The 72,089-nt window shown below is 37.8% G+C and overlaps 1 protein-coding gene across 5 annotated transcripts; it reads right to left on the bottom strand.

Moving 5' to 3' along the window:
* Positions 1-21,872: 21,872 nt before the first annotated feature.
* On the bottom strand, positions 21,873-58,868 carry ZFX (zinc finger protein X-linked). 5 transcript variants are annotated; one of them, XM_043895655.1, is made up of 9 exons: positions 58,208-58,259; positions 42,022-42,110; positions 40,724-40,778; positions 38,554-39,123; positions 29,911-30,060; positions 29,548-29,691; positions 28,939-29,091; positions 28,265-28,405; positions 21,873-27,414 (listed from the first exon to the last, which is right to left on the bottom strand). In XM_043895655.1, the coding sequence occupies exons 4-9, from the start codon at positions 39,104-39,106 to the stop codon at positions 26,231-26,233; spliced, it is 2,325 nt and encodes a 774-aa protein (XP_043751590.1). In that variant the 5' UTR covers positions 39,107-39,123; positions 40,724-40,778; positions 42,022-42,110; positions 58,208-58,259; the 3' UTR covers positions 21,873-26,230. The 5 variants fall into 5 exon arrangements, with proteins under 5 accessions (XP_043751590.1, XP_043751588.1, XP_043751587.1 ...); XM_043895653.1 differs by lacking the exons at positions 40,724-40,778; positions 58,208-58,259 and adding an exon at positions 58,764-58,868; XM_043895652.1 differs by lacking the exon at positions 40,724-40,778 and having other exon boundaries at positions 58,208-58,592.
* Positions 58,869-72,089: the final 13,221 nt, after the last annotated feature.

The raw sequence follows: 72,089 nt of genomic DNA on the forward strand, positions 1-72,089 counted from the left end.
AGTACACATTAGTGGGAAAAGGGAAAGGGTGCTATTTACTTCTTCAGACTGGACCACTTCTTACAGCAGGTGTCTTCTGGGAGAGACATCAAGGCTAGAAGGACCAGAAGCACCAGGAGGAGAGGTTCTCAACCTTGACTGCACATGGAGTCACCCAGAAGCTTTTTAAAAATCCTGATGCATTGGCTCCTCCTTCAGAAGTCCACGTTCAGTTGGCCTGGGCTGAGTCCTGTGCATAGGAACTCATTTAACCATCCAGATGAGTCTCATATGCAGCTAGGGTTGAGACCTCTGACCTGAAATAAATAAGGGCTTGTCATCCTAATCGATGGACTTCCTGGTGGCTCAGTGGTAAAGTAACCACCTGCCATTGCAGGAGATGAGGGTTTGATCCCTGGGTCAGGAAGATACCCTGGAGGAGGAAATGGAAACCCACTCCAGTATTCTTGCCTGGAGAATTTCATGGACAGAGAAGCCTGGTAGGCTACAGTCCATGGGGTCCCAAAAGAGTCAGACATGACTTAGCAACTAAATAACAGCAATGATAATCTTAATTTACAGTCAAGATTTAATAAGTCATCTTGTTGTTGTTCAATGGCTAAGTCATGTCTGACTCTTTGTGACCCCATGGACTGCAGCACACCAGGCTTCCCTGTCCTTCACTATCTCCTGGAGCTTGCTCAAACTCATGTCCATCGAGTCGATGATGCCATCCAACCATCTCATACTCTGTCGTCCCCTTCTCTTCTGCCCTCAATCCTTTCCAGCATCAGGGTCTTTTCCAATGACTCAACTCTTTGCATCAGGTGCCCAAAGTATTGGAGCTCTAGCTTCATCATCAGTCCTTCCAATGAATATTCAGGACTGATTTCCTTCAGGATTGACTGGTTTGATCTTGCAGTCCAAGGGACTCTCAAGAGTCTTCTCCAGCACCACAGTTCGAAAGCATCAATTCTTCAGTGCTTGGCCTTCTTTATGGTCCAACTGTCACATCCGTACATGACTACTGGAAAAACCATAGCTTTAACTATATGAACCTTTGTCAGCAAAGTGAAGTCACCTTAGATTTCATTAAACTTCAGATTTCTCATTGTTGATGAAGCTAATCTGAGGAAGAGAAAAAGGTTACTGTACATGTTTTCCAAAAGCAAGATTCAACAATAAAGCACAGACTATAGATTCTAGTGTAGATTTAGGGGAGAGAAGTTATTCAAAAATATGAAATTGTATCCAAATAAGCAAGATCCCAGTGGCTTGAATAAAGCAGAGTCAAACCCGAGCAGGGCCCTCTTCCCCAGAGTTCAGTTGGGAGACTACACCCACTCATTTGCTTTCGTTTGAGTAAGATGAGTCAGAAGAGCGGGGGCAGTAAGTTTTGGACCATCCATACCCTGGCATTTGGGAAACAGAGACAAATGGAAATGAAACTGAAAATGCTACCTCCAAACATTGGGAGGTTTATATGGCCTGGGTTTGTTTCAAGTTGTTAAGGAAGATGGCCATCCAGTGGCAGCCGGCAAACGTGATGACAGCTACTTGGTGAGTATCTCCTCTTTTTCACATTACTCTGTGGAGTGTGCCACTCTCCGGCTCTAAGGTTTTTGAGAAGAAATCATGATGCACTCAGGCTCAGCCTGGCATGGTTTCTAGGATGCCAAAAAAGTAATTAAACTGACAGAGGAGGATGGAGAGAGAACTGGAGGAGTAATCTCTGGCTGCCAGTATTAAATACCAGGATTCTTTACACGGAGACTTTAAAATACTTCCTCGGGAAAACCATCAGAGGAAGAATTTTATTTATTTATTTATTGGCCATGCCACACAGCTTGCAGGATCATAGTTCCCCGACCAGGGATTGAACCCACACCCTTGGGAGTGAAAGCAGAGAGTTCCAACCACTGGACCACCAGGGAACTCCCTTAGAGTGTGAGTGTTCACAATCTTACCTCACTATGTTCAGTTTCTAAGGGAGAAAAATTCTTCTGCATGTTGCAGTTCTTGGGTTTTTATTTGTTGTGGAGAATCCACATGTGAGGCATAAGGAGATTTTTTTTTTTTAAGTAGAGAACATAGAGAATCTAAGTTGGAAAGGAGGGGGTACAAAAAAGAAGTTGTATGGAAAAGATATTAGAGAGGATTTGAGAGGGTTGGAAGGTGACTTTCAGAGCTCTCTTACCAGCAGTATAAAGTGTATTTGGAAGCAGCAGTGGAGAAAAGGCATATTTAAGATGTTAGGTAGGTATTTAAAATGCATTTCCTCTTTGGTTTTTCTCAAGAGACCAAGTAAAGCTGTAAATTACTCATCATGAATGTTGGCTGCTTACCTAGATTTCTTTGACTGTCAGACTTGTAATAAATGGATCACATAAGGCCTAGACTGAAATTAAAATTATTAACAGTAGATGTCGCATACAGAAAATAACTTAAAATTAATTATTAATATCTGGAGAAAGATGAGAGAGGCTATCACATTCATAAAACAAGAGGTGACTGTTAAAAAACAAACCAATTAAAGACTGGAAAAAACTCCAGCTGAAGAATAAGTTTTCCTGAGTGATTTTCTTAGAACACAGTGCATAAAAAAAAAAAAAAAAAGAACACAGTGCAAACAGAGAACAAAAGAGATTACAATATTAAAGAAAAGTTAAAAGAACAAGGACAGATTCAGAAGTATCAGCTTTGATCAAATGAAAGTTCTAGAGTAGCTGAAGAGAATAGAGAGGAGACTATAATAAAATAAATGAGACGGAAAATCTCAGAGGTGAAAAAAGACACAGTTTTCATATTTAAAGAGTGAAGCAAATGCTAAAGTATGACAGACTTTTAAATATTTATCTGGACCTATTGTAGTGAAATCTCAGAACACCAAGAATGAAGAAAAAAATTCTTTAAATTCCCAAAGAGGAAAAACATTGCCTTCAAAGGAACTAGAATAATATCATTTTCAGAATTCTCATCACTGCCTCTGTGTGCTATGAAAAAGGAAATAATATAGCTTCAAGTACCAAGAGTGAAAACAGAATGAAGACATAGTCAAACATGCAAAGACTCAAAAGTTTACGTTCCCAAACTATTTTCAGGAATTTAGAGCATGTGACTGTGTAATTTTTAAGCCTAGAAAGAGAAAGACATAATATTAAAGAAACAGTACATACAACCAGGAAAATAATAAGTAGAAATAATTTGAGGATAGCAGCTGTACAGATAGACCTGGAAAGAAACCAAGCCAGCTGAAACAGGGAAAGGAGGCTTCCAGAGAAAAACTTTTGGGAATAAAATCCAAGCAACCTAATGCTGAATAAAATAAAGAGCTCAAAAATGGCCTGCAATGGTGAAATGACTGGTGATGAATATTCTATGTATGTAAATTTAGAACTTACACTAAACAAATGGGAACTGTAATTATAAAATATAAAGAAAATTTCAAACACCTCGATGAAGGAAAGTAACCAACAAAAAAACGAAAGGTAGCTTTTCTATTTCTGGCAATAGTGGACTAACTTGTTGCATACCAACTCTCTCATCAAGTACAACTGGAAAAACTAGGTAAAATATTTTTAAAAATCTGTTTGAAGGTATCAGAGCCAATGCAATGAGGTCTTGTGAGCCAAGATAAAAGATGAGAAACACACAAAGATGAGACCAACATTCATTGCTGGCTGCTTTGCCTTCAAGGCATTTACTGATTTTTTAAAAAGCAGCTGAAATGCTGAGAAGCTTAGCAGAAGCAATGACTCATAGTCCGAGGAGCTGAGCAGTGCTTCCAATAGTCCCAAAGGGATGGGGGGAAATTAAGAGTTTAGGGTCCACCAAGGAAAAGGGACCCTGATAAATACTCCATGTTTTCAGCTAGAATCTCTGAAGGGCCGTATCTGAGGAATAAGGATGAATCAGAAATGAATAAACACTCAAAAAGACTTACTCTCCACTTCAAATCAGTTTAACCTCTGATTACATTAAGGAGAACTGCCTCTTTCAGATGCCAGCCTGAAACTAAAGTAAAACAATTCTATAAGAAAACAATACTTTACAGAGAATCAAATTATCTCTATAATTTTTCATATATATGTCAAACATTCCATCAAAAATTATTAGGAGAATTCTGGCCAGGATGGAATAAGAAGATTGAATTTACCCTCCCATCGGAAACAACCAAAAGATGAAAAAATATATGAAACACTGGGTTACAAGACACTGGACATCAGGCGACAAATGACAGTGATGGAGAGAGCTGGAAAACAAACAAGGTGAACACTAGGAACACCCCACGTTACGGCCGTGGGTGCCCAGGTCATGGGGCGGGGAAGGGGAACCCAGAAATAGCCCAGTGACCTCCCCCAGCTGAAGAGACAGAACTGAAAATCTGAGGAGATCAAAATGGCTAGAATCTTCAGGAATGAGTTTTAGAGAGAAGAGAACTGCAGAGAGAGAAGTCCAGCTTCACTGCAGAGGGCCTCCCTTGAGTATTCAGCAGAGTACTAATCAACACAGGCATGTCAGGAAACTGCCCAAGGCCAGGGAAAGAATCAAATGAAGAGATTAGAGGGAACAGGACTCAGAGTTAACACAGGGCCAAGAATACTGCGTGTTCCCACTAACCGGACTGGACAACCTCAAAATTCACAGGGAATTTGGCAGGGTACTCAGAAGAATCTGAGGTCAGTTGAGGGGATAATTAACCCTAGACTAAACACTGCTCTGATCCTGTCTAACAAATCTTAAAAACAAGACCTGAAAGGATCAAATTGTTTCCAAGGAACTATGTCACAGAATAAAGCTTAAGAATGTTTATAGGAATACAAAATTATCCATCACTCAACAAGGTAAAATGCACAATGTCTGATGTCCAATTAAAAAAATTACTAGGCATGCAAAGGAGGAGGAAAATACAACCCAAAATGAGTGGGGGGAATCAATCAATCAAACAAACCCCAAAATGACACAGATGTTAGAATTAGTAGACAAGACCATTAAAAAGGGTTAAAAGGTATTTCATGCCCTCAGAAGTTAAGACATGGAAGATATGTATTTTTTTTAATGACTCAAATTGAGCTTTAAGAAATAAAAATTATAATGTCAGACATGAAATTACACCGGACAGGATTAATAGTAATCAGTAATAGCCATAAGTTTTCCAAATATAATGGAAACTATAAACTCACAGATCTAAGAAGCTCAGTGAATCCCAAACACAAGAAACATGAAGAAAACTATACCAAGGCACATCATAATCATATCGCTCTAAGCTAGTGATAAAGACAAAATCTTAAAAGCAGCCAGACAATTTAAAAAAATGTTACTTAACAGAAGAACATCATATTTCTCTTTGGAACAATGCAAACAAATCTTTACATCTTTAGATACATCTTTAGAATATTAAAAGAAAAAAAGTAAACCGAGAATTCTATACCAAGTGAAAATATCTTTCAAAAATGAAGGGAAATAAAGGCTTTTTCAGATTTACAAAACCTGAAAGAAGTCATCACACAATGGGGAAACAACAGTCTTTTCCAATACCAATAAGTGGTATTTGGAAAACTGAATATCCACATGTAAAAGAATGAAATTGGACCTGTATTTTATACCATACACAAAAATTAACTTGAAATGGATTAAAGATTTAAATGTAAGGCCTGAAATCATGAAACTCCAAGAAGAAAACATTGGGGGAAATCTCTTTGTCATTGGTCTTTGGAATGATTTTTTGGCTATAATACCAAAAGCATGGCAAAAATAAACAAGTGAGACAACGTTAAACCAAAAAGGTCCTGTACAGTAAAGAGTATCATCAACAAAATGCTGCTGCCTATGGAATAGGAGAAAATATTTGCAAATCCTGCCGTATAACTGATAAGAGTTAATATCTAGTATATATAAGAAATCCATACAACTCAATAGCAAAATAGCCAATAACCCAATTTAAAAGTGGATAAAAATCTGAACAGACATTTTTTTCAAAGACGACACAAATGACTAATGGATTCATGAAAAAGTGCTCAACATCACAAATCATCAGGGCAATGCAAGTCAAAACCACAGTGAAATATCACTCACACGTTAGAATGGCTGTTACCAAAAAGACAAAATATAATAAGTGTTGGCAAGGAGAAAAGGAAGAAATGGGAACCTTTGTACTTCCCTGGTGGGAATACAAATTGGTGCAGACATGGAAAACAGTATAGATGTTTCTCAAAAAATGAAAGCTAGAACTACCGTATGACCCAGCTTCTGGGTATAAAACTAAAGGAAACAAAATGGATAAATGGATAATGAATATATGTGATATGTATACATATAAAGGAATATTACTGACTTCAAAAAGAAGGAAATCCTGCCATTTACAACAATATGGGTCAACTTGGAGGACATTATGCTAAGTGAAATAAGACAGCCACAAAAAAACAAATACTGCAAAATCTCACTTATATGTAGAATCTAAAAAACTCAAATTCATAAAAGCAGAAAGCAGAATGGTAGTTGCCAAGAGCTACGGGTAGGAGAAATAGATGTTAGTCATAGGGTGCAAAGTTTCAGTTATGCAAGACGAATAAGCTCTGAAGGTCTAATGTGTAGCATGGTGACTAAAAGTAGAGCAACCATATAATATAGCAATCCCACTCCTATCCAGAAAAGATGAAAATTATAATTCAAAAAGATACATGCAGTCTATGTTCATAGCAGCACTATTTACAATAGTCAGGACATGAAAGCAACCTAAATGCTGATTAAGAGTAGAATGGATAAGAAGATGTGGTACATATATACAATGAAATATCACTCAGTCATAAAAAGAACGCTATTTGCAGCAACATGGATAAACCTAGAGATTGTCATACTAAGTGAAGTAAGTCAGAGTAAGAAAAATATCGTTTGACATCACTCATATGTAGAATCTAAAATATGATACAAGTGAACTTATTTACAAAAAAGAAACAGGCTCACAAATTTAGAAAACAAATTTATGGTTACCAACAGGGAAAGTGGGGGAGGGAAGGGAAGAATTGGGAGTTTGGGATTAGCAGAGGCAAGCTAGTATAGATAGGATGGATAAATAACAAGGTCCTATTGTATTGCATGGGCTTCCCTGGAGACTCAGAGGGCAAAGTGTCTGCCTGCAATGCAGGAGACCTGGGTTTGATCCCTGGGTCGGGAAGATCCACCTGGAGAAGGAAATGGCAACCTACTCCAGTATTCTTGCCTGGAGAATCCCATGGACAGAGGAGCTTGGTAGTCTATAGTCCACGGGGTCGCAAAGAGTTGGACACGACTGAGCGACTTCACTTCACTATTGTATAGCACAGAGAACTATATTCAATATCTTGTAATAAACTACAATGGAAAAGAATCTGAAAAAGAATATATATACATATATATGTATATATATATATCTGAATCACTCTGCTGTACACCAGAAACTAGCACAACAATGAACATCAATTATACTTCAATTTTTTAAAATTAGAAGAAAAAAGATATTTAAAAAATTTAATGGGCAAACTGCATTAATAGACACTAAAACAAAGAAGATATATGGATGGTAAATGAGCATATGAAAAGATGGCCAAAGTTACTAGTCATTAGGGAACTGTACATTAAAATCTCAATGAGATAGCATTACAAACTTAATAGAATGACTAAAACAAAAAAATTAAACTTACAATACCAAGTACTGACAAGCATGCAGAACAAATGGAAGTCTCACACATTGCTGATAGTTATACAAAATGGTACAGCCACTCCAGGAAATGTTTTGACAGTTTCTTATAAAGTAAAACATACACTTACCACATTACCCAGGTATCCCACTCCTAGGAAACCACCTTACATAAATGAAAACTTATGTTCACAAAAACGTGAATGTCTATAGCAACTCAAATCGTAATTGCAACCCAAATGATCTTCAATGGGTGAATGAATAAACAATTGTGGTACAGCCTTATAATGGAATGCTACTGAGCAATAAGAAGGAACAAACTATTACATGAATGAGTTCCAACAGCACTATGCTGTGTGAAAGAAGGCACTTTCAAAAGTTATATATTGCATGATACCTTTTCTATGAAATTTTGGAAAAGAGATTATAAAAGATTGTTGGTTGCCATGGATTAGGGGTGTGATGAGGGTAGGATTACAAAGGGGGCAGGTTGAGGGAGACTTTTAGGATGATGGAATTTTTCTGCAGTCAGTTTGTGGCAGGGATTATAGAAACATATATATTTGTTAAAACTCATGGACTGTACACCAAAAACAAAAAAGGAATCATTTTTATTTTATGTTAATTTCTAAAGCTTAAAACTTTTATACCGAAAAGCCAATTGCACTGTGTTATTTTAAAATAAAATGAAATTTCAAAAAAGAAAAAAAATTAATATCAATACATAAGCACTAAAATGGGGACAATTTTTAAAAGAATGATCATAAGTCTTGGTGAAGATGTGAGGCAACCAGAACTCTTAATATTGCTAGTGGAGTTTAAAATGATACAACTACATTGGAAAAAAAGTTTGTGTCTAAAATGTTAAACATAGACCATACAAACCACTCACTCCATTTACCCAGAAGAAATGAAAACTTATATCCACAGAAATACATAAATGTTCATGGCAGTTTAATTTGTAACAGCCTAAAACTGCAAACAATCCAAATATCCAGCAATAGGTGAATGTATAAAAATATTGTGGTATATCAACACAATGGAATAACACTCAGCAATAAAAAGGAATGAACTATTAGTATACGTGCAATATGGAGAAAATTAAAAATAATCATGCTGAGTGAAAGAAACAAAAGAAATCAAAGAAAGAAAAGAAAAAAAATAGCAGGGTTAAGAGCAGACTATATGCAGCCATTGATCACTTAGGAAGGCTTTCTTATCTCTCCACGCTATTCTTTGGAACTCTGCAATTCAGATGGGTATATCTTTCCTTTTCCCCTTTGCCTTTAGCTTCCCTTCTTTTCTCAGCTATTTGTAAGGGCTCCTCAGACAACCATTTTGCCTTTTTGCAATTCTTTTTCTTAGGGATGGTCTTGATCCCTGCCTCCTGTACAATGTCACAAACTTCTGTCCATAGTTCTTCAGGCACTCTGTCTATCAGATCTAATCCCTTGAATCTATTTGTCACTTCCACTGTAAGGGATTTGATTTAGGTCATACCTAAATGGTCTAGTGGTTTTCCCTACTTTCTTCAATTATTTTGCTGACAAAGATCTGTTTAGTCGAAGCAATGGTTTTTCTAGTAGTCATGTATGGATGTGAGAGTTGGACCATAAAGAAAGCTGAGTGCCAAAGAATTGATGCTTTTGAACTGCGGTGTTGGAGAAGACTCTTGAGAGTCCCTTGGACTGCAAGGAGATCAAATCAGTCAATCCTAAAGGAAATCAGTCCTGAATATTCATTGGAAGGACTGATGCTGAAGCTGAAGCTCCAATACTTTGGCCACCTGATGCGAAGAACTGACTCATTGGAAAAGACCCTGATGCTGGGAAAGATTGAAGGCAGGAGGAGAAGGGGATGACAGAGGATGAGATGGTTGGATGACATCACTGACTCGGTGGACATGAGTTTGAGTAATCTCCGGGAGTTGGTGATGGAAAGGGAGGCCTGGCGTGCTGCAGTCCGTGGGGTCGCAAAGTCGGACATGACTGAGCGACTGAACTGAACTGATATGCAGCCAATGATAGAATTACTGAACTGGAAGATAGGTCAAAAGAAACTACCCAAAAATGGAGCATGGAGAGATTTAACGGATGAAAAATGTATTTTGAAAAGTATGAGACAAGGGATAAAATATAGAGACCTAAAATAGATCTCACTGGACTCCCAGAAAGAGAGGAGAGACAGAATGAAGAAGCTACATTTGAAGACAGAACAGAAGTCATTAATTTCTGGTTTCAAGAAATTCAACAAATCCTAAGCAGGAAAAATAAAAAGAAATTCACACCCAGACATATCACAGCAGAATTACAGGGGTGGTGAAAGCACACACAAGGGAAAAAACTAGTCACTTGCCAAAGATCTATAGTTAGATCAATAGCTGACTTCTCAATGGGAACAATGGAATCCAGAAAACACTATAGTGAAAATAACTGCCAACGTAGTATTCTAATCTAGAGTTTACAACACACCGGGAATTAAAATATATGACAACAGTCGTGGGGCAACTAAGCCCATGTGCCCTAACTACTGAGTCTGTGCCCTAGAGGCCAGGAGCCCCAACTACTGAGTCCACGTTCCGCAACTACTGAAACCCATGGGCCTAGAGCCCATGATCTAGAACAAGAGAAGCCACCTCAGTGAGAAGCCCATGCACCTCAACTAGGAGTAGCCCCTGCTTGCCACAACTAGAGAAAACCTGTGCAGCAACGAAGACCCAGCACAGCCAAATTAATAAAATTATAATAAATAAATAAATAAATGATACAAATCAACCTATTTACAAGACAGAAATTGAGTCACAGATCTAGAAAACAGACTTATGGTTACTAAGGGGGTAGGGGGGATAAACTGGGAGGCTGGAATTGACATATACAGACTTCTATATAGAAAAGATAACTAATAAGAACCTACTGTATAGCACAGGGAACTCTATTTGGTACAAAGAGCCTCTTGATGACAGTGAAAGAGGAGAGTGAAAAAGTTGGCTTAAAGCTCAACATTCAGAAAACTAAAATCATGGCATCTGGTTCCATCACTTCATGGCAAATAGATGGGGAAACAGTGGAAACAGTATCAGACTTTATTTTTTTTGGACTCCAAAATCACTGCGGATGGTGATTGCAGCCATGAAATTAAAGGACGCTTACTCCTTGGAAGGAAAGTTATGACCAACCTAGACAGCATATTAAAAAGCAGAGACATTACTTTGCCAACAAAGGTCCGTCTGGTCAAGGCTATGGTTTTTCCAGTGGTCATGTATGGATGTGAGAGTTGGACTGTGAAGAAAGCTGAGTGCCAAAGAATTGATGCTTTTGAACTGTGGTGTTGGAGAAGACTCTTGAGAGTCCCCTGGACTGTAAGGAGATCCAACCAGTCCATCCTAGAGGAGATCAGTCCTGGGTGTTCACTGGAAGGACTGAAGCTGAAGCTGAAACTCCAATACTTTGGCCATCTCATGCAAAGAGTTGACTCATTGCAAAAGACCCTGATTCTGGGAGGGATTGGGGGCAGGAGGAGAAGGGGACGACAGAGGATGAGATGGCTGGATGCCATCACTGACTCGATGGACACGAGTTTGGGTAAACTCCGGGAGTTGGTGATGGACAGGGAGGCCTGGCGCGCTGCAATTCACGGGGTCACAAAGAGTCGGACACGACTGAGCGACTGAACTGAACTGAATGATCTATATTGGAACGGAGTCTAGAAGAGAGTAGATACATGTATATGTATGGGTGATTCGCTTTGCTGTACAGCAGAAACACAACACTGTAAATCAACTATAATAAAAAAACAGTTTTAAAAGAGTAAATCAAAAGTCCTCATCACAAGAAAAAACTGTTCTTGTAACTATATATGGTGACAGATGTTGTTAACTAGACTTGTGGTGATCATTTCACAGTAAATACAAATACTGAATCATTATGTCAAATGCCTGAAACTCATATCATATTATATGTCAACTGCATCTCAATAAAATATTTAAAAATTTTTTTCCAAAAAAACATATATATGACAACAGTAGCATTTCAGTTAGGAAGACTAATCTATAGTCCTTACATTTTCTCAGAGAAGTATAAAAGTACCAATTAACATTTGACTTTGATAAGTTAAGAAGCAATATTATAATGTACAGGGTAACAATTATTAAAACAGCAAAAGAAATTTCTTTTATTTGCAGAACAACAGAAGGAAAAAAGTGAAGCAGGAAAAAACAATAAATCCAAAATAAAGCAATTAAATAGATAAAAGGTAAATATGCATCTAAATTTACTCAACAATCACTAAAAGTGCGAAAACCAGGTCTTCTGTGCCCAAGCATGTGATGCAATATGAAGCACCACCTATTAAGTATTCCTGCCAAAAACCTGAATATGAATCTAATCAAGGCTTCAGATCTAACTACTCATTTGCAAGAAATAAGAGCAACAGAAGAACAAGTTAAATGACATCAAGAGGAAGCAACCAGCCAAAAGCAGTCTGTGAGACATTCCATAAAACAAATGACCTGATTTCTCTGAAAAATTAATTCTGTAAAAATGGGTGGCTGAGTGGGTGAAGAACTCTTAAAGAATAAAAGAGTCAATTAGTGAAATTTGGATATGGATTGGGTAATATAAGATAAGCAATTATTGTAAATGGTGATGGCATAGTAGTTACATTTTTTAAATGCCATCTGCTTGAGAAGCATACTTGGGTATTTATCAGTGAGGCTACATGATATCTAGAATTTGCTTTAAAATATTGCAGCATAAAATGGGATGGGAGGAATAGATGAAGGAGATTGGCAAAATGTTGATAATTATTGAATATGGATAATGGGTAAATGGGGGTCCATTATCCTATCCTGACTGCTTTTGTTTATACTTGAATTTTTATAATAAAAATATAAAAAATATACAGGTTAGACAAATAGGAAATATTTATCACTGATTACATTAAAACAATTACAGTTAACAAGACTAAAACTGTACTGAATATTTTAAAATTTTCTTATGTACTGCTTACAAGAGATTAATTTTAAAGCATGATGACACCATAAGGCTATAAGTAAAAATATTTTTTTTTAAAAGGAAAATGTTAAGAATGATACATTTGTAAGCATATAATAAGCTCCCCAAATTTATATTATATGGTCATTGCAAAGAACCAAGAAACTCAAGACATCCTTGAAGAACAACAAAATGGGTAGACTTTCCCTAAGAAATATAAGAATTATTCTTGGTACTCCCCTGGTGGTCCAGTGGCTAAGAATCATGCTCACAATGCAGGTGCCCCAGGTTCCATCCCTGGTCAGGGAACTAGATCCCACATGCTACAACTAAGATCCCAAATGCCATTACTAAGATGTGGTACAGTCAAATAAATAAATAATTTTTTAAAAAGAAATATAAGGATTATTCTTAAACTATAATAAGTCATGGGACTAGTATCCAGAGTACATAAAAAACTCTTTCAACTCAATAATAGAAAGACAGACAACCCAATTTTAAATGAGCAAAGGATTTAATAGACACTTCTCCAAAGAAGGCATATGCATGACCAGTAAGCATATGAAAAAGTGTTCAACATCCTCAGTCATTAAGTGAAAGTCACTCAGTCGTGTCCGACTCTTTGCGACCCCATGGACTATACAGTCCATAGAATTCTCCAGGCCAGAATACTGGAGTGGGTAGCCTTTCCCTTCTCCAGGGGATCTTCCCAACCCAGGGATCGAACCCAGGTCTCCCACATTGCAGGTGGATTCTTTACCGTCTGTGCCACAAGGGAAGCCCAAGAATGCTGGAGTGGGTAGCCTACCCCTTCTCCAGGGGCTCTTCCCAACCCAAGGATTGAATCCAGGTCTCCTGCATTGCAGGCGGATTCTTCACCAGGTGAACCACAAGAGAAGCCCAATAATGTATTAAATAAGTATGCTATTTACCCCGTTAAATTTTAATAAAGTAGAATTAACCCACTGAAATAATATTCTAATAATGAAATAATGTTCTAATGTCACAGTAAGTTGGGAATTGCATTCCTTAGTCATTAGGGAAACACAAATCAAAACCACAATGAGATAAAACTTCACATCCACTAAGATAACTATCATCAAAACAACAGCCAATAACAAGTGTTGGCAAGAATGTAGAGAAATAGGCACCCTCATAATGCTACTGATGGGAATATAAAATCATGCAACTGCTTTGGAAAATAGTCTGGCAGTTGGTCAAAATATTAAACATAGAATTATTATATGACCTAGCAATTCCACTCCTAAGTATACGTACCCAAGAGAAATGAAAATACACATATGTGCAAAAACTTGTGCACAAAAGCTTATTGCAGCATTATTCATAAGAGCCAAAATGTAGTAAGCCAGAAAGAGAAAGAAAAATACCATATGATATACCAATACTTACATGTAGAATCTAAAATATAACGTGAATGAACAAAACAGACTCACAGACATACAGGACAGACTTCTGGTTGCCCAGGGGGAGGCAGGGTGAGGAACAGATGGATTGGGAGTTTGGGATTAACAGATGGAAACTGTTATATATAAGATGGATAAACAACAAGATACCACAGTATAGCACAGGGAACTATATTTAATATCCTGTGATAAATCATAATGGAAAAGAATATTAAAAAGAATATATATATTTTGTATAACTGAATCACTTTGCTATAGAGCAGAAATTAACATAACATTGTAAATCAACTATACTTCAATAAAAAAAACAAAATAGCTAAAAAGTGGAAGAACTCAATTGTCCATTAACTGATTAATGGATAAACAGGATATGGTATACCCATACAATGGAATATTATTCTATCATAAAAAGAATGAATTACTGATACATACCACAATATGGGGGGCTTCCCAGGTGACTCAGTGGGTAAAGAATCTGCCTGCAATACAGGAGATGCAGGAGATATGGGTTCAATCCCTGGGTCAGGAAGATCCCCTGGAGGAGGGCATGGCAACCCACTCCAGTATTTCTGCCTGGAGAATGCCATGGACAGAGGAGTCTGGTGAGCTACAGTTCATGGGGTCACAAAGAATCAAACATGACTGAAGTGACTGAGCACACTCACATGTACTACAATATGGATGACCTTTGAAAACACTACGCTAAGTGAAAGATGCCAGTCAAAAAGAGCACACATCATATGATTCCATTTATTTGAAATTACCAGAGTAGCAAATCTATAGAGACTGAAAGTAGACCAATGGTTGCCAGAGGCTGGGAGGAGAGGGGGGACCAGGGAGTAACTGCTAGTGGGTATAAGATTCCTTTTGGGGTGATGAAATATTCTAAATTTAGATCATGGTGATGGTTGCAAAACTCTTTCATTGTACTAAAAGCACGGAATTGTGTATTTTAAATGGATGGATTTTATAGTATGTGAATTATATCTTAATAAAGATGCTTTTTAAAAAGTATAGTAGTTCAAATAGGGTGGTATAGTTGCAGAAAAAGACAAGTGACACATGGAACAAAACAGAACACCTAGAAACAAACTCATATACATAGGAATATTTTCAGCTGGCTCTGAAAATCAGTGAAGACAGTACTGGCTTTTCAATAAAGAGTTGAACTTGTATCCATTTGAATTTGAAAAAATTTAAATTGGATGCCTAATTCTTAGGCATATATATTCTAGAACTGACTCTGTGGATTAAAGACTTAGTTGCGATAAGTCAAAATACAAAGCTTTTGAAGATAACATCAGAGAGTATCTTCATTAGAGTAGGGAAGGGAAGGCTTTTCTAAGACACATGAAGCACTAAACATAATGAAAATATTTCAATTTTAGTTCTTTAAAATGAAGACTTATGTTCATTAAACAAAGCAATAGAAAGAGTAAAATGGCAAGCCATAGAGGAAGAGAAGATACATGCAGAGACTGCTAAATTACATTTTTTTTTTTCCAGTGGGTTTTGTCATACATTGATATGAATCAGCCATGGATTTACATGTATTCCCAATCCCGATCCCCCCTCCCACCTCCCTCTCCACCCGATTCCTCTGGGTCTTCCCAGTGCACCAGGCCGGAGCACTTGTCTCATGCATCCCACCTGGGCTGGTGATCTGTTTCACCATAGATAGTATACATGCTGTTCTTTTGAAATATCCCACCCTCACATTCTCCCACAAAGTTCAAAAGTCTGTTTTGTATTTCTGTGTCTCTTTTTCTGTTTTGCATATAGGGTTATCGTTATCACCTTTCTAAATTCCATATATATGTGTTAGTATGCTGTAATGTTCTTTATCTTTCTGGCTTACTTCACTCTGTATAATGGGCTCCAGCTTCATCCATCTCATTAGGACTGGTTCAAATGAATTCTTTTTAATGGCTGAATAATATTCCATGGTGTATATGTACCACAGCTTCCTTATCCATTCATCTGCTGATGGGCATCTAGGTTGCTTCCATGTCCTGGCTATTATAAACAGTGCTGCGATGAACATTGGGGTGCACGTGTCTCTTTCAGATCTGGTTTCCTCAGTGTGTATGCCCAGAAGTGGGATTGCTGGGTCATATGGCAGTTCTATTTCCAGTTTTTTAAGAAATCTCCACACTGTTTTCCATAGCGGCTGTACTAGTTTGCATTCCCACCAACAGTGTAAGAGGGTTCCCTTTTCTCCACACCCTCTCCAGCATTTATTGCTTGTAGACTTTTGGATAGCAGCCATCCTGACTGGCGTGTAATGGTACCTCATTGTGGTTTTGATTTGCATTTCTCTAATAATGAGTGATGTTGAGCATCTTTTCATGTGTTTGTTAGCCATCTGTATGTCTTCTTTGGAGAAATGTCTGTTTAGTTCTTTGGCCCATTTTTTGATTGGGTGCTAAATTACATTTAACTGGCAAAGGACTAATATCAACAAAGAAAAGGTAAACAATCCAACAGAAATGGGCAAAAGAAAAAAAAAATCTATACAGGCTTTCACAGAAGAAGAAATACAAATGATCAGTAAGTGTGTGAAAAGATGCTCAGTATTATTCATATTTAGGGATATGTTAAAGCCTCAATGTAAATTTCTTTCTTTTTTTTTTTACATGTACAAAGTTGGCAACACTTAAAAGTCTGAGAATATGCTTTGGTGAGAATGGGTAGCAGTGGGACTTCTCATACACTGCTGCACTGGTCAGAGTGTAAATGGGTTCATTTTGAAACAAAGCTTGGCATTCCATGTTAAATTTGAATAATGTGAGAAAACACATTCAGAAGTAACAGCTATGTCTGCAACAATAAATGCTCTCCTTGCTAGCTTAACAAGATTTATAATATACTAAGAAGGATATGGAGAATTCTTATCTAGCACTATCCATAGGCTAAGCATTAAGTTAAGACCTTTTCACATGCTTCTTAAAGTTGAAGCAAAAGGGGTACCCAGACTGCTGTTATTCTGACCGGAAACTTCTGGCTGAAGTTCCTTCTACCACATAAAAATAACTCAGAAGCACTGTTAGTCCATGAGGACAAGCTACACATTTACAAATATCACCACTCTCTTGCTTTGCTCTTCAAGCGACATAGGTTTCAAACATTTAAATTTTTCAGTACAATAACAATCACATGCTGGGATGTGAAATTAAAGAGATTCTTTCTTCAACTGAAGACAGACTTGACCCATCACCAAGAAAGTGTTCAACAAATAACTTCCAGACATGATTAAAACAGCACATACACACACAATGTATCTTAATGAGATTTCTGAATTCCAAAGATATTTTAAAAATCATATGAACTTTAGAAAACAAAGGAAACATATAGAAAAGAGAACCAGTGAAATAACATCTACCAATGGTGAAAGGTTTATAACCTCCCAACTAAGGGACTGTGACCAAAAGTTTATACCTCCCAACTAAGACAGCATTTGTCTTAATTGGGAAGGCAAAAGTAGATATTTTGGGGTAGGCAAGGCCTCAGAAAGAATATAAGACACCCACATATCAGACATGAGGGAATAAACATTTGGTATGCATCAATCAAACGACAATTTATTCAGCACAGAGATATCAAATGGGGAGAGATAAAATGAATAAGAAACAACAGTAGCAATAAATCTTGCAATATATGCTTACATATAAATAGAGTATGATAACATGACTGAGGATTTATAATATAAACAAAAGAAAGGATTGTTGAAATAGAAAACACATATCGGACAAAGCAGAATTCAAGATCAAACATTAAAAAGGACAAAAACTAAAGTTCTGTACAATCATAAAGAAGAAATGTCATACATCTATGTAACAGAAATGTACAGACGCCAAATACATAATGCAAAACTTGAAATACAAGGAAACTGAATAAAACACCAATATGATGGGAGATTTTAATACTTTTTCAAAAATTTAAAAATCAGGTAGTTAAAACAGTAGTAATATATATTTGAAATTATAATAAAGTCCAACTTTATCTATAAATTTTATCAGAAATGAAAAAATATACATTGTACTAATTTTCCTGTACTGTATGTTCCCCACAAAAAAACGCATTATGCCTTGCCCAAAAAGAAAACTATAAAATTCCAAAAAATGTAGAGGATATTTGGGCCACAGTATGAACCCAAACCAATAAGACTAGTGATCAACACTAGAAAGGAGATATTACCAGAAATGCAAGAGAATAAAATAATTATAAGAGAATATTATGTGCAACTTTATGGTAATAAATAGAAAAATCTAGAAAAGTGGTCCTTAACCATGGCTACACATTGTCATCAATTGAGGAACTCAGAAAATTACTGATGCCTAAGTCCCTCCCAGAGATTCCAGCTTAATTGGTCTGGGGTGTTGCCCGGGCACTGGGTGGGACAAAGGCTGCCTCACGTGATTCTAATGTTTGACCAAAATTGAGAACCACTGAATTCTTAGTGGGCTTGCACCATATGGTACATGAACCAGCGTCACTATCTCCAGGGAGCATGCAAGAAATGCAGACTCTTGAACCCCACATCAGGCCCACAGAATTAGAATAAGCATTTTCACAACCTCCCTCAGGTGATGTGGATGCACATTAATGTTTGCAGAGCACTGATCTAGAAGAAATGGATGATTTCCCATGGAAATACAGATACCAAAATTCATTTAAGAAGAAAAGTTGGTGGACCAATTAAAGTAGAAGAGATCATTAAAGTAAAAACCTACCATTTTACAAAGAGGCAGCAGACCCAAATGCTTTCAAGACTGAGTTCTATCGAGATTATAGAAAAGTTTCCAAGTTTATCTTATGGACTTAGCTTTACATTAACATTTAAACCTGATGACAACATTACAAAACAAGGAAACACCAAAATTATGAACACAGATACAAAAATTCTTTTAAAAAATACTAGCCAATTTTAAGTAACAATATATTTAAAGAACAATAAAAATCTCCTAAGTAGGGTACTTTTATCCTAGAAATGCAAATATGGTTTAACTTTAGGAAACCTATCAATGTAATTCAGTATACTTCATTACATCAACAAATAAAGAGAAAATCAGGTAACTGTATCAATATGTGGCTAAAAGACATTTGATAACATTAGTCATTCCTAATAAAGTCTAAGTAAAATAATAGTGGAAGGAAACTAACTTTGATAAATATGTTTTCCAAAACCAGCATTATACTAAGTGGTTAAATGCTGGACTGTTGCCATTAAAAGCAGGAGTAACACAGAAATGTCTGCTGTAATATATACAATATTCAGCATTGTTTTAGAAGTTCTAGCTAACATAAAATAGAAAATAGAAATTGACATATTTTTGCAATATGACTGCAAACATAAAAATTCAAGACTACCAAAGCAAATTAGAATTGGAATGTCATGTGGTAAAGTAGCTAGGTCTATGAAAAATATATAAAGATCAATAGATGCTTTAATAGTATCTAAGTTGACTAAACTATGGTGGGTACAATCTCCGGCAAGTTTTTCAGCTGTTAAAGAGAATGAGATAGAGCTCAGTCTATTTCCCCAAAGGGATAGATATATTACGTGACTTACAGAGATGCACAGTCTTATTTTGGTCAAAAAAAAATTTACATTCCTCCAAATGACCTCTTGCTCTGTTTACATATTTATCTTTGTACAGTTTCGTATGAGCATGAAGGGAAGGCATACAGTCTATTAACTGTGATTACCTCAAGAAAATTGGCTTGAAGGAAGTGTAGAGATGGCATCATTAAGCTGCCTTTATACTTATTTTGTACTGTACGGCATGTTACAATAACATGCATTTTATAACTTAAAAATGTAACAAAATTAAAACTCAGTAAAGATTTTCTTTTCTCTGTGCTGTGTCTTCGTCGTGGCGCACAGGTTCCAGAGTGTGCAGGCTCAGTAGTTGCGCTGCACCGGCCCTAGTGCACTTCCATGGTGGCTCAGAGTAAAGAATCCGCCTGCAATGCGGGAGACCTGGGTTCGATCCCTGGGTCAGGAAGATCCCCTGGAGGAGAGCATGGCAACCCACTCGAGTATTCTTGCCTGGAGAACCCCCATGGACAGAGGAACCTGGTGGGCTACAGTCCATGGGGTCGCAGAGTCAAACGCGACTAAGAACATGACCCTAGAGCATGCAGGCTCAGTTGCCCCCAGGGCATGTGGGTGTTAGTTCCCTGACCAGGGACTGAACCTTCATCCCCTGCATTGAACATAGATTCTTAAACACTGGACCACCAGGGAAATCTCACAGTAAAGACTGATTTAAAGGATGTTCTGGGTGGGATTTCCCAGGTGGCTCAGTGTAAAGAATCTGCCTGCCAATGCAGGAGACACAGGTTCAATCCCTGTGTGGAGAAGATTCCCTGGAGAAGGAAATGGCAACCCACTCCAGCATTCTTGCCTGGGAAATCCCATGGACAGAGCAGCCTGGCAGGCTACAGTCCATGGGGTAGCAAGAGTCGGACACAATTGAAGCAACTAAACCACCACCACCAATGTTCTGGGTAATAGGATAAGAGGGAAAGGCATTTTACTTTCTTCTCTGTATCATTCTGAATTTTCCATATTCTCTCCAAAAAGAATGTGCATTAAAAAAAATATTTTAAGTCAAACAATAGTTACAGAAATACTTGATGTTTGAAAAGAAAATCATTAAACGTACAACAGAATCAATGCTGTGGTTACAAAACACAAGATTTACGCGGTATCAACTGAGATTGGAAGAAAACAAAGAACAGCCCTTTAATAAAGCAAGTGTATTGAGGGTCACATACAATAAAAATAACTTGCAAGATATCCCTCTTTGTATAGTTTAATAAATGTTCCCCTTAAAAGCTTTTTTTTTTTTTTTTCCTTAAGAAAAATTGAAGCATACCGCCCTGGGAGAAATAGGAACTAAATCTTTGAAAGTCTGTCACAACTACCTCAAGAGAGGAAAAACCAACAGGAATATGCAAGGCCAAAAGTAAAGATCTCTGCTAGTGGGCTAATGCCAGAGGGCAACCCAGAATTGGACTAACCCTTGCTTCATGAGAATGGCTTAAGGGAACTCTTCTTTGCTTCCCCTGAGAGGGTGGGGGAAGATGGTCATTCCATTTCTCTGGTAGAGGACCAAGCCGTCTCTCTATAGCTCACAGAGGGTAAGGTGAACCCCACACCTTCAAGTGACTGGCTGCATTATTCAAGGCCTAGACTGGATGGAGGAAAAGATTCGGCCTCTGGGTCTCTCAATCCAGCTTTACGATATGAAGCCACATACCCAGTGTGGGTGGTTTCTTATGTCTATTCTCAATGTGATTAGAACCTCCCAAACTCCATCAGATAGCTTTGGAATACCTCCCCTCATTTCAGAGTTCAGAGAAAGGGAAATGGGTTCTGCATTCAAAGTCAAACACAAGCATGAAGGAAAAGCAGAAATTGGCCTCTCTTGACATCACTACAATGCCAAATCCTTTGTGTTCACCAGTATCAGCAACACAAGTAACTAGAGACCAAGGGAATAGGAAAAATCAAGGAAAGTAATTCTTGATTTTTTTTTACTTTGACCTCAAACTTGGTTGACTAAGAGTTTTCATCAGAGGCCATGAAAAAGATTCTGAAGTCTGAGCAGGTGCAGATGCTATATCTAGGTATAACAGTGATACTTTCATTGGGCCTAGAAGTGCTGAACTACTGAAGGAGTCACATTACTTCCAGCTTGTACTGTACTGGGGATTTATTAACTGTGTGATTTAAGCCTTGTGTCCATGTATGTGTGTGTGTAGGCCTTGTCTACAGGCAACACTCCACTAGAGTAACTTAAAAATAGGAATTTATTTACAATAGCAAAGGTGTCAAAAATAACAGGAACAATATATAACAAATCCAAGAGTTATTTTATGAAAAAGGCAAACAATACATACACAAAAGATAAAACAAAATCCAAAAGGGCAAACTTAATGTGACCTTAACAGCTGCATATGTGGCAAATGAATTACTTAAGTACTGCTGGGCCAATTCAACACATACTTTTTTCAACCTTTCTTTTTAACTTGAACCTTCCTCTGAATTCTATTTACTTTTGAGGAATGTAACTTTGGGGAGGCCATACAAGATTTATGAAGTACATACAGGATATTTACATGTGTACTAAAAGACAGACTTACTGACAGGCTCACCTTTCGAAAGGGGTATAAAGTGGTATGAAAGTGAACATATAAACTGAGTCCCATTTCACCATCACTGCTTCCTTCTAGGGCATGTGTGTGTTGTCTACTACACAAAATTAATGCACCAGTAATCTTTAAAGTTCCTTAAGTGCTCTAAAGCAGTGCTTCCCAAACTTGAACATGCATCAGAGTCATATGTTAAGACATGTTAAGACACAGGTCACTGACTGGATCCCACACCCAGTTTCTGATTCAGTGAATCTAGGGTGGGGCTGAGAATTTGCATCTTTAACAAAGTCCAGGTGATTATAATGCCACCACTGCTACCAGGCCACACTTTGAAAACCACTGCCCTGAACTAACACCCTTTTAAGATTTCAACTACTCATAAAGCTTTTCCTTACATGAATCCTAGAATTTGTGAGAAATAAAGGAAATTGTTAATACCGAGATTCCCAGAGGAGAGAGCAGTACATTGTCTGTGATTGGGATCAGACGAGTAAGATGTTATCCATTAGGGGTTCTATTGTGATTAAGTTTTTCAGCATGGCATGGTTTTGTCTTTTTTATGGCTCTAGACAGTGACATTCACCATATTTCCTTAATCATTTGCCTCAAATTTTGATTAGTGTTTCAACTATTAGAGAAACACTTGTTCTAACAGTTAAATAACTGTAAGATCTCATCTTTAAAAATCAAAGATGACTCAAATCTGTTTTATTATTTTCTTCTGACTCCTGATAACTTTTACCTGACTTCTGATTTTTATTATAACAATGACCATTCTCTAGGATGTTAGTGTCTACTAAAGCCTTCCAACTGTGTACAAAGGGGTAACTCTAGGGCGGGGCTTCTGCTGTGGAGGTGGGGACAACCCCACTGATTAAATGTGCTATCAGACTGATGCTGAAGTAAACTTTAAGTGCTCTCAAAAACCATTTTATGTGTGGGGATATTTATCTTGGGGGAATTAGAGATGCTAATAAAACAAATCCTTTATGAAGATAAAAGAAAAAAAGAATTTCAAGGACATGCTCATCAAAGGACTCCCCAATCACCTCTTAACTTCTCTGAAATGTTACTTGCAAATTTGCAGAACTGAAATATTAGCAGTATTTAAATCCAAGTCACAAAATTCAAAGCGATCAAGCATTGTGCATTCTGCTGCGGCATGTAAGGAATTAAGAAATGGGGAAAGGAAAATAATCCACTGCTTTTGATGTTTATTAGGTTTACAAAAACTGTACATTTTTTTTTAAGAAAAAGCATTAACTTAGTACTGGTATCAAATAGACTAAACATTAACAGGAAAATATTCTGATTTTTATTTTTGCACGTTATTCTCAAGTACACAATTACAATAATGTCACACATCCCTATATGATTTTCTTTTTATGTATTTTACTTTTTTTACAAAGTGTACAGAGGGAGGGACATACAATATTTAATAGGATATTTCTACAGAACAATAACTTATATTATGTCCTTGTAAAAATCTGTACCTCTTTAAAACATTTAACTGAAACACCCATTTTTTTAGCTTTGCTAATCAAAATTGTTTTAAGAATTAAAACTAGGTTGTAACTAATGTCAGTACATAACAGTGACTACGATTTCAGTTTCTCTTTATACAGACAAATACACTTTATCATATTCACTTGACCAAACCCTTAAATACCTTTTAAAGGTTTCAATATTGTGCTTTAAAAAGAAAAGAACGGTGTATGATTCCAGACCATGTAAGAGAAATATAAAGTGTGTAAATTGTTGTGTTCTTTATCTTTCAGTTTATTTAAAAAAATATAAATGACCAATTATATTTTCTGTATTAATTTTTACAGGATGTTTTAAAATGAATAAATTTCCACTTTCACTTAAGTGTTTTCTTTTACACTATTTGTGGGAAAAATAAAAATAAGGGAGATTTTAAAGGTTCTCACAAAAAAACAGACAGAGCTTTCAACTGTACTGCAGGGCAATGAATCACATAATTGTTAGTTACTTAAAAAAAAAAAAAGCATGTTACGGGGGGCAAAAGGGCACAGGCATTTCTATGCCTTGGCTTTTACTGGCATTCAAGGATGGTGTTCATACCAGCCTACAGCACTTGATTTAGAAATGGACTCAATCAATCTAGCACTTCAGAGGCTTGCCAAATACTATTAGATTTCTAACCCTAAAAATATAACTCTTGCAAAGAAGTATCAATGGCAAAGAGAAAGATGAAAGCTAAAAACCTAATAGCACAAAGGGGATGGAGCACCATAATGAAGTGGCAAGGCAGCTAATAAGTGGGGAAAGAATTCCAAAATCTCCCACGATGTGCCAGATACTCATGTGTCAACAGCCAATGTAAGAGACCCCAAAACCTATTTTCTGTTCTCCAAAACTCATCTTAACCAAATTCTAAGTAACCAAGTACATTCTATGTATTTATGACCCTGAATCATGTCTATTTGTTAAAAAAAGTTAACTGCTAAAGAAAAACACAACTGTGAAAGACTTGGTAATGTTCCAAATAAGGCCTCAAAATTTTCTCATGCACTGAGAATACACCTTTACCTTCTAATCAAAGCCAACGTGAGTGTTACATTTTTGAAAGGTTGCTAGCTGTACGGAGAAGTAACAAGCAGTCTCAACTTGCCAAGTGGAAGTCGTAATTAGCACCCATTCTGTGGTACATTGAACCGCTGCTTCCTTAGTCCCCTCACTTGGTGACACAGAGTCCCCTCACGGGCTTCTCAGAGAGAACTGAGGGAGTATATATCTGGATACTCATTAGCTTTTCAGAAAAATATAAAGGCATGAAGCTGAAGTTATATGAAAACATTCTATGTAGAAACATCTTAAGTTCTATTTTTCAGTTACCAAAGATATTTAAAAGAAAATACCTTTACTCTTTAAAAATACTAGTGTCCTTATTTTCCTTCTAATTCTTCACCTGAGTAGTCTCTCCAAAGAGCATGATTTACAAAATGCTCTCTCATGCATCCCTGCATCTTTCATGTTATTGTAAATTTAATACTTTTCATTATTATAGATTTTAAACAACTACTAATTGGGGTTGTGTGTATAAATATGTAAAATAAGCAATACACACGATACACATGATACATGTCATATATATGTGCATATACATAAGTCAGGGTACATTTACATATATAAAGTTGCAAAAGATCCTATGAGCCACGAATTACCTCTAGGAGATTCCAAATGCAGTCCTCAGTAAGTCTCATTTGTAGCACACAACCATTCCAACACAAAGCAGCACAGACAAAATACAACAGGATCAAGCAAAATTTTTCAATAAAGTTTTCTAAAAGTTTGCTATGCTGACAAAAGGTGTAAATACTCCAAAGAAAGCACCCCCTGAAAGGATATTTTGTCTGCTGAACAAAACGAAAGGTAAACCCGAACCCAGCCACTGCTCTTCACTCAGCAATGCCAGGGACGCAAAAACTCGAATGAAAACTTTCATTGTCACGTGGTCTGAAAATATTAAAGAAGAAGAGTAAATGACTTCCATGTTAGGATAATTAGACCTGACCGTAAAATCTCCCATTTATGTTAGTAGATGTCTCTGACAATTTTATTGTGAGAAATTTATGGGAAAAAATAAGTCAACATGAGTACTTTCAGAGTTACCAATCTAAAATTACCTTAACTTTAAGTTAAATGGTCTTAGAAGAGTACCATCAAGGTAAGCAAGGTAAATATTTAAATAAATATAAAACTTCTAAGATAGAAAAACTCAGTATAGAATCAGGGATTGCTTTATTAAAAGCAACTTGCTTGTTGCTGCTTTTCCCCATTTATTAAACAAACTGAATAGAATTCAGAACACACTATTGAACAAAATTTTAAAAAAAAAGTCAACTAGAAGCAATCTATTTGTACACAGCATAAATCAATATACAGTATTGTATGTGAACGAGACTGATTGGCTTTTAAAATGATCTTTCTGCTTCAAAGCCAAATCTCTACAAAAGTCTGCAGAAGTATTATTAGGGCAGGCCAACTTCTTTATGATGTCGCATTATGTGCTGGTTCTTTTCTGAAGGTCTTCGGAACCCTTTCTTGCAGTACTCACAACGGTGAGGGTAGTCTTTTGTATGAATGGAAATAACGTGCCGTTTAAAGCCTGAGGCATCCGTAGTGCTATACTCGCAATACTCACACTGATACACTTTCCTGCCACTGTGTGTCTTCATATGCTTTTTAAGCTCATTCTGTTGCCTAAATCCCTTTCTACATCTCTTACACCTAAAGGGAAGATCTTTTGTATGAACTGAGAGAATATGGCGACTTAGAACAAATGGATCTGCAATCTTAAAGTCACAATGTCTACACTGGTGCATTTTTTTACCCTTGTGGGCAGCCACATGTTTCTTGAGTTCTGAAGGCCTATGAAAGCCTTTATCACACATGTCACACTTATGGGGGTAGTCCTTTGTGTGAACTGAAATTATGTGTCGTTTCAAATCGCTTGAGTTCGAACTCTTGTGGTCACAATGCAAACACTGGTGTGTTTTGCTTTCTTGGTGGATAAGAGCATGTTGCTGGACCTCTTTGGTATCTGAGAAAGTCAGAAGACAAATGTCACACTTGAATGGCATCTCTTTACTATGCTTAGTTTTTACATGTGTTTTCAGGTTAGAAGAGTCTGCAGACCTATACTCGCAGTACTGGCATTGATACGGCTTCTCGCCAGTATGGATTCGCATGTGCTTTTTGAGCTCTGATGGATGACGAAAACCTTTACCACACTCCACGCATATATGAGGAAAGTTCTTGCTATGGACCGCCAAAAGGTGGCGATTCAGTAACCCTTGTTCAGCTGTCTCATATTCACAGAATTTACATTTGTGCATTTTGTTGGCTCCTTTTTCCTTATGCACCATTTTATGAGTAAACAAAGCCCCAGCATGAGAGAAATGCTTTCCGCACTCATCGCATTCAATGGCCTTCTCCGCCTTGCTGGTAAGCTTGTGGCTCTCCAGGTGGTTGTGTAAACTTATCTTCTTATTGGTAGTGTAATCACAGTCAGTACAGCGGTACTTCTTCTTGGTAAGGTGTTCAGGATGGTTTTTCATGTGCCTTTTCAAAAAACCTCTTGACTTAAACTTTTTCCCACAAATCATGCAAGGATAGACAGTCAAGGGATGTCCATCAGGGCCAATAATTATTGCTAAGAAAGGAAAAGAAAGGAGCATGAGTGATCAAACCAAATTCTGTTTTGGTTTTTCAAGAATTTAAAGTGTGTGTTCTGAACATTATTGGGCAAGTACTCCTACTATGTTAGGCTACTTGCTGCTTAACATTCCTTTTATAGTTTTTCAACGTAAGAGATTAGCAGCCTCATCATGAAGGGAACCTGGTCTGGAAACTCCACTCAGTATGACTGTACCAATCTCACTCCCTTCAGCTTGGAAAAAATAAACGAAATAAATATGTAACTTTTACCAACTAGCAACTGAACCTATACTAATTAAGAAATTGGTGGAAAATTATTGATAAAAAACTTTCATAATCACAACTGCTGTTTTGGTTATTCTTAACAACATAACTTATGTCAATTTATAGTAAAGCTTAAAGATGTCTAAAAAATTTTAGTATGCAAATCAGCATATAAGAATAGACAGGAATATGCCACATGAACTAAAGTACTTGTCCTGCTGCTCTGTAAATTATTCCTGCTTTATGCTGACATAATCAGATTCTTTAAATATGTTCATTTTTTTTAAAAAGTTAATGTTTATAACATATCTCAGGGATTTCTTTGCATAGCCACATAAAAATCAACCAAGTTTTGAATTTTTTAAATCTACATTTGATCCACTCACTGTTGTCGTTTTAATCCAAGGAAATCATTCATGAATATCACTGAATTCTTAAAATTATATTTTTAAATTCAATACACAAAAACTCTATGTGGTCTAGCAACTAAAATGCCATCACAACACCTTTAAGGATACATACTAGAGTTTCATCTGAGAGCTCGCAAAGCACGCTGCGCTGTGGAACTCGTATGCCCTCACCTGTTTGGTACTGCCTGGAATCAGGTCTTCTCCTTTTCTTTGGTTTTTGTTTAGCCAGTCTGCCAAGCCCAGCAGACTCATCTATGTGCAAGAGGGCACTTGCAGTGCCATTCCGGTTTTCAATTCCATCAGAATTATTACCTAACAATGTGCATTAAAAAACAAAATTATACAGTATTATAAATTATAAAGAATTAGGGACTCTTTGTTAACTATAACAACGAAAATAAGCCATGATACTCATGAATGACGGAAATTCCCCATTCTAGGTAATGGGTTTTATGACCACATCTATTATAGCAAGACTGTAAGAAATGCCTAGCTTCCATATCTAAAAAATATATGTCAGCATTTTGCCCCATGGACTCTCTTATTGTCTCCCCAAACTGTAAAGTCATGGGCCACATATAATCAAGATGAAAAGTTTCAGCTTGAAAGCCTGTGTACTTCTTGCACTACTTCCTTCTACATGATATACACATGAAGGAAATTCCTCTTAAAAATAAAGACAAAAAGTAGACTTTATAATCTTCCTCTATTCTTATTCAAATCAAATAACTCTTACAGGATGCTGGTATTTCAGATTTGTGAAACCTAAGACCACAGAAACTGTTTTCTATCACGAATTCACGTTAAAGAACCAACTCAGTCCCAAGAGCTGCGACAGGACTTACCGTAAGCTGCTGCCCATGCTATTGGCATGAAGGTTTTGATTTCGTTGTCATCCATCTGCTGCTCATGGGCGGCAGCGGCTGCTGCAGCAGCAGCAGCATCCTCCTCTCCTACAATCACTTCCATATAAACTTCATCTGCAATTTCAGCAACATCTAAGTAGAAAATTTTAGAAACTTCTGTGACCATGTTTACAGAGATCACAGGAAAGATATTTTCAAGTGAATTTGGTTAATAGACAAGTAGAAAGAAGGTTCACATGTTATATACCTAGAACACAGCTTTCACATAGTAAGCACTCAATCAATATTTGTTGAATGAATCATATGTTTCTTGGCTTTTAACATAATTTGCTTTCTTTAAATTTTATTTTTCCATATTCTTTTCCATTACGGTTTATTATACGATTTTGAATACAGTTCCATAATTTGTTTTTACAGCCATATTCTAAGCACACAGAGTAAGTCACTGATGTTTCTCTTGGAATATAGCAGAATCATAGTCTCTATAATACTGCTACTTGTTTCCTCCAGTTACTGGCCATATTTAAAAAAAAAAAAAAGAGCTACAGGAACATAAAACTCCCTCCCACAAAAAGGCCACCTACTTACTTAAATCTTCATCTTCTTGTTGAGAGTCATTGACAGTCATATAAACCATCTTTTCTCTTGGCACACGAATACTGTTATTCTGATCAAGTAGTTCAACTCCATGATCATTCTCAGGCTCACTCTCCACAATGTCTACAGTCCCACCTATCAGGGAAGATGACAGCTCCAAGAATCTATGTGAAAACTTCATTTCCACTTGCTTTACTTATTACATTTGCACACTTTTCTACTGCTATATTGGAATCCTCGCTTAAAAGGTTATTTTCAGAAAAGATTACAAATATTCACTGTCTAAACCACCAAACAGTAAATAGGGTGAAGTGTTTGATCAGGATGGATACTATGCTGAAGGTTTTCTCTTACCTAAGTCATCTTCTCCAGGGTCAGCTTTAAAAATGTACACCTTGATAACTTCAGGGCAAGTGCCATCCACTTTACAAGGATCGATCTCTGACTCTGCATCCATGGTAATTCCAGAGGAACCATCATGTTCTATTTTGCCAGCATCATCCACTAAAAAAGGCAGGAAATATATAATAAATAATAACAACAGATATTTAAATAGAATGTTGCCATTTTCAAACGCCCTTTTTACAAATATAATCTCTTAACTTGATTCACATAAAACTGGATGATTTTTACCTCAACAAGTAGACACGCAAAACTGATTGTAACAGGTACTGGAAACATGGCTAACTACTAAGATAGAGCCAGGTCACGGAGGGCTTTATACAACCAGGCAGAGGGGTTCAGACTTGACTCTGATAGGCAGGAGGTTTCACAGTCTGGTCAGGTATGACAATCTCTCAGGAAACTTAAAAACACGGGCAATGCCAAGCAGTTCTACAAAATCAGAAACTGCAGGGGTGGAGCCTGACAGATTTAGAGGTGCCCTGCCCCAGGAATTCTGATCAGCAGTTCAAGAACGTCTGCTGTAGATGGTGGAAGAGTAGATGGCCTTGAGAAAGGTGACTTCAAAGGGATCAAGACACAAAGCAGAGATACCACTTTTGAGTCTACTGCAATAATGCAACAAGGCCTCAAAAATTAGGACAGAGGTAGGATGCATGGGGAAGAGGGCTATCCTTGAGTTGTATCTAGGATTAAAATTGCAGAACGTGAAGCCCAAATGAAAACTGAACAAATAGATCTCTTCCATTGATAAAGCAGAATCTATTTTCATTATTCAGTCTTTTACAAAAGTAGAATTCACCTTCAGATTTTCACCTTGAGAATGTGTCTACTAACTTAAACTGTGAAATTATTCTGAATACGAAATATTACAGAAGTGATTTGCTTTAAAAAGAAAACACTTTGGTGGTCCTATTAAGTACTAAAAATTTCACTGTGATTTTAAAGATTCCATTAAAAATGAATTTCTAAAAACAGACAAAGAAGGCTTTCATAACATTGAGTCATCACACATATGATTTCTGCATAAGTGCCTCCTTCTAATGTTGTAATGAAGAACTAAAGTTTCAGAAAAGGCCTCTCCAAAACAGAAGAGCATAATTTCTGGAAATTAAGACCACTTCTAATAATAACTATCATTTGCATAGCATTTTGCAATTTCCTTAGCATTTCTATATAGTTTTATTCCATTTGATTCTTACCTTTTCCAGAAAAAGAAAGGAAAGCTCTGAAATGATATGTGATTAGCCCCATCAGTAAATAAGGGGCGGGAGAGAGAGTGAGGAGGTGCCTGTCTTTAGAACTTAGACCTCTGTCCTCATCCTCAGATTTTTAAAGAAATGTATGCTCACTACATATAATTTGGTATTAAAAAAATCACCAATAGTCTCACTAACCAGAGATTACATCATTAGTTAGTAAATTTTCTTCCTAGTTTTTTCTTTTAAAATTTATTATTTTAATTGGAGGCTAATTACTTTACAATATTGTCAAGTCTCATGTAATAATCATCATTACATCCCATTTAGTATCTTAAACTTAAAAGCTAAAGAAAAATTTGACTTATCAACAATCTCATTAGCAAAAGCAAAACTACAGCAAAATACAAGCGTACTTTATCCTTAGGTTACATTTTCTCAGAACTTTGTAGATACTGTTCCACTGTCTTCTAGCACTGAGTATTTCTGTGTGGATGTCCCTATAATACTTTATTCACAAAGTTCCCTAAACATCACTGTGATTATGACTTAGTAGTTTTATCATTTGGTCAACTTGAAAGAAAGATTTAATCTTTATTTCAGGAAAGTTCCTTGAAGATTCTAATCTTTATTTTGGAAAAATTTTTTCCATTTTAAGTATTTCTCTAGTTCAGTTAGTCCCTTCTTCTGGAATTTCACTTATGTGCACTCGTCTCCTTTATCTGTCTCCCATCTCTATCCATCTTCCCCATAATCCTTTATATCTTCGTATTTTTAACCATTTCATTTTTGTGATTTTCTAAAGTCAGGTATCCCTCTGCCCCTGGTTATATACTGAGGCATATTTATTCTTATAGTTATTTCTATGGTGGCTTTTATCTTGATCATATTCTTACTTTTCAACTTCTATCAGTTTATTGTCTTATAATACATTTTTTGAACCTCTTCTGTATCTCTTCTCTGAGTTTTAAGAGATCACATTGTTTGCAATTTCATTGAGCCTGCAGGTCAGTGCTAACCAACAGAATTTTCTGTGATGACGAAAATGTTTTATATATCTGCACTGGCCACATTTGACTACTAAGCACTTGAAATGTGGTTGGTGCAATTTAGAAACTATGTACTTAAATTCGTCTCACAAAATATTAAATAAAATATTTCAGAGAGCTGAAGAACATGAATCTTCAAAAGGCTCACCATGCATGATAACACATGAAAAAAGATCCACACCTAACTAAATACAACCTATGATCATATTTCAGACCAATGGGGATGAAAAGATGATCTGTAAAACTTTCAGAAGAAAAACAAATATCTACAAAGAAATGAGAATCAAAATGGCATTAGGCTCTTAAACCAAACGTTGGATGACAATGAAACATGCCATTATAAATTCTCAGGGAAAACTCATTTCAACCTAGACTTCCATACCTAACCAAGTTATCAGTTAACTTAGAAGTTCACTTTTAGACTTTCCTCTCTTACCTTCCTCAAGAATCCTCTTTCTGGGGTTAAAATTTCAACTTAATTCTATTATATAGCCTATAAAATATTTCAAAGAATTGGTTATAATCTGATCTCCTTTAATTCTTGAAACTTTCCTAGAAAGGTTCAAAGGCTTACTTAGTCTCTGTAGACAGGATCAGAGCCATTCAAGTTCCTACCCTAAGTTACAGTGACCTCCAACATGGCATCAGAGATATAATTAATGAAAAATATAGGCCAAATTACACTTAATTGGTCTAAAACACATAGTTAATTAAACCTAGTTAACCAAGAACTGCTTTCTTCACAAATTCAGGCGGAAGAGGAATGACAGCTACAATTCCACCCTATGCCTGCCTTTACCCAAAAATGCCCTGATGGGACAACAGAAAGGTTTTAAATGAAGCCAGTCCAGGGTTAGTCTTGCTAGCCCAGTGGATGTCACCAACAGAGCGACTCTGTGTGGATGATTACTATGGCTAGTAGTTACTGACAGGCATGCTTTATGCTGAAAGCCTGGTGTGCATGACCTCTAATTCTCACAACTACACATGTCGGTCAGATAGTATTACTGCCTTTTCACAAATAAGACTTCAAAAAAGTGAAATTAGTAATTTGCTCAAATTCATACAACTCATAGGCAGCAGGCATGGCATCCAAGTTGAAGGCCAGCTGACTCTTAAGCTACACATGCTATTTCCAAACACCATGCTGCTTCTCTATCATCCCTATGAAAGGACAGGTATGTTCTCTCTCCCTCTCTCCTGCCTCTCCACTAACCAACTCCCATTAATCCCATCAAGTAAGCAGAGATCTGTCCCAAGAGCAAGCTATCAGACAATTTTTGTCTAGGGCTCAAGCAGATAAATAGTAAATATGAATCACAAGCCCAATCTGAAGCTCCAACTCTATCTAAGACTTTCAAGATGTAGAACTTTTAACCCAATCTTTTTTGTGGTGGGGATAAGGAAGGACTACAACATCTTTATCTTATTTGAGCACTTTATCCCCTGGTGGCTCAGACGGTAAAGAATCCACCTACAATGCAGAAGACCCAGATTCGATCCCTGGATCGGGAAGATTCCCTGGAGAAAGGAATGGTAACCCAATCCAGTATTCTTGCCTGGGAAATCCCATGGACAGAGGAGCCTGGCAGGCTACAGTCCATGGGGTCGCAAAGAGTAGGATATGACTGAGTGACTAACACTTTTCATTCCTAGTACAAATCTAACTGATATCCAGACTGGACATTAAACTGAAAGCTCTTAATTCCCTATAATTTTAGTGTTGTGATTTCTAAGTAAATTTCAGAATGCCTACAGTAAAAAAGACAATAATTTTCTATGGATTAACACAAATCTTTCTGAATTTTATCAGAACAAGCATCTTCTCTATAATAGTTCAATAAATAAGACTTTTCTCACATTTCAGAAATATTCCCATGTGGATATCCATTTTTTAAATTCTGAAATTTTGCTGTGTTTTATCAAATGGTTTAAGGAAGAAAACTGATAGAGCACATATATTTTAAAAAATGGTAAGATACATACACATTCAAGAATCAGCTCGTAGAACAAATAAACAAATATTTTATCATGTCTCCTGTGCTAGTAACTCCTAGAATCAATAAACAAGTCCTTTGACTGTATTGATCCTCAGAGTTTATGCATCAAACATAAAGGGGTTTGGATTTATTTATTTAATCATTCCCCAAACAACTTTTAGTTGGATGTCTTCACTACGAAGTTGTTCTTAATCAGGAGCTAACATGAGACCAACTGGTCAAAATACCTAAACTAGAAGGCCAAGGCCACCACACCCTGCATCCTCAGGGGTGCAGTTGACACTGTGGCTGGACAGTGAATAGTGGCAGGCAGCAACTCTGTAGACAGACCCTCAGCTTATCTACATGTGCTCCACCTCCAGCAATGGTTTTGCCATTGACCCAGTTGCACAGAAAGCTCCCTGAGAGGGCGCTTCAAACCCTCCCTCTTCCTCAACTCTAAATTTAATCCAAATCCTACTTTCTACATACGTCACAAAGCAGTTTCTGCCAAACCCTGCTGAGAGAACCTTATTTCAAACTATCATCAGCTGTTCCTCACCTGGCCTTCTACAACCTCCTCTGATAGTGTATTTTTTTTGTCTCTGATTTTACTCTTACCTTGTCTGCTCTCAACATGACCATTAAGGTTACTTTTCTAAAACTGTAAATCTAGGCATGTTATTATTAATCTACTTACAACCTTCTAACAATTCCCCTCTTAGTACAAGATATTTAAGAGCCTGTATGATTTGTGCCCTTCCCTATTTTGCCACTCATTTCTCACCACTTCCTTCATTTACCTCAGCAAACACATTATTTGTACCCCAAGCAAAAGTCTCTGAACTTCTCTTTTCCAGCTCCTTCCATTTAAGCATGTGGCATTCCTCCCTTCTCGGCTGCCTACCGAACATTTCATTCCCCTTTCAAATTAAGTTCACTACACTATTTTTTAAAGATGTGATAATGGTATTACTGTTTCATTTTTTAAAAATCCTTGTCTTTGAGAACTATATACTCAAATACTTACGAATGAAATGATAGGTGGAATTTGCTTCAAAACAATATAAGGAAGGAAGAAAATGTATAGGAGTAGAGATGAAATATGGAGAAGGAAATGGCAACCCACTCCAGTGTTCTTGCCTGGAGAATCCCAGGGATGGGGCTGCAGAGTCGGACACAACCGAAGTGACTTAGCAGTAGCAGAGATGAAATAAATTCAGCTATGTCTTCAAGCAAGTTTCCACAGAACTTGGCCTTATAACACTTCTATGGCATTTAGCTCACTCAAGTGTATCCCAAATGTCCTAACATCTTTTCACTTAGCGCTTCCAAAATACTTGGTACATCCAGTTATATACACACTCAACTGTAGTTACCTGTTTCTGTTTGTCTTCTTTCCATGACTGTGAACTTTAAAAAGTCAGAGACTTTCACTGTTTATTTCTAACAGCTAGCATGGTTCTTGGCTTATCATGGTTTATCAGTAATGTTTGTGAATAAATATATACAAAAAAAGTAAACATGGACAAGAGTAAAATAACAGTTCACATACAATTCACTTATTATAAACATATTTTGAAAAAATAACATTTTTGTGGTAGTAAAACAATGGAATAGGGCATCAGCGCTGTCTGGGTAGATTCTGCTATAATGGGTAAATAATTAAGAAAGCGTTTAGGCCCCCTCTAAATTATTTCCTAATGTAGATACTGGCAGTAATATGGTAAGTTTTAGTAAATCAATAGTTAAAATAAAAATCTTTTTACATATGGTAATATACATTAGGGGAGGGTGGTGGGAGGGGGGTTCAGGATGTGAGGACACATGTATATCTGTGGCTGATTCATGTTGATGTATGGAGAAAACCATCACAACATTGTAAAGTCATTATCCTCCAATTAAAATAAATAAACAACAAAAAAATTTTAATTAATAAATAAAGTTGCCTTTCCACAAAAATAAAAACAAAGGCTCATTGAAAGATACCAATGACCTCCTAATTGCCTAAAGAAAAAGGCCACTCCTTCCTCAGTGACTGACACTCAGAAATTCTTATCTTTGACTCTGTTAAAAACACTCTAAAGATTTTTCTCTTCCTCTTTTTCCTAAACCTTCCTGATTTTCATGGGCTCTTCTCTGCCTACTTCTTAAATTCCCAAAGGATCAATACTTGACGTCCTTATTTGATAAGCACTTTCTGGGGCCCACCATCCATTTCCAGATAGGATAGGATACCAGCTATACAATCTCTTGTCCCAAATTTCTTCCTCTCTAGTCACAAACTCTCTCAAAAGCACCAAATTCATATTTTTAACTTCCACAGAAACATCCACCAGATTGTTCCCAGCAAACAACCTAAACTTTAAACAGGTCCTAAATCACTTTCTTTCCATTGAATTTATTCCTCCTCCCAGGTAACAGCATAACCAGGCAGCCATCTCCAAAGGTAGAATACCTTAGGGTCCTCCTCGAATTCTTTCTCCCTTAAATCCCTACCCCTAATCTATCACCAAATCACATTAATTTTACTTCCTAAACTCTCTTAAATTGAACTCCCCTTCTATACTCCCACTATTATGAAGGTACTCAGGATCTTCTTTGTCTCATCTAGGAACCATTTCAACTCCTCTCTACCACTAACCTCTCCTCACCTACTCTTACTCCATATTACTACCAGGATTATCTTCCTAAAATAAATTCAAGTTTCAAACAGGGTATTAATATTTTTCCTTGTCAGAATGGCAAAAATTAAAAGGGGAAACAATGTCCTATGCTGATCAGAATGTAGGGAAATGGACATTCTCATAAACTTAGTGGGTGGAGTTAATTAGGCAAACTATCAAGGCAAATATAACCAGACTTGTAAATATGTGTACCCTTTGATTCATCACTACTACTTCTAGAAATGCATTCTAAGTAATTAAACAGAAAGTGCACAAAGATACAAGTACATTCTAAAGTTCCCACTAGTCTCAGAAGAAGCCAAGACCTTTTTTGACATACTATACCCTTTTCCTGGAATGGCTCCCTCTCACCCATGACCTTCTGCATCTTGTTAAGCTAGGAACTCATCGTTGAGTTCAAAGGTCAGCAACTCCATTCTGTCTCCACATTAATTTAGTCATACCTCTACATCATAGTGTGACCTATCTTTCTCTCCCATTGTAGACTGCAAGCTCTCCAAGAACAATGGTTTTTTGTGTTTTTTTATTTAGCATATATCCATATTCTTGGGTTTCCCAGGTGATGTAGTGGTAAAGAATCCGCCTGCCAATGCAGGAGACACAAGAGATGCAGGTTTGATCCCTGGGTTGGGAAGATCCCCTGGAGAAGAAATGGCAACCCATTCCAGTACTTTTGCCTGGGAAATCCCATGCACAGAGGAGCCTGGCAGGCTATAGTCTATATTTGCACTATGCACTATCCACACAAATTTCTGAAACACAGTAGAGGCACAATAAACGTGTTGGAGTGAAGGCATTTTTCTTCTTTTCACACAAATAATTCTCTGATTTCCAAAATCTTAAGAACTTTTAAAAGTTATTTCCTAAAATGCTGGTGGACTCCAACATATTCTATTAAATTAATTCTAACAGGTATTCAAGCAAAGCAAACAGTCTCATAAATTTATATGAGCACATAGTCTGTGAGTCTTGTTTGAATTTAGTTCCTAAAGGCATGGGAATTTCCACACTGAGTCAGAACTGTGGTCTATTCAACTGTGGATTTTATCTCTGACAGAGGCACCAAGAACCAGATTGTAAGACGACACAGTTGTCCTCCCAGATGTTAGAGGTGTGTTCCAAAACAGTTAACTTTTCTTCGATAATCTAGTATGAGTCTGTCACATTTGAAATCATGTTTTAGAATCATTTGTTTAAATACTATGCCAGAGCTCTTTTCCATGCTGTTATAATAAACAGCATTTTACATACTGTATAAGTACATAAGTATTATGTAAGTAGTACTGTACATCCATATACAAGAATATAAGTAGTTTGATTACACATTTTTCTCCTTTTAAGTTTCAAGAGGGTTCCTAATTCTAATAAAGGCTCATAACAGCCTAATCACATCCTTCATGATTTCATAAAGTTCAGTTCTATTCCTTTCTATCTTTGTCTTTCTAGACGAAAGAAATTTCATCTTTCTATTGTGTCCTTAAAAAGAAATGACTCTATTCTGTATTGTTTCACTTGTCTTAATTTTGAGTTATCTTACAGGGTCCAGACTGAAACAACAATGAAGAAAGGTCAATGAGATTTAATTTAATTTTATGGAAGTCAAGAAAATATCCTCCCAACCTAAGTTAGGAAAGACAACCTTTGAAAACACCTTTGACAATCACTGTACCACAAGACTTACAGGAAATCATAAGGTAGTCCTCACAGTTGCCTTTGTCATCCTCCTGCTGGTCCACAGGGATCCCGTTGGCATCTATGACTGCTTCTGAGGCACAATCTGCTACCAATACTTCTTCTGACACTACATCGGCTGTCAGAGGATCAGTGACAATTTCTGCCTCTACTACACTATCATGAACAACGTGTTCAACGTGTCCAATGTCAGACACATGTATGGATTCACTCGTCAAGACGTGTTCTGGCATAGACATTGAGGCTGAAGTAATATCAGAAGCTAAGACGTCATCTGGGACTGTGCAATGTGCTAAAGACACTTCTTCTGTTACATCTGAGTCCAGCACTTGCTCAGGAATGATGACTGTTTCAGATACATCTGCTTCTTCCATGATATCTGGACATTGAACATCTTCTATAACAACGTCCTCGATAACATCTTGGATTACAACTGAGTCTGGGTCATCGGGAACAAAGTTATGTACAGTTATGTCTGAATCCACAACATCTGAAACAAAAACAGTTTCTTGTACTTCCACAACAATTTGATCACCGTCCATGTGTGTAGCATCAGCTCCTTAAAAAAACAAAAATTAAAATCACAAATTTCAGGTAGACCTGCATGACTACCTCAATTAATACAAATGTTACTTAAGTTCTACCAGTCTAGAGCGCCTCAGTTGTCTCAAACATTAAGACAGATTAAAGAAATAAAGAGGGAATCTATTTTTAAATCATATCAGAAATTAGAAATTCTTAACACAAGAATTTTTATACTCATCCCAAATCAATTGATAAGGAAATAATAGAAAAACAAATTAGACAGTCACACACAAAAAATATATTCATGAAAGTAATTTCCTAGGCTGACTAAGATAAAACCCATATGTATAGGTACTTAAGGGATGATTATAAAAATTAGTAAGTAAAGCAACTTCAGGAGGTAAATATACCATTTCCCTCATTATATGTTTTTCACTTCTTTCCCTTCTTGATCCATGTCTCTCTTAACTCATGTTTTTTCTCCTTTTCATCTCTCCCATGTTTTCTTACTTCCCTTCCATTTTTTCCCCTTTCTCCTATTTTGTTTGAGGACAATATCCCACCAATATCCTCCATTTATGACTATGGAAATTCAGAAACTATCTTCTGAATCTAGAATATAAAAAGGATTGGGCCATAAATAAAACCAGGGCTAGAAGGCCACAGTTAAAGAGGAAAGACAACTGGTTAAGGAGCCTCTGTGAAGAGGTAAGATGAATAAAAGTGTAGCTGCTCTGCAGCAATGGAGGGTAAGGTTAGTTGGAGCAGGGCCTGATCCAACCTCACCAGGGTAGTCTGCCTCCATCCAGCTTCCTCCCATCTTCCCATATCCCAATCCCCCAATTCCTCAGAATATAAGAAACCCTATTCTAGTCCACTCTGCAGTTAATGAATGAAGGTAGAGGGTTGAATCATTTGAAGCCCAGTGAGATTAAATGACTTCACCAAGATCACACAGTTTGCACAGATTATGGTGCTCAGTAAATATTACTCTGAATGAATGCCACAAATGAGAATCAAAATCAGATATCCTTGCCAAAAACAAAATGTAAGACAAGACAAATCCAGTATCTTGGCTCCTGATCCAGAGAAAAGCAAACAATATTTTATACAAGTCTTACCTAAAAAGCTATTCAGTCGATTAGTGCTTCTGGATGTGACTCAGACCAAGCTGAGTCCAAGCAGCTGCCTAACTCAATGACTGTTATCAATGGCCAGGCCCGCAGACACACACAGGGCTTTTTAAAAAAATTTTTTAACGAACACAAATAATCAACAAGGGCCAAAGAACCTTTAAAAATGTAAGACATCTTAAAGCCAGTTAATATTCATTTTAATTTTAATTATTCCTAGAAATAACAAAGTGTTTGCTTTAATTCCCATAGAACTTACACAGAATGTTTTATACTGTTTTCAATATTCTCAATGTAACATCAAGCAATAGAGCACTGTAATCTCCATTTTGCAGGCATGAAGATGAAAGCATTTAGTGGCAAAAGTACTGGTTAAAAAATCTAAACCACAGGGCAAGATTTGGACACTTATTAGTTTTGTGACCTTGGGCAAGTCATTTAACCTCTGAGCTTCGGTTTCCTCATCAGTAAAATGAGGACAGTAGTATCTGCCATGCATACCTCACAGGACTGTTGTGATGATCAAATGGGAATATATGGGAAGTGTTCTGAAAAACTGTAATGAAAGGTTTCATTATTATTAGGACATATGGAAATGGAGGCCCTGGCAGATTAAGTGACTTGCTCAAAGATAAACAAACACCATAAGTGTTAACAATCAGGGCTAAAATGCAACAGCCCTTCAATCTACCCCTCAGCCCATGATCTAGGCTTGCGTGCGGCAAGATCAAGCTAGTAAGCGTGCGTTTTTCTCCAAAGAGCTTAAGTCTCTCCTTCAAGCACATTAATTATACTTCATGTTCTAAAGAAGAAAGAATCATAACTTTGCATTTATCATTATCAAGCTGAAATTACCAAAGATGAATCAAAAGACTATCCCATATTGTTAAGAAAAATACACAAACCCCCATTAGATTTAGAGATTAAAGAAAAGTTAAAATATCATTAATATTTAATTTCCTGATAGTTAATTACTATTTCCTTAATATACTACAATAGTCATTTCAAGTCCAATGGAAAACTCATTAACATTTTATTTATAAGGGTTCCTAGTTAATGTTATATAAAACCATTTTACATTACAAAACCTAGCATAATCACTTCACTATGTTATATAATGGGAACCATGAGTAATTAAAAATTGTGAATACTTATTTTTCTTCTATTTTTAGAACTTCATAAGTTTACTTTTCCTTGAACAGTTTGGGGAGTGAGGTAAGACTCCATCTTTCTGAAGCAAATGGTTCCTTTTGTTACCTTGTGAGAGAGAGGATTTTAAAAGTAGGATGGGGTCAGAAAACAGAGTGCCTTAGGTCTATACTTTACCTGCTGGATAATGGGAAACAGAGAAATGACAAGATCCACATGTTATTTTATGATGAGTACTCTGATTGCTGGGCTAGGCAAAAGCGACTAAGGGGAAGCAAAAGAATTTAAAAGTTACTGAAGACTAAGAATGATATGATAGAGTTGGTCTATGTGGAAGAAAGTAGAATGAAGAGATGTAAGCAAGGAATATCTTCAAAGGAAGAACTTTAATAGAACTTAATGCTATAACTGAACTACACACTAAGGTTTTGATCCTGTTGCTGTTACTGACAAGAATATGAGTGATGGTTAAGAGGGAGCCATATTTTTAGGCAGGGAAATAATAATGTACTCACTTTAACATCTGTAGGTTTGACAGGATAATAAGATACCTAAATGTGAATATCAACGAGAGCATCTAACAATTTGTCCACTTGACAACCAACTCCAAATCTGGTAGTTGGGAAGTGGAACAACCCAAATAGTTATACCTGTTGTATCAAAAAATGAGTTTGGTTCTTGTGGTTGTAATTCAAGTCCATCTTCATCCATGGCCTTTAATTTTCATCAGTCACAGCTCCTATATTAGGGGAGAAAGTAAACCAAGCATTAGGTTTTTTATATCATGTATTAAAAATGTCATCATAATATTTACACTTCTGAAACACTCAAAATTATGTGACAAATGAATATCTATCAAAAATGTATCTAGGTGAAATAAAAGAGAAAAGTTAAAATTAAATTGCCAAAAACATAATGATATATGGGCATCTATATGACAAGCAAAGGTAGATAAATAAAAATATCAACTGTGCCTAGACTTTCTGAGATACTACTTACATGCATCATACATACAGCAAACATCCTGATGAATTCTGACACATGCATACATAAATTTGTGTAAGCACTACTCTACCCAGATCAAGACAGAGAACATTTCCAGCATCCCAGCACTCTTGTCTCCTCTCAGTCTGTAATACTCCTCACTCACACAAGCGCAACTGGCTTTATTAAGACTCAACTCTGTAGCTTACTGGGAGGAAATTCCTGCAATTTTCTTATTACTTCTCTAAATTTTATGTAGTCTGCTATCTTCCAACCAATACATTAAACAACAGTTAAAAATTCAAAGTGTGTAATTGTAGCAAACATCCTTTAGGATCTCTGCCTAACTTACAATGACCTCTTAACTAACCCTCCAGTCTAGAGAAGTAAATTCCCACAGTGAATTTATATACTCTCCTGGCCGTAGCTGATTGGCACTAACTATAAAATGTACAAATAAGTTCATCTTTGAGCACAATAAAATCAAAGTCCTATCCCTAGAATTGAAACCATGAACAAAGGTCACTCAGTCTATCATTCTCTCTCTCCTCTCCTCATGGCTGGAACATAGGAGGTGAGGAAGACTATTTACCAACTTCAGCTTAGACTAGTGAGATAAAGTTTACAAATAAAAAACAAAAAGAATCCAGTGAATGCCTTGAGAAATAGAGAAGAGGGAACAGGGAAGGGAAGCTTACCAATAATAGCTTTTTTGGTCTTGGTTCTAGATCTTTCTGAGGTCCAGCTACAGTCTGCCTTGAGTTTTGCAAGCCACCCCAATGACCTTAATGCTCCCTTTTCTACTTAAGCCAAAAATTTACAACAAAAAAATTAACCAATCAAATAATATACTACTTAATACTAATCACTGCTTCAAAAGAGCAGACATCAGGGATTAGGGCTTACTCATGTTACAAGTATTACGTAAACTTCCTCCCTCACTGGTTTCCTTATCTCTACTTTCTCACTTTCTAATCCAACCTAAATGGTAGTATTAAACACATCTTTCTTTTACTTTTATCATCTTTTGCTGATGATAAAAGTGCCGCATGATGCTTGCTAAAATTTCAAATAACAGAAACAAGAATCATTTTTTTTAAAGCATCAGCTAGGTGATATCAGGCCTCGGTTCAAAAAATGTTTAATGGCTCCCTGTTTCCTTCAAATCAAGTTGAAACTCCTGCCATCTTCTAAGTTCCAGCTGCAAATTATCTTTTTCTCATTATCTTCCCTAAGTCTCCCTCCTTCAAGCAACATCCCCGACCACCACATTCACACACTTCAACCAAACAAAAGTGCTCAATATCCACATAAGATCCAAATTCTATACTTGGCTCAGAATTTCTTCTACCAGGAACACCTTTCCCCTATCATCTGTTTGGACCTTCCCTCAAATCCCCTTCCCCACACCCAAGAAAGAAAAAGATGAAAATAATATCCCCCCTCCTCTGAATTTCTACAGCATTTTATCCTTTTTCTGACTGTACTTGTTTGCTGTAAATTATTTACGATTATTTTCAGATGCTAAACTTGTATTTACATACACATATATAATCCTTAATGAAATATCCATGAGAAATTCAATTAACATTAATAAACGGATTTCAGCTTGTCAATCTTGAGATGTATTCTATCCATTTTCAGGAAAGTGAATGTTTCATGTTATTTATTTGAAGTTGTTCAAATTAAACGAACCAAAACCAAAAATATTTCAACTCTAAAAAAATGCAAAAACGAAAAAAAAAGTAAAACATACATGCTCTGAATAAATTGTCACTGCTCTCTCCCCAACAAAATCACCTCTGGCCATAGTCCATTTTCCCCTTTTAAAAAGGTTTAACTACAAAATTATAAATGTAAGCTAATTTTCTAAGCATAATGACATAGTCTTAAAACATGAAATTAAGCCAATTTAGAAGGTAATAAATGGGGTTCCTTAAGGTATTAAGGTTCCTCTCCCCAATTTCCCTACATAAACCCAAACCCATCAGCTCTAAGAATTTTCCACCTGCACAGTAACTCCTTTTCTCAGCTTTTCTATTAAGAGTTTGACAGCTAATCCCCTCAACTCTGACATTATCTCCTTCCTCAGTTTAAGTGACACTCTCGTCTCTCCCCATCTTCCCAGCTTCTGTCTACTCTGCTTGCCCTCTCCCCTTACTGCAGTCCTGCCCAGGATAGGACACTTAGCCCTATTCTCTACTTTCTCTTTATTCCAGAGTTTCAATTATGATTTACACAAAGATAATTCCCCAAATCCAATACTCAGGGTAGTTTCTAACACTTCCACCAGGCTGTCTGCTGAAGATTTTCATCAGGAGAAAATCCTGCTTGCTCCCGATATGACCATTAAGGCCTTTTCCTTCTTCCCTGCTTATATTCCACCAGGTTGTCAGACTGTGTCCCTTCCTTCTCCACAGGTTCCCTGGAATCTGTCCCTTTTTATTCCTAGTGTCACCACTCACTCTCGGTTTCATATTTCCTGATCCCCAAGGGACAAAAATAGCCTCTCAACTGGCCTTTTGCTTTCTGCCACTCCCGTAACAAATGACCAGGAACCTACAAGTAAGGGCTGGTGCCAACTGCCAGGGCATTCCTGCGATCTGTGGGCAGACTAATTTTCAGAAGTACTGTTTTGTTCAAGGCACTCCCTGCTCAGAAAGCTCCAGCAGTTCCCCAAAACTCAGGGTGCTCTAAAATATTAACCCAAGTTACCATATTAGACTTATTTGCTATTATTTCCAACATTTCACATCATATCCATTTCCTCAGATACTCTGGTCTAAATGGAGGGTGTCCACTCACCTTATTTTGACTCAGGTAAGCAGTAACTGTTCAACAGTTTTGACTGGTTATTTTTCCTTCTATTTTGTCATTATAAAAACTCAAATCAGGAAAAAACATGTTTTGAACGTCCTGGCAGAGGTGACTGTACTTCAACTTTGTAACCCCTCTGGGTTAGAAACCTCTCTGATAATCTAACTGAAACCAATGTTCTTAGAATGGGACTACGCAGGAAAGTTCTATGGATTGTGACAAAGTCGGGGTGGTAGGGGGCGCACACTGATGATGTAACTGAAAGTGCCCCTACCTTTGCTGCAAGAACCATGTCCAGTGACCAGCTGAATCTGAAGACAAATCAGCAGAATGGTTCAGAGAACCAAGAACCCAATGATTTGGGTGAACACATAGTTTTAGTCTATCAAATGCCCTCAAAATAATTCCAGGACCCCACTGTCACCTTAAGCTCAGTAAAATATTCCCTTCCTGGATGCATGATCTTAAAAATGCTATGGAAGAATTCACAGCAGAAAAACATACCATTTTAAGAGAAATAATGGGTTGACTTAAACTCAGGAAATTAAAATAACTTTCTTCCATCCTTTAAAATAAAGCAATAAAAATACCATGCCAAGTTAATAAGTATAGCACTGGCATTTTATCTGTCTTAAATTAGGGATAAAGAATATAATTTATTTGTTTTATATCTTTTGCTACCTAGACACTTTCACAATCTTCCTCTCAGGCAAATGAACAGGGTACTTATGTAGTCACTCTGCTTTTTGTCATAAGCATACAAGAATCACTTGTCTGCTTCTGGGCTTCCTGAAACTCCGTGCCTTTTAATTTTATGATGTAACTCTAGTTCCTCTCCCTAAGACATGCTCAGAGACTCAAACTGTATTATACATGTTAGATGAAACTGCTCAAGTTACAGGAAACACAAACAAAAGCAGACCCATCTGTAACAGAATTTTTCTTAAAAAGAAAATGAAACTGCTTAAAATTTACATTTAAAGCCTAATATGTTCTCTCTTAAGCTACATTTCTTTACCAATTTTTTCCCACAGTCTTCAATGTGGGGTATGTAGCTATCATTTCTTCAGATATCTAACTTTCAAATCTGGAATGCTATTTCACTTCTCTCACCAATTCAGCCCTTAAATTTCTCTTACAGCCAGTCACTCTTAAATTCGTCATATCCCCTTTATTTTCACCACTATCACTCTAACAAGCTCTGGTGGACTTCCTCCAGAACCCAGTGGCAATCTTCCAATCAAAAGTTTGAGCCCTTTTTGAAGTGAAGAAATTTTCTTGTTTCTACACTTTCTTCCATTTTCTCTGTTCATTCTTACTAGAATTTCTATTATAGAACGTTAGAACTCCTAAATCTAGCCTCCACATTGCTTTAACCTTTTCTCCTGTATTTTCTATCCTTTTCTATTACATCCTCAGAATCCTTAAGCCCTTTCTTCTAACCTAGCTATCTGATCTTCACCCCATCCATTGATTTTTACTTAAAATATCATGTTTTGGGACTTCTCTGGCAGTCCAGAGGCTAGGACTGTGCTTTCAGTGCAGGGGGCATGAGTTCAATCCCTGGTCAGGGAACTAATATTCAGCATGCCAAGTAGCATGGCCAAAAAGCTTTTTAAAACATGTTTTAATTTCAAAATAAACTTAGTTTTCTTTTACACAGTAACCTTTTTTCAGTGGATACTGCATCTTCTCAAATATCTCTGAGGATTTATTCTGTACTCTATATTAAACTGTCTCCTCTGCTGTTTCATTATTCAGTGGGTTGAATTTCGTGCCTCTCTTTCAGACTGATGGTATTCCTCAAAAGCATTGTTCTTACAGGTTCTCCACGTATATTTGTGGATAAGGGTCTAGAGTTACATTCTGATAGCTGAGCTGTATTCTGTATTTTCTCAGCCCAAGTGAGAATCCCTGGTGGCCTAGCAATGAACCCAAGTTCTGACCAAAGGAGTCCTGTCTAGAATAAGGCCAAGGGAGAGAAAGGAACCATGTAATTAGCCAGGCTTTCCTTTATGGTGGATGAGTGCAGGTACTGGAGGTCCAATATCCTCAGGATAGCTATAAGCTACCTAAAGCACTGCCCTTAGCTTTCTCCCCACAATACTCGCATTGGAATTTCCTATGGATGAATTTGCAATTCAGAAAGCCAAATTTCTGGCATTAGCTCAGGAGGACAACCACTAGAGACATCTATACTGGTAAGTAAATGGCTTGGCTTTCCATAACTTTATCTGGTTGTGCCCACGGCTTGCTCTTTCTCCTAGGATGTCCCCACTTCTGACACTGGGGATAACACAAAATAACAATTTGGGGATGGTCCTTCCAGCTTTTCAAATAAGGATACATGTTCACTTATCTAAGTTCTCTAGGGCTTTGTCATTGATTGATTCCCAATTGCTTTATGCAACCAGAAATTCATCATATTCTGGACTACAAGTGGCATATCCCTCAGGTTTTCTTTTTTCTTTGTATACTTCTTCCTCAATGTGATTTCAAAAAAAAGTAAAAATAAATGTGTGTTCTCTAGTCTATCTTGAAGTCATTATTAACTTGTATGTGTCAAATAAAACAGCATGGAAACATGTAAAAGCGAAAAAAAAAAACAAACTGAGATAGAAACGGAACCAAAAAAATCAATAGTACCAGAAAGTTACAACTCTTATCAACACCTAACAGATCAAACACTCAAAAAATAAGTAAAGATATATATATAAGTAATATTGAGCTAAAAGGTTTAATTCAAATTCCACTAACAGAATATTTTAAACAACCTTGCCACCCTCTGTGTCAAGAAGAGAAAAAAAAAAAATGCTTCCTGTTGCAAATGTCAGAGCCCCTCCTTCCTTGCCCTGTCCTACTCAGAATTCTGTACGTTTTGCTCAAAAATTTAATGCCAAGTTGTTACAGACTAGTTTTTTCCATAAAACCATTTGAACCAGTCATTTCAAGGTTTTTTGGTTAAAGTCTAAGAGTTCAAACTTTCAAAATCTATTAAAATTTTGTCCTAAAACACTGCATATTAACTATACTTCAGTTAAAATTTTTTTCTTTAAAAAGAGCTTTTAAACAGGAAAAAAACTAGACCTAAAAATGACAAGTCTTCCTAAAATCTTATTTTTCCAAAGCCCATATTCATGTTCAGATTAAGAGTTGCCAAAATATTAAAACCTAAATGTCCACTGACAGTTGAATGGATAAAAGAAAATGTAATATATAAATACACTGGGATAGTATTCAGTCTCAAAATCCCATCAGTCAAACTCAGAGAAGCAGAGAGTAGAATGGTGGGTCCTCGGGGTTAAATGGAGGAGATGTTGGAGAGATAATGGTAAAGGATAGAGAGTATCTATAGCTAACAATACTGTAGTGTACACTTAAAATTTCCTAAAAGGGTAGATCATATGTTAAGTGTTCTTACTATGAAGGAGAAGGAGGTGACGTGAAAAAGGAAGAACAGGAAGACACCAACAGGATTCCACTAACATGAAATGTGAAGAAAAGGCAAATCCATACAGACAGAAAGTAGACTGGCAGGGGCAGGGGGTGGAAACTGATTGCTAACTGGGTACAGGCTTTCTGAAGTGATAAAAATGTTCTAAAATTACTGGTGATAGGACAACTCAATCTACAAAAAATTCACTGAAGTATACAGTTTCGAAGGGTGTATTTTGCAACAGCTTTCTCTCAATAAAGTTGTTTAAAAAAACACACAAGTACATGCAAATCAAAAACTAGTTCATGTTACATTAAGTATTCTTAGACAGGAGACTGATATCAGAATCACTTTATAACAAAAAGAAATGTATTAAAACTCAGGTGAAACACTAAAAGTATTTCTTCTCAAGTCAAACTTAAGACAAGGATGCCCACTATTATTATTTAAGATTGTATGGGAACTGATAGCCAAGGCAGTAAGATAATGAAATGCAAGATATAATTATTATTTGAAAGAAATTATATTTATTTACATATGACTTACTGAGGAAATTCAAGAGAATCAACTAAAATCTTAATTTCAGAGTGAATTCATAAAGTGTGCTGATACAAAATTAATATACTTGAAGGCAAAGGTTTTTCTTTTTTAAGACAAAAGCTTTTTTATGCCATAGTTAAAAATGTAAAATACCACTGATAAGAATAACTGAAAACTCTACTAAGTAGAATTAAAAAAAAAAATACACAGAAAAATCAACCTTGCTCTTCAATATATTGGATCAGTAATATTAATTCTCTTTGATTACTACATTCAATTAAAATCCCAACACACTTTTGTTGTAAATCAATTGACCTTATATATGTAGGTCTACTTTCAGACTATTCCGTTCCATTGACCAATTCGGCCTTGCACCCACTATATTAATCACTGTAACTTTATAATAAGCTTTGATATGTGGTAGTGAAAGTTTTCCAACTTACACTTTTTTCAAGACTGGCTTTGCTATTCCAGGCCCTTTGCATTTCCATATAAATCTGATTTGATAAAAAAAAAAAAAAAACCCCAACCTGTTGGGGTTTTGATTGGGACTTCATTGAATCTCTCTGTATGTCAAAATTGACATATTTATAATATGGACACTTATGATCCATGAACATTGTGTCTCTCTACATTTATTAGCTCATCTTTCATTTCCTCAGTAATGCTTTTTTAACTAAAGGTCTTAGTAAGTTGTGCTGGGTTTATTTCAAGGTATTGAATGCTTTCTGATCTTATTATAAATTGTACTACTGGGATTTAGAACAAAAATATGAAACAATCAATCAACTGTACTGGCTTTTAAATCTGACTTTCAAATTGTTTGTTGTTAGTATAGAAAAATACAATTAATTTTTGTGTATTAATCAACGTCCCCCAACTATAAAGTAGTAAAATCAGAAATAAATGTCACAGAGATAATAACACCCCCCAAAAAAATTCCCATAAATTTGAAAGTCTCAATAATTCAATGGGCAATAGGAAAAATAAAAAATCGCAATGCATTTAGAACTAAATAACAAAAAATCAATTCATATCAAATTCACAGTATCCAGTTACAGTTCAGAATAAATTTTATAGTTTTAAAGGTATTTAACAGTAGAGATTAAAAACTAATGAGCTAAACTTCAAATTAAACTTTTAAAATGTCAGAATAAATGCAAATAAGAAATATTAACCATATGAGCAGAAGCAAAAAGGGTCAATAAAAAGAACTATTTTAAAAGCCTTAATATACGCAAGTTATTGGCAGTACTCAACAAAAAAAAAGGGAACAAATTAATGAAATTAGACATTTTAAAGTCTTTAGAGAAGACTATATTTTATACCAATATATTTGAAATGTTATATCTTTCTAGAATACTTTATTTTGTATAAAGAAAACTCAAGAAAAGCCAAAAGACTTACCACCATGAATAAAACTATTAACCAAAAAACAATTCAGAAAAAAAAAAAAGACACCAGGCAAAGACAATTTCACTGAATTCTAACTTTCTAGAAACAGATCATCTCTATTAAACACAACTTGTTTCAAAAAGAAATACTCCTCAATATATCTTAAAAAGTTAGCATAAAAACAAAACTACATGGCAATAACAAAAGGACACAGATATCCAGGGACTCCAAAGATAGTTAAAAATACAAAATCTATTAATACAATTCATCACATGTACAGATGCAGCAAAAACATTAAAAAATCAACTCTTGTTCATAACGAAAACTCTAAAATGCTAGGTAAAAGAGAACATAAACTAAAAAACTAGTATGCCCACGCTCCAAAAAAAAAAAAAACCCACCAAAATATCATTTTTAATGATAAAATGTTAGAAGCACTCCATTAAACATTAAAGTACCTAGACAATAATGCCTGCTATCAATGTTTTCATACAAGTCTGCGCTAGAGGCGTTAGTGAAGCAGAAGAAAAAGAAAACAAAAAAGAAAGAGGAGGCAAAAAGGAAATCAAAAGAAGAAATAAAACATCTTTATTCACATACATTTATGTATTTAGAAAATACAAACGAATTATAAACTCCCACATTTCACTGAATCCAAAAATACCACCTGTTTTAAGATGCATCCTTGTTCTACCTACAACTAAGGAAAATACAGTCAAACTGATACTACATTTTAATATCTAGAAATTTCATTTTAGACTTATCAAGACAATTCTTTTAGACTGATTTAGATGTATTTCCATCATAGCCTGTGCATATACGGAAGAAAAAAATAGAAGCAGAAGAAATTGGTAGAGGGGTACTCCTAAAACTTCACATTCAGGGTCCTACTCTGGAATGCTCTTCTACTTAAAGCCCTTCAATTTTTCCTAACAATACTGTCCTCTACCAACAAGAGTATTGGTGATACGGCATTTCGTAAAATGTTCCATTATTATCTATGGGATTTTCTTTCTGGTAAGACACTCACTTCACAATTCCTTCTGCCTTCAGTTGTACTGCTGAGCAAGAAATTACAAAACAACAATCCACATGCTCATTTAAGTGACGACGAAACGAAGAGTCCTGACCAAGTACGTGCATATAAAGATGATAACATCAAGACATGGACAACCATGATTACAGGACACTATCAACTGAAGATCTATGTGACTCTCTGAGGGGGAGAGATGTAAGATGTAATGGAGGGGGGGAATGTACTTCAGAATCTATGAAATATAGTAATATGCAAGTTCAACAAGGTTACACTATCAATACATTAAGTCCATAGTACTCCCTATATATCAGCAATAACTAGAAACAATCTCTAAAAGATATTCACAATAACAAAAATTATACAAATTTTTTCTAGCAAAAAATCTAATAAAAGCTGTGCAAGAGTTTTATGAAAAGCAGTAGAATACACCCAAGACTCAAATCCCAGCTCCGCTAGTTAGCATATATCTAGATTTATCTATATATTATTCTGTAAATTTGATGCAAATACAATAAAAATCCAAGTTTTTCATACAAACCAACAAACAAACTGACCCGAAAATAAAGGAAGAAAAACAGCTTCAAAACTCTGAAAAAGAACACTTATTAAGATTTAATTATAAAGCTATCATTGTTAAATCAGAGTGGTAGAGGTATTATAGTCAAACAGACCAATGAAATCAGAAGAAAGTAGAAACAGATATATATATGGAATTAGCGAGGAGGAAGGCCAAACTACTCAGCAAATTCATATTAAAAAGATAAAATTAGATCCCTACATCACACAATAGAGAAAAAATTCCAGATGAATTAATGACCTAAATATGTAAAAAGTACAGTATCATTTATAACCTTGGGGCAAGGGAAGAATTTCTCGCTGATACGAGAAAACATAAGACATTAAAAAAGAAAAAACTGAGAAAACTTACTACTTTCACATTAAGAAGTCCTACACAAAAAACATTCCACAAACAAAACTAAAAGATTAGCCACAGACTAGAAAATGGTATTTTCGGTGTGTGAAACTACACATTATTAATATTCAGAATATAAAAAGAATAACCATAAACCAGTGAGGAAAAGGCAACAATCCAATAAAAAATGGACCAAAGTTAGGCACAAGTAAATCACAGAAAACTCATACAGCCAATAAATACATGGGAAAAAAAGTTCAACAACATGAGTAATCGAAGAAATGCTAAATGAAAACAGCAATGAGATACCACTTTTACCCAAAAGACTGGAGAAAACTGCAAAGTCTAACCTTTTGGCAATGGTCTGGAGAAAGAGAGACTCATACAAAGCTGGTGGGGATGTCAAATGGAGCACAATTCGACAATTCCCAATAAAATCGACAAATGCACTGACTCTCGAATGTAGCTACTCGACTTCCACAATCTCGAGAGAGAAGAACCCCCTATTTAGGATGCTCAGGGCCACACTGTTTGAAATTGCAGAAAACTGCTAACAACCTAATGGCCCCTCCCTAAGAATAGATAAATAAACCACAGTATATTTACACATTAAAATATAAGTAAAATGAATGAAGTAGATCAGTGGTTTTCAAATTTCTTGGACTCGGGACCTCTTTACACTCTTAAAAATTGAAGACCTCAAAGAGTTTTTGTTTATGTGGGTTCTATCTAGACATGTTTATGTTAGAAATTAAATCCGAGACATCTTAAAAAGATTTATTAGTTCATAGAAAATCAACCCACTGTATGTAAACATGAACACTGATTTTTAAATAACTATTTTTCAAAACAAAAAAATTGTTAAAAGAGTAGCACTGTTTTACATTTCTGCAAATCTCTTCAAAGACAGGCTTAATAGAGGACAGCTGGATTCCCATAACTGCGTCTGTGTTCCATCTATCATGACATCATGTTTCGTGGCGCCTTTGTACAGTACTTGTGCAGTGCACAAAAGAATGAGGCTGGAAGAATCTCAAGGATCCCTGGGAATTCCTGGAGCACTCTGAGAATCGCTAAACTAGATTCACATACAAGCATGAAAAAAATCTCAAAAAACACTTTGCTAAGTGAAAAAATATATATAAAATGATAAACACAGTACGATACCATATATGCAAAGTTAAAACACACAGAGCAGTACTTGATATTGTTTCTGGTACATACGTATTAGGACAGTGGTTATTTCTGGCAAAGAAAAGACAGGAATGGGATAGGGAGGCACTTTCTGTGAGGTTTTCTTTAAATACAGAGCAAGTTATGAAACAAATACGTGTAAGCTATTTAAGATCTGTTAAATCTGAGCGATACTTGCTTTTTAGCAATTCTGAGATATCTCATAATTTTTAAACTGTAAATATTTTTTCTATCCTAATGGTTGTATTTTCAAGGTCATGTAGCTTCCTCAAAACATACCTCCCTTTGAGTAAAATATAGTTACAAGATTCCTGGATTTTATAAAAAAAAGTTCTTTGAAAAATAATTTGACAGGAATAAGAGGAGACTGGCTATATTAACTCCAAGTTTAAGCAGTGGGGGTTACTCAGCTTATGTGGTATGTCTTACTACATACGCCCCTTGGTCAAAGAACACAGTGACTAGACAGATACTTTAATAATTGAAAACTATCCAACTACATACAATTCTCTGCACCCAATAATTGAGATAATTGTTTTTAGGTAACTGTCTTTACTATGTGCCAGGTAATGCTCTGGGACAAGGATAAATGAGAATCTGTCTCTACAGGTTTAGAAAAGATAACAAAAATATAAATACACAGCTAAAACAAAATCGGTTAAATGCTAAATTAAAACATACCGACACTGCTATATGAGACAGAATAAACATGTAGGAAAATGACATAAACATGTCTAGAAAAATGACAGTGCCATAAAAGAAAGAAAACAAGCTAGAAGCAGAAGTTATTTTAGGGGCTCTGGGTTTAAAGAACAATTTTCCCCCCAGTAAACAGTACTGGGCTTCGTTGGTTTCAGCCATGTTAGACACCTGAATAGAGGTGGTTAATAAGCAACTGGAAATGCTAGATGAGAAACTAGAAAAGAGGGTGGGCATCGTAAAGGGCACCAAAACCATGGGAGAAGATTGAAGAAAACAGCAGAGATGACTGACCTGGAGAAAAATCCCATGCCAGGAGACAGAGAAGGCACAGAGTTTCTGAAACACAGAACACTTTTATGAGATACACCTGCTGACATGCTGTGGAAAAGTTTCCCAATTTGGGAAGTATCGGATCTAGGAAGAGTGGGATGAAAAGAAAGAAAAGTGCTGGTAAAAGGAAAAATAGCTGAAGTTTTTGTAAGATGAGCAAACCCAGGAATGTTTTTAAGGACAGGGAAAGGCACCAGCAGAGTTAGATGGCAGTGATGCAAGTGGCAGAACCACACTGCCAGAGCTCCATCCTTTGGGACCAGTGGATCCCACCAGCAGAGCATCTGGGCCTGAAGGAGGCCAATTCTTCCTGCAGGCAGAGAACAGGACAGCCTAGGGAGAGACAAAGGAAGAGCCTGAAGTGGCAGGAAGGAAATTCACTTGCTTGTATCTGATCGTCCTCTATCTTTCTGGCCTAAGTAAACGATTAGGTAATCTCTGCTGAGGCTGAGTGGTTTAAAGGACAGGTTTAGGAGTTAAAGAGTAAAAAAGAAAAGTCTGGAATTGCCAGTGTACACAAACACAAATGACACAAACAAGGACATCAGTGGCATTAAAAGTCTAGATGGGTTTAGAAAAGAAGCATTTACAAACAGCAATGCGAAAGAAAAGTTTTTCTTCAATGCATTATGAGCATGCTTTTTAAAAAAAGCAAACTTCCATCTATCTGAAAGATACACAAATTGAAAATCAACACCTCGTTTATCCAAGATGGCCAGTGTTCCACCAGTTTTAAACCATAGATTTCTGTCCTCTTAACTATACATACAACTTGAGTCCAACTCGGAATCTTATTCATCCACTCCTGCTGTACTGGAACACCCACTGCTGCTGTACTGCATGTGCAGCAACAACAATTCTCTCTTTTAGAGTTCTATGTATTTCCCAGTTGTTAAGACACAAAGCAACTGGTTCTTTCAAGTTTACGTTTACCTTTACCATCTCGACAACCACAGCCCACCTTAGTATCTTGCTCAAGAGTCAGCCTCCTACAATGCACTGTCTCAAACGTTTCTAACCCATGGCCTTTTACAATCAACATGAGACTCTAAAAAAAAAAAAAAAAAAGGAAAAAGTGAAACAACTTTCTAATGAATATTTATGCTACCTATAAATTTACGTTATCATAAAATTCTAGGAAACACATTCCCAAAATGTGCATCTAGACTAGTTCACATATTAATCAAAACATGAGAAGGCTTAGTTTAGCAAACAGCCTTAGTTACGTTCTTAATCAAAAAGTGGTTCCTCTTACCAAACAGAAAAATAGGGATTCCAAAAAAGCCATCTGAAGGTTGCTGCATTTTTAATCATCATTAAAACTGACTTCTTTAAAAATTACCATGGGGATACTTACAGGTTCATTCCTCCTTTTGGTAAAGTAACCCACAGCACTGATCCTGTAATGTTCAACCACGGTAAATGAAAAGCTAGAAGTCCCTCCCCATTGGTTTATTACAGAAATTATAGCAACTCTTGAACAAAAGGTTACTTGAAGTGAGAAATTAGGACAGGAAAAAGGAGCAGTTATCTATAACAGATTATTTTTTAAAAGTAGCAAAATTGGCTGAACTTCCAAACATTCTTGATAATCATTCCTGTAGTGAAACACTGCTTTTCAAGGTTAACTTTGCTACTCTCATTATATCTCAACTTTGAAACTCTTCTGATGCCAGCGGAAGGACCAAGAGACTATAAAGCCGGGCTCAGGTGCGTCATCACTCTTGATACTTGAGGGCTCTCTGGGCCTTTCCCATCAAGTATAAGCCTCTCTACCTGCAAAGTAAGCTCCATCTACCTTAGCCGCCACTCCCCTACCTACACCATCTACTCCTGCCAAATTATACACACTTGCTGTTTTCTGTAAGAAGCGTTCACCCTTGAAACGCCCTTTCCCCACCCCCATCTCCGTCAAACAAAGTCCTACCCATCCTTCAGTAACCTCAAAATGTCACCTAACCTTGCTTTCCTCTGAAACCCCAATAACTGGTTGTACCTTCCCCGCACCACCTCAGTACATCTCACCTCATCTGCCTCTGAACAACGAACTTCTTGGAGTCGCCGTCTGCACTACAAGAATCTTTTTAATCTTTCGGAGCACCAGCTGGCACTGGGCTCCGAGTTCACGGGAGAGTAGTAGAGTATGCAGTCAAAACTACTTAAAAGGTGGGACTGCACCGTAGAGTTTTTCACATCAAATAGAGAAACTGAATACCATACCATGTACAGAACAGCATTGCATCACTTTATGCTGTCCTTCAGTAACCAGCTAAAACTTCTGCCCTTTTCTTACTCCTGGGGGAAAAAAAATGCTAGCAACAGATCGCTAAGAGCTTAAATTTATCTTTTCTAGAAAGCTGTTGCCGAATTAATGAAACTGAAATGACTCCGTTTCATTCCTCCGTTTCCGTGCTGTGCAATTTGCATTTTTCCCTTATAGCATAAAAGTGGTAAGAACTTCTTACCTATCAATTTTTTTTTTTACTCCTTAATTTTTTTTTACTCGAGAAGACAGTGATTGTTGGAAAACGACTGCGTCTAGGGCACCCTAACAGTCACGTGTGACTTCGATGTGGTAAAAATTAAAAAATATCTTGGGGTCCCTTTTGCGTTGATGAGTCCACATGCCTGGGCGGCCATCCGTCCGGACGACCCTCAAATGACTACCAGCGCGGGGGAAGGGCCCTGAGGGACGAGACGGCCGCGGCGCCCGGGCGCCAGCTATGGCCGCCTGCGGCAGCTCAGTTAAAATACAACGGAAGCAGGAGCCAGTCACGGGGCTGCGGGAGGCAGGGCAGGAAGGTGGCGCTGCCGCCGAGCGACTGGAGCCAGAGCGCCCATCATGGCGGCGAGGGCAATGGCCGCTGTGGGGAGCGAGCACGCCCCCTCCGCACGCACACGCTGCCGTGCCGGGCCTCCGGGACCCGTCACCGGAGCCGCCGCCGCCGCCGCCCGCTCTCCGACCCCCCCTCACGGGCTGTAGCGGAATTTTCTCTTCAGACACCGCCTTCAAGATGGCGGCTCCCCCTCCCCGCAACCCCCTCAACCGTCCCCTGCAGCAGGCGCCGAGGTGCCGCCATCTTTTCCCCCGTCCCTCCCCCCCTCGTCGATATTTACATAGCGAAAATCGGCCCGGCCGGCCTGCGGCCTTCACCTCACGCCTGCAGCCTTCGCCTCCTTGCCAGGCCTCACCGCGGCGCGATGCCCCAGGCCGGCCGCGACACCGACCGGGGCCCCTCGGCCGTTTCCAAGGCCACCGGGCAACCGTCCCCCAACCCCCGCCCGTTTGTGGAGCGCGCCTCCGCCGCCGCTCGGGGCAGCCGGGCTCCTCCCCGGGCCTAACTGCGGCCTCCTTGGGGCCTGCTCGGCGCCGCGCGCCACACCGCCCGGCCTAGCGCGGAAGAGCGCCACGCGGGCCGCCAACCAGGCCGGGACCAGGCCCCTGCGCGCGGGCTAGGCCCTACGGCCGCGGCGGCGCCCGGAACTCACCGGACGGGCGTGCGGGCGGTCGGCGACGGTGGCGGGTGCTGCAGGCCGGCCTTTCTCTGGAGCACTGGGCCGGGCTCCGGCTGGTGGGGCGGGCGGAGGGAGGGAGGAGGGGCCGAGTTCGGAGCTGACAAAAAGCGGCCCAGCTCCCCGGCACGGGCCCGCCGTCAGCACGTCACGTCACCGCCCGGGAGAGAGACCCAGGAAAATGCGGAAGGATAGATAGGCCCCCTCCTTCGCCCGGTGTGTCCCCCTGGCGCCCCGGTCGGTGCGCTCACGCTCCGCGACCGGGGAGCCCAGTGGCCTCGCTGCGGCGGGGTCTCCGGCGGCCGCAGTCTCCGTGACAGCGCCCCCCTTCTTTCCACCTCCTCCGCGCTCCCGCCCGCCGCCGCCGCCGCCGCTACACACGCGCCACTGCCGCCGTCTCGGCCGTAAAAGCCCGCGCGGGGCCGTGGTCCGCCGACCCCACGGAGAGGCAAGAGGCCCGCAACCGGCCCGGCCGCCCCCCACCATCTCCCGAGGGCCGCGGCCGGCCCCCGGGCCCTCCCCGGAGACCTACCGCCTCTCCGCGCCGGTCCTGGCCCAGGCGCCTGCTCGAGTTGTTTGCAGGCCCTCAGACCCCCGCCCGCAGTAAATGTGTTTTCTTCATCCCTGTGGCTGGAGAAGAAGATAAATTTAGCAACCCCCACTGTCCCCTGCCTTCGCTTAAAAAAAAAAAAAGCAACTTTGAAATAAAATGAAAATAGGCTTGCCAGTCTAAATGGGTGTGTGGGCAAAAGGAGGGGCAGAAGGGTTATTCTAGAGCACGTACCAAACTGTTTAATTTTTTCTTTTTAATAAACGTTCAGAGAACCTAATTGGTTAGTTTACAGCGGGAAAAACAAGAAGTGTTACATTTTGAAACTTGTTTCGCACATTGCAACGAACAGGAATTTTTAACGTATATTTTCTCTATATCTGTGTTTCACGGTTGGGGAGTCTGAAATATATGTCTTGTGTGACTGTTTCATAAATAAAGAATTTTTCACATTCTTTAATAAATACAGAGGGAGCAGCAGAATGGCGATATGGGTGTTTTTTACAAACGACTTAAGCCTTTCAAAGTTTAAAGAGACTTAGAAAAATATGAGTTTGAGTAAATAAAACATTCATCAACTCCAAAAATGTGTATTTTGCAATTTCGCTACTGAAATTGTATGCTTTTTCCATAGTGAACCCAAACTATGTTTAAAACTTACTAGTTAAACGCTAAATAATATAGCCTTTACATTAATTCAAATCTGATATGCTTTATTTTTTTGTTCAGTTCACTAAATGTTAAAGATACTTCTAAACAGTAAAGAACACAAAAGTTATAAAGCAAACAGCATATTAGTGTGAAATCTCTTCAAATATAGAGGCCTTCTATTTTAGTATCCCGTGATGACTTTTTAAAACTCCCAGAATGCAATTTGTCCTTTACTTTAGAACTCTTAAAACTATAAAGTTGCTTTCAAAAAGGAAAAGCAAAGGTACAGTAAGAAGTACTCTGAAAAGGTACTTGATGGTAAATTTCCTCTCAAGGCTTTAACCTTGATTTTTTTCAAGCAATTAAATGATAAATGACATGTCATCATTTATAGAAAATTTCGCTGGGCTGAGATACTATTCACAGAAAGGTAAATAAAACTAATATTTTTTCAAGTTTTAAAAAAAAAGTGAAAAATAGCTTGTATACCCACACTAATATGATTTCAAAATATTGGTAACCAGCCTTTAATAGGTACTTTCCAAGGGCCTCCTTTTAATGCTATAACATGTCAAGAATGGGTCTCATCAATCATGTAACTAAGCAACATAGGACACAACCTAATGTCAATATTCTTGTTCTAGTTCTTCCATAATTACCCTCCAATACTTCTAAGTCCACCAGCACTTGAGGAAAAAGTGTCAACGAACATAAAAAAGATGTTTGCTCAATTTAAAAAGTCAAAAGCAGTTTAGGTATAGATACTTTTAAAGAGCCTTCTGCCATTACCTTTCATCCATATAAAGGCTGTTAGGGGACTTCCCTGGTGGTCCCAGTGGCTAAGACTCCCTGCTCCAGATGTGGAGGAATAGGTTCAATCCCTGGTCAGGGAACTAGATCCCACATGCCTGCAACTAAGACCTAGCACAACGAAAAATAAATACTTTTTTTAAAAGACTGTTAACTTTGATGGGAAACAAGGAAAGGATGGCCTAGTTCTATTAATTATATTTAACAAACCATTATTGAAGTCCAACAAAGATTAGTCTATGCATGATTGTACAGAAGAGGTCAGCTATAATCTTTTTTGGCGTTTTTTAAAAAGGTATTTCAAATCCATTTACAGAAGGCTGTAAGAAACAGTATATGATAAAAATCATTTTACTGGAAGTACATTTAATACAAAATTCTCATGTGATAAAAGTGAAGTCGCAGAGGAAGTATGAACAGCAGAGATCAGAAATTGTTCAATGGTTCGATGTTGGGACTTCCCTGGTGGCCCAGTGGTTAAGACTCCGTGCTCCCAATGCAGGGGGCCCAGGATCAGGGAACTAGATCCCACATGCCACAACTAAGACCCAACACAGCCGAAAAAAGAAATAAATATATTTTTTAAAAAGGAGATTGTTCCATATTGTATAAAACACAAAATATAGGTTGTGAAAATATTCACAGTAGGACCTTGAAGACACCTAAAAATCACTGAAAGCATTTGATAATCAGGCACTAAGTGAGACCTGAGACCTTGCATTTAAGGGACCTACTACAGCCTCTCTTGCATAGATACTTTTTTTGTTGTTTTAGTATTAGGGACCTAGAGAATTCTGGGCACAGGGAGTAAAAAGATGTGGTGCTTGCCCTTAGGGAACTCAGAATAAGGAGGCTGTGTATGGCTGAATACAAACATTCTTAAGTGCTTTCATTTTCTCACTTAAATAAACACACAATAAAGTGAAATTTTATTTAGGGAGATTGAGAGCAGAACGTTTCAAAGGCATATCCTGTGAATACAAACTAGATGGTTTCAAAGCAGTCAAAGGGATTTTGGTTATGTGCTAAAATTTATTTGTTCCTTCAGAGCTGTTAATGTATATCAGATAGTTAAAAGCAGCTACTCAAGGTTTTGACAGTGTTTTAATAACTTAACTAAAAATCCCTGACATGTTTATGGGTCCTTGAGCCAGGAATAATACAAGGCCTTTCAATCATCTCTTCAGAAAAAGATCATTCAGAAAAGAAGCTGTTAAAAAAAGAAAAAAAGAAGCTGTTGCTTTTCATTTCTCATCACTGACTGACGGAAATCCAAATAAGAAACAATAAATTACTAGCTTATGAGAAATACAGACCTTCTTGAATAAAGTTGTAGTAATTCATTATATTATATCCCAAAGGTTATAAAAGCATTTACTTTCCCCTAGCAAGAACCTAGTTTTATTGAACTAAGCATGCCCTATAAAAATTTACCATTTATCTGGTACTTGATACTTAAGTTATACTTAACATGAACACATTGCATCATGTTGGAATTCAGCTGACTATAATTAATGCCAAGTAAGAATTTTTACTCTGAATCTTTAAACCACCCTACCTAAGGGAAATAATTTTAAAATAAACACTGACTGACAATTAGGTGGTTTTAGAGCAGTATTTTTCACACAAATCATTAGTTGAATAAGACACCGTTTAATTCCTGAAAATTACTAATAGCTAAATTCTACCTCATGGATTATAAATCACAGGACAAAGCAAACAAATTAGCTCTACTGAAGAGGTAAAAATCAATATATGAGGTCCAGAAACAATAAGCAGTAATGATGAGCACCCCAGGCACCCAAACTGGGATCTCTATATATAATTTCCCACTACAGGAACCAGGGTTTCTGGGAGAAATGACTGATTCCTGGGCTGGAGGAGAACAGTACAAGATGAACCAGCAATATCTTCTCATAAAAGAAAGCAAAAAAAGAAAGTGTCAGAAGGTCTGAGGAGCCAGTTTAAAGAGGCTCCAGCTCGCTAAAGATGAAAAACAATTGAATGTTAAAAGAATAATTGCTTTGGATCAAAATATATCAAATATGTCCCTGAGTATATACTGAGGCTTTTAAAAATGATCACCTAGTGGTGATGGTTGCACAACTTTGTGAATACACTAGAAACTAGTGAATTGTATACTTTAAAAGGGTGAATTTTATAGTATGTGAACTATATCTTGACTTTTTTTTCATTTATTTTTATTAGTTGGAGGCTAATTACTTTACAATATTGTAGTGGTTTTTGTCATACATTGACATGAATCAGCCATGGATTTACATGTATTCCCCATCCCGATCCCCCCTCCCACCTCCCTCTCTACCTTGACATTTAAAATATGATCACCTTTGGAGAATACTAGAGAACCAACCAGGCTTCCCAAGTGGCACTAGTGGTAAAGAACACACCTGCCAATGCAGAAGAAGAGACATGGGTTTGATCCCTGGGTTGGGAAGATCCCCTGGAGGAGAGCATGGCAACCCACTCCAGTATTCTTGCCTGAAGAATCCCATGGATAGAGGAGCCTGGTGGGCTACAATCCATAGGGTCACAAAGAGTCGGACACGACTAAAGCAACTTAGCACACACACATGCAGAGAACCAACCATTATTTTAAAAACTAGTAAAGGGAAAGATCAAGTATTTATCCTGTATGAACTATACTGAAATAGTCAGAATACTGGAGTGAGTAGCCTTTCCCTTCTCCAGGAGATTTTCCCAACCCAGGGATTGAACCCAGGTCTCCCGAATTGCAAGTGGACTCTTGACCAGCTGAGCCACAGGGAAGCCCAAGAATACTGGAGTGGGTAGCCTATCCCTTCTCCAGAGATCTTCCCAACCCAGGAATCAAACCGGGGTCTCCTGAATTGCAGGCAGATTCTTTACCAACTGAGCTATTAGGGAAGCCCTGTATGAACTATACTTCAAGTTAAAAAAAAAAAAGTTGATGAAGGGAATATTCTTTTAATAGAAGTGTCCCTTCTCCAGTAGACCATGTTAATGCAGAGTTCCAAAGAATAGCAAGGAGAGATAAGAAAGCCTTCCTCACTGAAGAAATAGAGGAAAACAATAGAATGGGAAAGACTGGAGATCTCTTCAAGAAAACTAGAGATACCAAGGGAACATTTCATGCAAAGATGGGCACAATAAAGGACAGAAATGGTATGGACCTAACAGAAGATATTAAGAAGAGGTGGCAAGAATACACAGGAGAACTATATAAAAAAGATCTTCACGACCCAGGTAATCATGATGGTGTGATCACTAACCTAGAGCCAGACATCCTGGAATGCGAAGTCATGTGGGCCTTAGGAAGCATCACTATGAACAAAGCTAGCGGAGGTGATGGAATTCCAGTTGAGCTATTTCAAATCCTAAAAGATGATGCTGTGAAAGTGCTGCACTCAATATGCCAGCAAATTTGGAAAACTCAGCAGTGGCCACAGGACTGGAAAAGGTCAATTTTCATTTCAATCCCAAAGAAAGGCAGTGCCAAAGAATGTTCAAACTACCACACAATTGCATTCATCTCACATGCTAGCAAAGCAATGCTCAAAATTCTCCAAGCCAGGCTTCAACAGTACATGAACCGTGAACTTCCAGATGTTCAAGGTGGATTTAGAAAAGGAAGAGGAACCAGAGGTCAATTGTCAACATCTGTTGGATCATCGAAAAAGCAAGAGAGTTCCAGAAAAACATCTACTTCTGCTTTATTGACTATGCCAAAGCCTTTGACTGTGTGAATCACAACAAACTGGTGAAAATTCTGAAAGAGATGGGAATACCAGACCACCTGACCTACCTCTTGAGAAATCTGTATGCAGGTCAGGAAGCAATAGTTAGAACTGGACATGGAACATCAGACTGGTTCCAAATCGGGAAAGGAGTACATCAAGGCTGTATATTGTCACCCTGCTTATTTAACTTATATGCAGAGTACATCATGAGAAATGCTGGGCTGGATGAAGCACAAGCTGGAATCAAGATTGACAGGAGAAATATCAATAACCTCAGATATGCAGATGACACCACCCTTATAGCAGAAAGTGAAGAAGAACTAAAGAGCCTCTTGATGAAAGTGAAAGAGGAGAGTGAAAAAGTTGGCTTAAAACTCAACATTCAGGAAACTAAGATCATGGCTTCTGGTCCCATCACTTCATGGCAAATAGATGGGAAAACATTGGAATCGGTGACAGACTTTATTTTTTGGGCTCCAAAATCACTGCAGATGGTGACTGCAGCCATGAAATTAAAAGACGCTTGCTCCTTGGAAGAAAAGTTATGACCAACCTAGACAGCATATTAAGAAGCAGAGACTACTTTCCCAACAAAGTTCTGTCTAGTCAAACCTATGGTTTTTCTAGTAGTCATGTATGGATGTGAGAGTTGGACTACAAAGAAAGCTGAGTGCCAAAGAATTGATGCTTTTGAACTGTGGTATTGGGGAAGACTCTTGAGAATCCCTCAGACTGCAAGGAGATCCAACCAGTCCATCCTAAAGGAAATCAGTCCTGAATATTCATTGGAAGGACTGATGCTGAAGCTGAAACTCCAATACTTTGGCTACCTGATGCGAACAACTGACTCACTTGAAAAGACCCTGATGCTGGGAAAAATTGAAGGCGGGAGCAGAAACAGATGACAGAGGATGAGATGGTTGGATGGCATCACCCACTCAATGGACATGAGTTGTGAGTAAACTCCAGGAGTTGGTGAGGGACAGGGAGGCCTGGCATGCTGTAGTCCATGGGGTCACAAAGAGTTGGACATGACTGAGCGACTGAACTGAACTGAACTGAAGAAGTATCCCTACAATATATGAAGAAGACTTGATAGAATATCACCATTTTGCAACCACTAATAAATCAACGGATTTGAGCAATGATCATCAATAGCTGCTAACCAGAGTAACAACCAGACATATGCCTCATGATGGAAATACATAGTGCATTGGTGAAAAAAAATGAAACCTGAACCTAATCAACCCACTAGCTCTCTCTGCCAATTTACAGGAAATAAAAGAACAGAGAAACATACCAATGAAACAACAGGGATGTAATCAACAAAATCTAGATGGTGGGAAACACTATGGGATCTTCTTTCTTCAATAAATAAATTATAAGGCAAAAAACATTGGAGGGGAAACCAATAGATGAGAAAAGTGACAAAAGATACCTCAGTCAATTGAAGTGTATGAACTTCATCCGAAACTTAAGTCAAGTAAATATAAAAAAATAAGACAATTAGAGAAATGTGAACACTGACTGGATTGCTATCAACACTAACCAGATAAATGCTGACATAAACAAATTATTGTTAATCTGGTTTAGGTGTAAAGACGGTGTGATCATATCTTTGAGTCCTTATCTTTTAGAGATACCATTATCAAAATATTTACAGATAAAATAATGTGCTGTCAGAGATGGCCTTCAAAGAGGGTGAGTGGAAAAGAGGTTGAGGTTGAGCGGTGGACAGAATTGAAAGAAGATTGCAGTTGAGCAGACAATCGTTGAAGCTGTATGATGGGCACATGGGTGCTTGATGCATTATTCTCTTTGTGTACATATTTGAAATTTTCCGTAGCAAGTTTAAAAAATAAACATATATAAACATAGAAAGAAAAAAATTACCTTCAAATTTCAAAGAATCTCTGGAGAAGGGCAAGCATTACAGATACTAGGTGCTTCTTTTCTCACTTTTCTGTGGACCATAAAATACCACTTATTTTCAAAACAATAAGAAAAAGCACTAAAAGAAATAAAATTAGACTACATATTAGGAAAACAGCAATGCCTTTCAAATTTGGAAGGGAACACATCGTTAAAGATGTGAATTCCTGGGCCTCAATTCCTAGAAATTCTTATTTTTAGTAGGTACAGTATACAGCTGAGGAATTTGCAGTTTAACCAGGAGCTCAGGTGATACATAAACAAGTGGCCCCACACCAATAGTACTTTAAGAAATTCTAGTACATCCTTTAATACCTCTTTGCCCACATTTATAAAAACTTTCTCTTGGAGTATCAAAGTAAAATTGCTGGATGTGGCACATTTTCAGTATTACTTTCCAAGATGACTGTACTAATATACATTCTCTCCAGCAGAAGAGAATTCCCAGTTCCCCATTCCTTGGCCAACTCTTGATGTGCTTGTGCTTTTAAATTTTTGCCAAGAACATAACTATCTTACAGAATGACCTTTCAGCTAGCAACATTTGTTAAAGCAGCTCTTGAAAAATTTTCCACGTTTTGAACAAAGACTTCTTTTTAATGACATAACGACTTTTCACCCCAAAACACATTCAGTAAATATGCTAAAAAGAAATGATAATTCAACCTTAACCTTAGAGCAACTACAGGACATTAGAATTATTAGAGAATCTCATATGGAACAAATTTGAATTGTGCTCTGTGTTTACATAAACCACAAATGTTTTTTGATTGTTTTTGCATACAAACATCAAGCAAATAGAAACAAATAGCCCAAACTGAGAACAAAACAGGAAGAAGCATCTGGCAGAAATGTGGAAAGTTTCGTAATTCTCCAAAAGGTGAGGCAAGCCAAGGACACAGCAGGAATCTGATCTAGTAAAATTAAAGTTTCAATAAAGTGTGAATTATGCATATAAGATTCCTAGTCCTTGGCAAAAGAGCCCCCACTTTATGGTAGTGACATTAAGGGAAATTTCACATGAAGATGAAGTAAGCAGTAAGAAGAACATGACATGATGTGGTCTAGTGAGGAGTCTGGGAAGGATTTTGCTATGAAGAATGACTTGTGAGTAGATCTCCCCACTCCAAAAAAAAGGACTATGAATAAAAGGATTAAAGTAGCCTGTGCTCTGGAGCCAAGCTTCTCAAATGGGCACACAAATCGCCTGGGAATGTTGTGAGAAAGGCTCCCTGTGACACAGTGAGTCCAGTTTGGGGCCTGAGATTCTGCATTTCCTCCTAGCGCCCAGGCTAGGCCTGCATATCAGGGGTCTGTGGAACCTGCATAGTTGCCCTCGTCCCCATAACTTTGCCTGAAGTCTGTCACTGAGAAGTAGTGTATGGCAGGTACCTGCTGGTACTGCTGCTAGAAAGACAGCAGCCCTGGCCCAGGGAAACAGCTGAAGCCCATTCTCCAGAACCACCCAGCATAAAGGAGCTGGCTTTATGCAAGCAGGGAGTTCTGCCACCTGGGCCTTCTGTGGCCCGGGGAGTTGGGGGTAGAACAAGGAAGAAGTCAACCGCTATTGAGATTAACATTGCCAACCACGTCCACGCCTCCAGGAACTCATCAGGCAGAGGAGGACAAAGATAAAGATAGGCAGAACAGAGTGTCAGCCCCAGCACCCAGGGACTTGTTGTTCCCACCAAGGCATATGATGAAAGCTCTTTGAGAAGAAGGTCTTCCTAAACTGGAGGAAGATCTGTATCTGTGGACTGAAAGAACTCACCACGGTTCACAGAAAATTAACTACCTGCCCACAGAGACATTTGGCAATGATGCTTAAGGAGGGGGGAAGCCCTGCCATCACTCAGGGAGGAGAAACAAGTCATCATGAATGGAGGCTTGAGTTCCACATGCCACATGCTACTTTCCATGAATTCTCTCATTTAACCCTCATAGCCTTCCAATAAAATGGTGGTGGTGGCCGTTAAGTGGACTGGATTCAGCAACTCGGACCGTCTTGTCAGGATCCCTCTGCCCTCCAGCCGCCTCAGCTCTGTCATTGCGTGCGGGAGCAGGCAGCCTTCCCCCAGATGCACACAGGCAGCTCTGGGCTCACAGTGTCCCAGCTCAGCTGCCCCGGAAGAAGACAGAGTCCCTCTTCTGGTTTCCCCACAGAAGGACACCGGTTGTTTATGTTCTATGCTCACCCTTGGATCCATGACGGTGGCCAAGAGGATGGAGTAAGATATTCAAGCAGGGGCTGAGGGTACTATGACTAGAAGTCCTACCAGAACTAAAACATTATAGAGTAAGAAGAAATAGACAAAGAAAAGAAAGGAAGGATGGTCTGGCTAACAGATCCAAAGGGTCCATGACAGGGAGGTCTGGGAGCTGCCCCACTTTACAGAGGACAACAGTAAGGATCAGAGAGGATCAGAGAGGTCAAGTCACTTGCCCAAAGTCGCACATCCCGGGCAAGTTAGAGCCAGGACACAAAGCGAGGCAGTCTGACAAGAGCTCTTAACCACTGTGCTCGAAGGCAACAAAGCCAGTTTGGTTTCAGACTTCTCCACAACGTTGGTTTTCAGAAGAAAATGGAGCAACAGCTCGACTTTTGGGGGAAAAAGACTGTAACTGAAAAGATCTGTGTGCTCTGCCAAACTGTCTTTCTCACACACACACACACAAACTCACACTATGTGACATGCACTGTTCTAAGTTCTAAGGGGACCTCTGTATTCCTCTGCTTGAGCTGAGGGAAGAGGAGGCTGGTGGCCCACTTCTCCCAGAGTGACACGTCTGCTCTGGAGGAGGGTAAGTGGGCAGGGATTATAGCCCCTCGTCTTATCATCTCGCTCTTCCTGATATGGAACCTTTGCCCTGTGAGCAGGAATGATGGAACCCAGTACTACACAGCCTGCCACACGTGTGCAGACCTTCCGTCCTATCGTGGAACCTGGGAAAGGGAGAGATCGCCAATCCTCTGCCCTGCCCCTTCCTGGATATATACCGTCTGCAACACAGCTGGCTGTGATGAGAGGCGGTGCTGGCCTGCCTCCCTGGAGTGAAACCAAAGCTCTAGACCAGGAGATGTAAGGGAACGGGGCCTCATCTTTCTGGTTCTATTTTCTAAGAGTTCTGAGAGCAAAGCCTCCATCATATTGAGCTGGGGGATGGGAAGCAGTCCTTGGCTCAAATGCTACGGACTCCCATTGTTCTTCAGTTCAGTTCAGTTCAGTTGCTCAGCCGTGTCTGACTCTTTACAACCCCATGGACTACAGTACACTAGGCTTCCCTGTCCATCACTAAGGTCTGGAGATTTTTTTGAATAAATGCTTCTCTATTTGCTGTATGTCCTTAAAGCAAATTCCAGATACTTAAAATGATTGACTTTTTAAAATAATTTTTACCAGTTAAATCGTTATTTCACTGAGGAGAGTATCTCCCAAACTCTTTATCCCACTATTTTAAAAGTCAACTACCATAATCAGGTTTTTTTAAATGCAAAAATAAGTTTGTTTGGTAGTCTTATAAACTCATGATTCAAACATATTCAATGTGTCTCGATTCACTGCAATTTTTTTTTAAGCTACACTGCACCTAGGCTGCAGGATCTTAGTTCCCTGACCAGGGATTGAACCCAGGCCCACAACAGTGAGAGCTCAGAGTCCTAACCACTAGACCGCAAGGGAATTCCCTGATGCAATTATTTTTACTGATGTTCAAATTATCCCAAATTATCCTTGGCTATAAGGAACTTCTTTAAAAAGTTGCCTCCAGAGTTCTTCTGAAAGTGACACTAATAGTCACGGAGAACTTTCTTGCTATTACAATACAGGGTACATGACATTCCATAGACCCAAAGAATGCTTCTGAAAAACTTAAAAGTCATAGTTACCAGGGAATTCCCTGGCGGTCCAGTGGTTAGGACTCCACGGTCTCACTGTTGAGGACCTAGGGTTCAATCTGTGGTCAGAGAACTAAGATCTCACAAGCTACATGGTGGCACCAAAAAAAAAAAAAAAAAAAAGTCAAGCTTACCAGTATCAAAAGGAACATATAGGCCTTCCAAAGAAACAGAGAAAATAAATGTAAAATCACAATGTAAAAATGTAAAAATCACAAAGCAAATAAAAAATGATCATGCACATGCTCAATCGCTAAGTCGTATCCAACTCTTTGTGACCTCATGGACTGTAGCCTGCCAATCTCCTCTGTCCATGGGGTTTTCCAGGCAAGAATACTAGAGTGGGTTGGCATTTCCTTCTCTAGGGGATCTTTCCGACCCAGGGATCGAACTCACATCTTCTGTGTCTCCTGTATTGACAGGTGGATTCTTTACCACTGTGCCACCAAAAAATGATGAGAAAACAAATTACCATAGAAAAATGAAATGAATAATAAAACAAATGTATTAGTGATCATCATAAATATAAATGGAATCTACTCCCTTATTAAAAATTAGTATTCACAAATTGAATTAAAGGTCAATTTTATATAATTTAAATGAAGCACAAGATGAAACAAAAAGATTAATGTAAAGGAAGAAGAAGTACATAAAACAAATACAAATTAAGAGAAATCTAATATGAAAAACATTAGTAGAATTTGACATTTAAAAAATGACACTGGTGGGGGAAAAAAAAAGACACTGAAATTTAAAAAGAAATTTATACATAGAAGGATAGAGAAACACTAAACAATATGATTAATATCCTGCAAACAAAAGTTCAAGACGGACAGCTTCACTGAGGAATTCTACCAAACATACAGAGAATAACTTATACTTACCTTTATCAAATGATTGCAAAATAACTGAAGAGTGGGAAACATTGCCAAATTCACATCATGAAGACAACATCACTCTGATACCAAAATCAGACAAACACACTACAAAAAAAAATTACAGGCCAGTATCTTTTATGAATACAGATGCAAAAATCCTCAAAAATATTAGCAAAATGAATTCAACAATGTGATATAGCACATTAACAAAAGGAAAGACAAAAACCACATAATCATCTCAACAGATGCAGAAAAAGCATTTGACAAAATTGAACATCCATTCCTGATAAAAATTCTCACCAAAATGGGTATAGAGGGAACATAAGAAAAGCCATTTACAGCAAACCCACAGCCAACATAATACTCAGCAGTGAAAAGCTGAAAGCCTTCCTGCTAAGTTCAGGAACAACACAAGGATGCCCACTCTTGCCACTTCTTTTCAGCATACTATTGGAAGTTCCAGCTACAACAATCAAGAAAGAAAAAGAAACTAAAGGTATCCAAATTGGAAGGTTAGAGGTAAAACTGTCACTATTTGCAGATGCCATGATATATGTAGAGAGAACCCTAAAGTCTCCACACAAAATCTATTAGAGCTAACAAATGAATTTAGCAAGAGAGCAGGATAAAAAATTAATACACAGAAATCTGCTGCATTTCTTTACACTAATAATGAAGTGTCAAAAAGAAAGTAAAAAAATCAGAATTAAAATCACATTGAAAAAAATCAAATACCTACCAATAAACTTAACCAAGGAGGTGAAAGACTTCTACACTTAAAAAGATAAAACACTGGTAAAGGAAATTGAAGGTGATTCAAAGAAATGGAAAGTGACCCCATGCTCTTGGATTGGAAGAATTAATACTGTTAAAATGGCCACACTACCTCCAAGCAATCTACAGATATAATGCAATCCATGTCAAAATACTCATGACATTTTCCAAAGAAATAGAAAAACTAAACCTTAAAGTTATATGGAACCACAAAAGGCCCAGAATTGCCTTTTCGGAGGCAATTCTGCCAAGTCGGAGGAAAAAGAACAAAGCTGAGGACTTCCCTGGCAGTCCAGTGGTTAAGACTCCACCCTTCCACTGCAGGGGGCACGGGTTCGATCCCTGATCAGGGAACTAAGATCCTGCATGCCACACTGTGCAGTGCCTGTTCCCCACCAAAACAGAACAAAGCTGGAGGCATAACCCTCACAGACTTTAGACTATATTACAAAACTACAGTAACCAAATAGTGTGATCTTGGCAAAAAAGCAGACATATAGATCAATGGAACAGAATAGAGAGCCTAGAAATAAACCCACATCCCTACAATTAATTAATCTATGACAAAGAAGGCAAGACTATACAATGAAGAAAAGAGAACCTCTAAAACAAGTGGTGCAGAGAAAGCTGG

This window comes from Cervus elaphus, chromosome X (assembly GCF_910594005.1).
Source record: "Cervus elaphus chromosome X, mCerEla1.1, whole genome shotgun sequence".
Taxonomy (NCBI): domain Eukaryota; kingdom Metazoa; phylum Chordata; class Mammalia; order Artiodactyla; family Cervidae; genus Cervus; species Cervus elaphus.

Coding starts and splice junctions, on each gene's coding strand:
- ZFX (XM_043895653.1), bottom strand. CDS start 42,082: ATGGATGAAGATGGACTTGAATTACAACCACAAGAACCAAACTCATTT. Junction 29,092..29,547: donor ACAAGAAGATGAAGATTTAA/GTAAGTAGGTGG, acceptor TTTTCTACTTAG/ATGTTGCTGAAATTGCAGAT. Junction 27,415..28,264: donor TTCCAGGCAGTACCAAACAG/GTGAGGGCATAC, acceptor TTCCTTTCTTAG/CAATAATTATTGGCCCTGAT.